The sequence below is a fragment of the Triticum aestivum genome, chromosome 7A (genome assembly GCF_018294505.1).
Source record: "Triticum aestivum cultivar Chinese Spring chromosome 7A, IWGSC CS RefSeq v2.1, whole genome shotgun sequence".
Taxonomy (NCBI): Eukaryota; Viridiplantae; Streptophyta; class Magnoliopsida; order Poales; family Poaceae; genus Triticum; species Triticum aestivum.
Window position 1 is genome coordinate 591,669,498 of NC_057812.1, and position 72,089 is coordinate 591,741,586.

Here is a 72,089-nt window from a genome sequence, read left to right on the forward strand (position 1 = left end):
GATTGACACAATCCTAACTCGTTGACCGAAGAGTGCACCGGAAATAAGGACTAGTTAGCACGATCAATCTTAGGATGATGATTCAATAACCAGCACGCTAAGAGTGAGAGTATTATCCATTAACTACCAAGCAACGAGGTTGCTAGGAGTATTGATTTCACACATCACAGTACACTTGTCAGCATTTCGATTACAATAACACGGAAACCGAGGAATGAATAATTATGGCAAGAAGTATCACTATGGCAAGAATGCATAAGAGGTGGTGCAATTGTCATGAAATTCTTGACATAAAGATGGTAACACTCCAAGGTAGAACAGAACAAAAGCTGGATTGGCATTTGTTCTGCGGAATACAACTACTTTGACCCAATCCCAGAAATGGACGAGGTATTGGAGTTTGTTTCTCCTAGTCATTCTGAAATAGAATGGCTTGACGGACCACAAGAATAATAAGCATCGATAACACGGATGCACAATTACTCCTGAATATCAATTTATAGACGATGGTCGGAATACAAATGAAGAGGGACAACTCAAGGAAAGATATATCTTTCTGAGTTGTGGATGTATAGATTAACATGTCGAGCGAAGCTCAACATTTCTTCCGGATAACCCATGCGGAAAGGGTAGAACTAGCAGATTCACAATATAGAATGGAGAACTCATCAAGAGCACTCTGGTCGTGACCTTTTGGTTCAAAAGAACTCCTGCCAAGAATGGTTCATGGTAATTGGAAGAAGGATGTACCACGAACCTCGAGCACTATCGCAAAGGTTACTAATATCCTAAAGGAACTAGCAAAACTATCAACATGAGGTAAGTAGGGTGAATCTCGGGTTCAAGAACCCAGGAATAGAATACATACTACTAAATGGCATCACGGGATGCTTTCAAGAATGGTGGCCAGAATCATCACGCTGGGAACACAAAACATGGCTAGATTACTAGGTGATCCCCTAAGACACCTAGGGTCATAATAATAACTCCAACATATATGTCGAGGCAATGGAGTACCTCAACTCAGCAATTAGTGTGATTAATCCGGCCCAAAAGGATCATCGGGAATGAGAAGAAGGGATTTGCAAGTGCATCAGACTATTTAGAAACCTAGGATGACTCGGATAGCATAACGGCTGTAAATGCTCAAAAATATTTGCGACATCCTGCAATATAGTGGCATAACCACTCAGAAGCACAATATCAAGACTTCGAGACCAACTGTGAACACACAAAAGTAGTAGAAACTAAACTGGGGCTTAAATCCATCAATCCTATAAGTCTCTATCATAGTAACTCGTCATCCTGAGAGATAGAAGAGAAGCCTAGTTCTTAACCCCGTAGAAAAGATAAGATGAGTCAGATCAGAAGGTCATGAGGATAAGGAGTAAAAAGAGCCTTACGTTCCCATCCACAATCAATTCCCTTATATAACTAAAGCATTTCTAGACACGACTTCGACCAGCTTGGCTTGGTAATCCTACAAGTAGTCAGGCTCTAATATCAAAGCTGTTAGGACCCCGATTCTAAGTCACACTGATCTAGCATGTAACACCTCATATCACTTTGCGGCCTCACGCACGGTATTCCCACGGGTGTTGCCTTACCATGGCCCGGGACCGTTTGCGCCTTATGGCTCACGTATATGATAGTGTCGCTAGCATCCATATGACAGAGAACCCGGGCCGACATGACTAGTCGTGGACCCAAAGTGGCACTAAGTTACGGGGACAGGCATACATGAATCAACATTGAGCATGTCGGTCAGCAGCGTGCGAATCCGGGCTATAGCACTGGGCTAACAGGACTCCGGGAACCCGGGCTGTAGCAGGCTAGGCAGGACTCCGGATGTCACCGCGTGACATTTCCCCGAAGGGACAGACACACGAACGAAGTGAATCACATGCCGGCCAGTCAAGTGTTCCGGAGCAGTAGTGCTAGGCTAGCAGGACTCCGGTGAACCGGGTTGTAGCGGACTACTATGGCTCGTGGAAGCACAAAAGTACATTTCCCCATAAGAGAGGCTACCAAGGATAAACAACTAGGTTGTCGGATCCCACACATACCAAGCATTTCAATCATACACACAATATGCTCGATATGTGTAAATACAACATGGCATCACAACATAACTCTACAACTCAAGTATTTATTCATTAGGCTCCGAGGAGCCAACTATTACAAACATGGGTCTCATGACCCCAACATACAGAGCATACAAACAACAAGCACATGCGGAAGCTTAACTTGTCTGAGTACAGACAAGTACAAATGAAGAAGGCTAAGAAGCCTGACTATCTACAAGACCCTCCCAAGGGTATAAGATCGTAGCTGAGGTAACAAGCTAAACGTCGAAGTCCACGCGGAACTACTAGCGAGACTGACATCTCTCTGCAAAACATAAAATAGGCAAACGTGAGCACAAATGTACCCAGCAAGACTTACATCAGAACTAGCTAGATATGCATCAGTATCAACAAAGGGGGTTGTGGAGTTGGACTGCAGCAAGCCAGCTTTGACTCAGTGGCTATTCTAACTATGACTGCAAGTAACTCTTTTGAGGTGGCGCACACGAGTCAACATATTCACCATTTCAATACACCACTATGGATCTGCTCCCGTCTCCCTATGAGAACCCATCCATGGCACTCACGCTTATCTTGCGCATTTTAGAGTATGCACTTTCACTTGTCTATGAACTATGCAAGGGGTCCAAGTTTCCATATCCGAGGAATCCGGCTATTCAAATAGATAATGATAACCCTACAAGGGTGTACTTCTTCACACACGCTCTCACCACTTATCACCATGTACATGTCATGTATCTCGGCAACCTTCAAGCGGAAGCCTGGTGAGGGTGTCGGCCACGACCAGACTAACCACAGAAGTCTCTCGTCCAGGTTTATCGCCTATTCGGGTTCCATCCGCAAGGAGATCCGGCCGGGGTGTTGCTCACGGCCCCAAACGATGTGAGCAGGGTTCCCAAGCCCACCATCCGGGTGCCACTTGGTACACCATGCCATTGTGCCTAGTCTATCCCAAGCCCACCTGTACCGGGTGCCACTTGGTAGACTACTAACACTACCTACAAACACCAGAAACTAGTTGCAACTCCTGGACAGAGATCATGTTGATTAATAAGTCGAGAGGGGCACTTAAGCATTCCAATGTGTGGTAGTAACTGTTCATGGATCACAAACACAGAACTCAGTTCCTGAGGACGGCTACAATGAGACAACCCACCATGTACTCCTACATGGCCTCTCACCACTACCTTTACCAAATCGTGTTCACACCCTTAGCTCTCAACAGTAGGACATGTTCACCACATTCCAATTCATCCCCGATGAATCGGACCTGACTCAACTCTAAGCAGTAGCAGGCATGACAAAGAAGCATGAATGAGTAGGCACATCAGGGCTCAAACAACTCCTACTCATGCTAGTGGGTTTCATTTATTTACTGTGGTAATGACAGGTCATGCAGAGGAAAGGGGTTCAGCTACCGCAACATGTAACAGTTGAAACTTTGTTGTCCTAATGCAGTAAAAGAGAGCAGGAGCAAGAGACTGGGATTGTATCAGAATGAACAAAGGGGTTTTGCTTGCCTGGCACTCCTGAAGATAGTATAGTTCTTTATCGGTGTCATCGATCTCATCGTCGAAACATTGTCTATTGAGAGGGGACAATTACCGGCAAACAAGGAAGAACACGATCAATGCGATGCACAATATGATGCATGATCATGACATGGCAATATGCTATGATTTGAGCTAATGCATCTAGCTATGATTTAAATGAAGTTGTTTTGAATACATGATTCAAATTCCAACTCCATATATGATTATTTAAATACCCTTTTATTTGTTTTGTCCAAAACAAAGGACAAACATTGTTCAAACATGCATGAAAATGGTACAGATGGATTGATTGCTATGATTAATTGCTATGATTTTTAGAAGTTTTAGACATTTTCTGGAATTTTCTAATTATTTTAAATCCAAAAAATGATTTACTGCGTCATCATGACATAGGTGTGCATCAGCAGGTCAACTAGGTCGGCCAGGTCAAACCTGACCTGTGGGACCCATACGTGAGTGTCTCAGGCTGGTTTGGTGGATGACAGGTGGGACCAGTCCATGTTGACTTGACCAAAGTCAAAGCTGACACATGGGGTCCAGACGTATTAGTACTAATCTTAACAGAAAAGTATACTAACCTAATTATGCTCGAGGACCCACGTGTCATTGACATAGGCAATAACTAAACGCGATTAGCACCTAAACTAATGGTGCCACGTCAGCCACCGGCGTTTAACAGCGACAGGCCGCGGCGGTGCCCGCGTCGGGTTTGCTCTACGGGCCACTGTTGGACGTGCGGTTTGTGGCTACGTGTTGCTGGTGCTTGCGCGCATCCAGTGGTGCTCTCAGCTTCGCCGGAGATGGCCCAGAATGACAGCGGTGATGGCAAGTGCGGCGGCCGGCGTTCGGACATCGAACGAGTCGACGGGTGCAGGGCATGGCAGGAGCCGCAGTTAGGCACGTTGGACTTATGGGGGTGCGGGGAGCTCAGTGGTAAGCTTGGACGCGTGCTTGCACGGTTGTACCCGCGGTGGCGACATGGCCGGTGGCGAGGAGCAATTGGCTCCGATGGAGGAGGCGGCTAGAGGGTGCGCACGAGCGCGGGGAGCAGGGGAGAAGATGGCGGAGCTCACAGCGGGTCAGCCGGTGCAGACGGCGGGGCCGGGGAAGCTCTGGACGCGATGAATCAAGCGGCGGGTATCACCGACACCGAGGTTGAAGAAGACGCCAGGGACGGCGATGCGGTGCTTCCCTGGTTGCTTGGCTCAGCATGGACGAAGAGGACAATGATGCGGAGCTCGGGGACGCGTCGGAGAGGCGAGGGGGTGGCTCTGGCTACGGGTACGGCGATCGGCGTCGGCGAGCTCGCACGGGCATGAGGTGTCGAGCGAGAGAGAGGAGGGGATGAGGACAAGGGAGTGGGCGAGAGGGTCCGGGGTGATGTGTGGCGTCGTCCAGACGCGTCGGGGCAGCGGTGGGAAGTAGGAGGTGGCGGGGCCCGTGCTCGCACGGGGCGGCCACGCACGCGCTGTCCTCTTGGCGGGAGGTAGGTAGTGACTGGCAGAGACCAGTGGGCTGGGCCTCTGCTGGGCCTCTAGGTAAGCTGGGCCGCGGTGAGTTCTCTCTTTCTCTCTCTCTCTCACTCTTTTAATTTCTACTTTGTTCTGTTTTCTAATTTGCAAATTTGTTTTTGATTTAGTGGCAACACCAAATCACTTCTATGAATCCTGAAAATATTCCTGGACACTTGCAGAATTATTTCAGTGACCCAAAAATAGTTCCAACATTATTTGAACATTTAAATTACTTATAGTGTTTAAATTCCCAAAGTCAAATACAATAAGATTTAATTCAAAAATCCAGAATGGCCTAGAAATATGTGCATCATTTTTCGCAGAGGTTTTCACCTTTAACAAAAATCATGGACTTTTCTAAAGGGCATGTAGGTTCATTTAAAATATTTTTATTGAACCTAGTTGAATTCATTTGGTGTTAGGGTTTCAACACTCCCCATTTCAACTTTCAAAGAAATTTGGACATGGTGCATGGATGCTTGTGCAACTATTTACAATGAAATTCTAGGGCTGTGACAAAGATGCTTGCTAAAAAAGATTGGTCTATAAAAGCGTGTTCTTCTAGTTTCCGTGAAAATAATGATGAAGATCTTAAAGTGATTGATGTGACTTCTGTTGAATCTTTGTTTTTCAATATAAATCTTGATAAAGATGGTACTAGAGATGAGTCAACTTTAGTTAAAAGGTGTCCCAATGATTAGGAGTTTTTAGATCTTGATGCAAAAATTGATAAAAGTGGGATTGGAGAGGTCAAAACTTTAGGTAGCAATGAACCCGCTCTTTTGTATTTCAAGGAATTTAATTATGATAATTGTTCTTTAATAGATTGTATTTACTTGTTGCAATCCATGTTGAATTCTCCTCATGCTTATAATCAAAACAAAGCTTTTACTAAACATATCGTTGATGCTATGATGCAATCCTTTGAAGAAAAGCTTGAATTGGAAGTTTCTATTCCTAGAAAACTTTATGATGAGTGGTAACCTACTATTAAGATTAAGATTAAAGATTATGAGTGCCATGCTTTGTGTGATTTGGGTGCTAGTGTTTCCACAATTCCGAAAACTCTTTGTGATGTGTTAGGTTTCCATGAATTTGATGATTGTTCTTTAAATTTGCATCTTGCGGATTCCACTACTAAGAAACCTATGGGAAGGATTAATGATGTTCATATAGTTGCAAATAGGAATTATGTGCCCGAAGATTTCATTGTTATTGATATAGATTGCAATCCTACATGTCCTATTATTCTTGGTAGACCTTTCCTTACACTACTAGGGAAAAGCCTAGCAGTAGCGCGGGTTTTTGGCCTAGCAGTACCGCGGGTAACCGTGGTACTGATACATTGCTACAGCTAAAGGTTAGCAGTTGCGTTTGTCCACCCGCGCTACTGCTATATCTACTTAGTAGTAGCGCTTCAAGTGAAAGGCGCTACTAGTAATTACTAGTAGCGCGTCTCACTGCCCGCGCTACTACTATTATTCTGTATTCTATTTCTTTCCTATTTTATGTTATATTCATACACCTTTATACAATTCATACAGTAGCAATTTAGAGATTGTTTTTACATTATAACCGGTTATTAAATCACTAGGTGAAAGAACCGCGGATTAGTTTCAAGTGGATGGACCCTAAGTGACCAAGTCATGGATTATCACGATAATCTAGGACTTGATCACTTAGGATCCATACACTTGAGACTAATCCCTAGTTCTTTCACTCAATGATATAATAACTCATTACCATCATCATATTAATATAAAAACTCTTGCATCATATCATCACCAACAACACTAGCTTATAATCATCATAGTCATTACCACCAACACTATTTAATCATCATAGTCATAGTGTAGCTATCTAATCACCACCAACACTAGCTAATAACAATCATCATACTCTCTCTCAGACGAACCTGCAACCGAATACAAGAAATCTCTTGTGTCCCCAACACACCCAATACAATGGCAAATTGTATAGGTGCACTAGTTCGGCAAAGAGATGGTGATACAAGTGTAATATGGATGGTACAAATATATTTTTACAATCTGAATAAATAAAAACAGAAAGGTAGCATATAGTAAATGGGCAAAAAAACGGTATTGCAATGCTTGAAAATGAGACCTAGGGTTCGTACTTTCACTAGTGCAACCTATCAACAATGCTAATATAATTGGATCATATAACCACCCCTCAAAGTGCGATGAAGAATCACTCCAAAGTTCCTATCGAGTGGAGAACATAAGAATAAAATGTTTATAGGGTATGAAACCACCTCAAAGCTATTCTTTCGGTTCGATCTATCCTAGAGTTCGTACTAAAATAACACCAAATAATTTCAAATTCATAATACTCAAGCCAACACAAAGAACTTCAAAGAGTGCCCCGAGATTTCTACCGGAGAAACAAAGAAAAGAACATGCAATACAAAAAGAAGACACATCCGTGACATTTTGGCCGAACGAATTTTTTTCTTTCATGCTTATGACACTTCTATGACGATAATTGTGACAAACCCGGTATCATCATAGATGTGGTGGGCTCCTACTTCTATGACAAAAAATCATGATAGAAAATGGGCTTTTCATCCTGGGCAGGCCGAAGACGCAACTGCATGACATTCTTTGGGCGATCCATGATGGAAAAAACCATGGTAGAAGCGAGGGCGAGGAAAATATTGGGGGAGTTCCCGGTTACAGTGCGTGGTCGGGGGCCGAGCGATGCGCGTTTCTCTCGTACATACGCACGTGTGTGCGAGGCGTTGCGCTCTAACTGAACCTGAGTGAGGCGTTGGGCTTTAACTGAACACGAGCGATTGCACTGCAGGCTACGCGTTACTGAACCCGAGTGATCGATCGATCCCTTGCTGTTAACTGAACCCGACTGATTCCTTCGCTACTGCTGCTAACTGAAGCCGATCGATGCTGCCTCTGGATGAACACTGAGCGTTGTTGGGGGGTTTGGCTAAACAGTTCCCGGTGGGGGTTGGATGAACAGGACCCCGTGATAGTAGAAGTCGTTACCGCTGGATGAACATGACCCCGATCGAGCTGGTTGGGTGTCGATGAACATGACCCTGTGGAGGGATTGATGAATAGGACGTTGTGGAGGGCTAGATTAACAGGACGACCCCGTGGAGGGCTGGTTGAATAGTAACCATCGGAGGGCTGGATGAACAGTAGCCCGTGGAGGGGTGGTTGAAAAGGACCTAGTGGAGATGACTAGTTGAATAGTAGCCGGTGGAGGAGCGCGTGGTGGAGGCTGGATGAATAGGAGCATGTGGATGAACAGTCGTAGGTGGAGGCTGGAGGAGGTCGACGGTGGATGAACAGTAGCCTCTAGTGGACGTCGATGGTGGAAATGAACAGTATCCCGAGGAGTCCTTTTTTGCGGTACTCCACACCCCTTTCGATGAATAGGACCCCTGTTTCAACCGTAGCGCTCCAACACAAGCCCGTTTCCTCCGTTTTGCGGTACGCCACACCCCTCCCAATCAACAGGACCCTGTTTTGAATGTAGGAGGTCCATTACCTCCGTTTTGCGGTACGCCAGACCCCTCCCGATGAATAGGATCCCGTTTTGACCGTGGTCAGTCAAACACACGGCCGTTTCCTCCATTTTGCGGTACGCCAGGCCTCGTTTCCTTCGGCTGTTACGTCCAAGCCGGTTGGCTCCCGATGAACAGCACGCGTTCCATTGCCTCCCGATGAACACAACGCATTCCATTGCCTCCCCATGAACACGACGACGACGCAGTTTCTCCATTCCGACCTAGCCATGTACATGAGCCCTGGCCGTACGTATGCACGAGTAGGCGTTCGAGACCCCGCCGTATGTACGTACGTGGCTGTATTTACTTTCTTGCACACTGGCCGCTGTACGTACATGTACATGGTATGTGCACGCCTCTACTACGACATGTGCACGCTTCTACTACGGCACGTGCGCGCCTCTACTACAACACATGCCCTTCATTACACGGCCACAGTTCATCGCTGCAGCTTGCAGACAGACCGATCGAATGTACGTACACGTTCGTGACCAGAATGACAACGCGTACGCTTCGACCACGTGGGTCCCGATTGTCAGGCACTTCCATGCGTGCGAAGATGTAGCTGGTGGGTCCCTGTAGTCAGGGGGAGAATCATTTTTTTCTTGTAATATGGAACCACTTCCTTGCATGCGAAGATGTAGCTGGCAGGTCCCACCAATCGGGGGGAAACGTTTTTTCGTGAAATATGGTGGCCTGTCCAGTGGGTCCCTGCTCTCAGGTGGAGGAATCATTATTTTGCGTGTGATAAGGAGGTATTTCCTTGTGTGCGGCCGTGGACCCTGCTGTCAGCCTCTGCACGTATAGTGCTCTTCCGATGGAAGTTGGTAGTTGACCATATTGAGCATGCAGTGCCGAGAGCACCAAGGCGGTGGACGACGATGACGCCTATGGTGGGGACAACACAAAGACAGGGAAGACGCGACAGTGGATGCCCACACCGAGAGGAGTACGAGGGTTCACTCGTTCCGCTGCAGTGTGAGGCTGCCGTGAGGCCTCCCCAGTAGCATAGCCAGGCACGAGAGGCAGGAGCAGGTGGCACAACCGGTGCTGCATTGGGAAGCTGGAGCAAGAAGACTAGAGGTTAAAGAAGCACTATGGCCGTTGGATGGACATTGTACGACCACAGGAGCTAAAATCGTTCATATTGACTAAGTTGACAAAGCCCTCCGTCCCCGTAAACTTAGTTGGCCCACATGCCAGCCTCCCACTATGCTGGGTCCCAGCTAGCATGGGGAGTATTCATTTTTTTGTGCGTATTAAGGAGGCACTTCCTTGCGTGCGAAGATATAGCTAGTGGGCCTGACCTGTCAGCGGGGGGACATTTTTTCGTGAAATACAGAGGCCCTTCCGGTGGGACCCAGATATTAGGTGGAGGAATCATTATTTTGCGTGTAATAAGGAGGCATTTCCTTGTGTGCGGCATGGACCCAGCTGTCAGCCTCTCCATGTACAGTCCACTTTCGATGGATGTTGTTCGTTGACCATGTTGACCACGGCGTGCCAAGAGCACCAGGGCGGTGGACGACGGCGAGGCCTAGGAAGGTAACGACACGGAGTCGGGGAAGACTCAGCAGTGGTTGCCCACGCGGTGGGGAGAATGAGGATTTACTGGTCCGGCTGCCATAGCCGAAAAATAATAGGAGGTGTGGGTGAGTAGAGGAATGGCCTGGCCAGCAATGGAGTAGGGTGGGGTGGTACGGCTTGTGCGGTAGTACGGCCGGCCATGGGAGGCAGGAGCAGGCAGTCCCACCAGCGCCGGTTTGGGCGGCTGGAGCAAGAAGATCAGATATTGAAGAAGCAGCACGGTCGTTGGATTAACATCCAACGGTCACTGCTGCTAGAATCATTTGTGTACTAAGTTGACGAAACCTTTCATACACATTACCCTAGTAGACCTACAAGTCAGCCTTCAAATCTGTCCCAAACAGCATACAACCCAAAATTTCTAGCCAGGTTCAAATTAATTTAAAATCCAAACGTACCTTAATTTAAATCCAATGAAATTTTACCCACACAAAAACAATGAAATTTAAAATATCAAAATCCAAAATAAAAAAGTATTTTGGAACTAATTTCCTATTTGCCATATTTTTCATTTTACAACCCATTTACTATTACTTATAGCCCATTTCTTATTACTTATAGCCCATTTTTCTGGGAAAAATGCATCCCTCCTCGTCTTGAAAGATTTCCGGCCCAGTGGGGCATAGAAAAGCAAGTAGACCTACTTTGGTTATTTTGCAAAAAACAAAATAGTTGGGCTAGCCATTTTTAGAATGGAAAGAAACAAACTGGGCTGGTCATGTGCTAGACAGGCCATAGCTCCCGGACAACCCAGTTGATACCCTTTTCCATCCCAAAAAACAAAATTATTGCACGCGCTGCTGGGTCCCTACTATCATCCTCACGGTGTAACCCAGCCGCATATATGACCCAGCCGGACTTGGTGATTCAATGGTGACCTGTCCTGACCCGGCAACTGACTAGTAACCCGCCCAGAGTTGGCAGTTCATTGGTGACCGGCAAGCGGGTCAGAGGAGCGACAAGACCTGGTGGCCCAGAAGGCGGCTCATGTAAGGCCAACTCATGTTACGGTGGGCCAGTTAAATGCACAAGGAATATCCTCTTACAAAGGGAGCGAGACTAGGATTCCACTTGTAATAGAGTCCTAGTCCTACTAGGACTCCACATGTAACCCGTCCCTCCAACTTATATAAGGAGGGACATGGCACCCCAAGAGGGACACGTTCCATGAATTAGATAGATTAGGGTTAGACAAACAAGTCTATAGCTTTCGAGATAGAGCACCCTTGTAATCATGTTCATCATCATCAATATCAATGAAGCAGGATGTGGGTTTTTACCTCCACCGTGAGGGGCCGAACCTGGGTAAAACCTTGCGTTTCTCGATTCCGACCAACCCCTGCAAGCCACTACATGGATGCGTTGGCCTCACGACTAAGTCCTGACACTAAGGACATCTGCCGTGACATGTCCATGACAGTTGGCGCCCACCGTTGGGCTCGCGCATAGTGGTGTTGAGTTATTGGAGGGAGCTCTCTAAACGATCAGGAAGTTCATGATTTGCCAGATCGAGAAGAATCGACTCGGAAGTATATCGAGTGTGAGTTCCTCAATGAAGTTTCAGTGGCAGTATAATCGGATTAGAGTTAGAAAAGTAGCTTCGGTGGCTATCAGGACGATAAATAAAAGTTTGAAAATGAGAAGAGGTTGCGGTCTGTTCCGCCACCGCCGTCTTGAAAAATCATCGACACCATTGGGGTTTTCAATCGCAGCAGGAGGGGTAGCTGCAGGACTACGTTTTTTGGTAGGGGACGATTGCTTCTTGATCCAAAAAAGTTTACTGATTCGCCTCCTGGTCGGAAGTGTTGCTTTCACGTTCATTGGAAGAAACAAAGTCAAAGCTTTGTTCGTATGGCCACAAGCCGGACTCCTCAGCCGTCCGCGTCCCTCTGCTCTGAGCCGGCCTGGCGGTTTCCGTGTCCATGACCTGGAAAAGACGGCCATGACCCATGGCAGGTTTGGACTCCGCCTCCCATCCGAGTCGCTGCCGCACCTCGCCTTCCGTCCGAGTTGCTACCGTGCCTCGGTTCCCATCTGATTCACCATCGCGCTTCGCCTACCATAGTCGCTGTCACCGACCTATTTTCGTCCCCGGCGAGCCGCCTTTACAACGCTTGCCTCGACGAGCCGCCTGCTCTGCTGCGGCCGAGCGCCGCCTACCCTTACGGCCGGGGCTAAATCATCGCCTCCTGACACTCTAGCCGTGGGCGACATACCGAGTCACCCTTTGCTCCAAGGCCGGCCCTGTCAGCCGCCTCTCCACCGTGCTGAGCCGCCTTCGTCAAGTCATTCATCGGACTCCTTCAAGCCGTAGAGTTCGCCGGCGCGCCATTAAGTCGCCAACCACATCGCCGACGTGTTGCCGCTGCCTCGGGCCGTCCCCACGGCGCAGAGTTGCCAGCCCTGTGTTGCTGAGTTGACTCGTCGGCTGCCTTTTCTTTGCCGCGAGCCCGCGACACCACTGAAGCTGCAGTGAGCTGCCCCAGTGTGAGAGGTCTCGCCTCCACCCCAAGTAGGCTCGTTGACGCGTTACTACATCTTCGAGCCGCCAACAAGCTCACCTTCGCATGCCTCAAGCTATGGTGTTGTCTATGTGAAAAAGAATGGTGTGGCTAACTGGAATCGGTCAATCAAGTTGACTGACTCACTACTGGCTAGCTTTGAAGTGAAGATGGGTCAAGCTAGTTGTTGCTTGGTGATTGTTTGAGATGTTGCGTGATAGTTTTCATGGAGGTCGCCTCCGAGCCGCCTCTGCTTCTGCTGGACTTTGCCGCTGAGGCCGTGGCCTCTCCTCAAGCTGCTGCCTCCATAGCTGCTACGTCAAGTATCTTTGCAGCTGCCATGAAGCAAATACACCCAAGTAGTACTAATTGCAATGCACGGAGTTCAAGTACGTGTGTCCGTGCGAGACTGCACCTGGGTCAAATCATCGGTCGCTCGCTTAGGTGATATCCATCCAAATTTGTTTTATTAGCACATATTATTTTTATCAAAGAATAGTTTATCTTTGCATTGCTCTGCAATATTGTTTATGCAGGACAATTGTTCATTACGAGAGCAATGGTTGTGTCATGGAGACCGCCGTTTTTATGACCTAATTTACATCAACATGGCATGGTTGATTCGCCCATCTGCGCGGCTTACCACGCCTGCAATTGCCTCACCCGACAGCGCTGGTTTACAACGCCGTAGCCAGCTCATCTTTCTGCTCCTGCAGCCGACTCGGTTGTGATTGATTTCAACTTCATCATGGTGATCAACAATTCCATGGACAAATTGTCTACTTCAAAGGTGACCATCATGTTACGGAGTTTATTGAATAACTCATACTAAGGATATATATTGAGTATTGCGAAGATCATCAACCCGTCACCTTGTTTCCGGCTTCAACATATTCCAGCATTTTCGTTGTTCAACTATATGTCGGTTTATTATATCACGGCCAAGTATGAAGAATCTTAAGCCAACTCCTCGAGTCGTCTTGAGACTCGGGGCTACAATAACATGACTCGGCGGAATTGGCCGGTTTCAATGAATTTAAGAACTATGGGTCATTGAATGGAAGATAACCCAGTCCCAGAGAATACTGCCACATTGATGACAATTTAAAGGCCGTCAGAAAATTTCCGACTTAAAAAGAAAGATTCTAGTTGACAATCTGGTTCGAGGGAAATCTATATCCCACAAAGCTTTGAAGCTCTCAATATCCGGTTTAAAATTCCGGTTCAAAAATAATTTATATCTCGCGAAGTTTGATTTCTCGGAAAACTTAAAGGTTACCAAAGAGAACTTGTTTTCAAGATGCGCGGTTCAAACATGGGTATCCTGCTGAGGGAGTCCAGGGTTAGGGGGTCCTCGGACGGCCGGACTATATACTTCAGCCAGACTGTTGGACTATGAAGATACAAGATTGAAGAATCCGTCCCGTGTCCGGATGGGACTCTCCTTGGCTTGGAAGGCAAGCTTGGCAATGCGGATATGTAGATCTCATCCCTTGTAACCGACTCTGTGTAACCCTAGCCCCCTCCGGTGTCTATATAAACCGGAGGGTTTAGTCCGTAGGACAACAACAATCATACCATAGGCTAGCTTCTGGGGTTTAGCCTCTACGATCTCGTGGTAGATCAACTCTTGTAATACTCATACCATCAAGATCAATCAAGCAGGAAGTAGGGTATTACCTCCATCGAGAGGGCCCGAACCTGGGTAAACATTGTGTCCCCTGCCTCCTGTTACCATCTACCTTAGACGCACAGTTTGGGACCCCCTATCCGAGATCTGCCGGTTTTGACACTAACATTGGTGCTTTCATTGAGAGTTCCACTGTGCCGTCATTGTGATGCTTGATGGCTCCTTCGATCATCGGCAACAATGCGATCCGAGGTGAGGTTTTCCTCACCGGACAGATCTTCGTGTTCGGTGGCTTCGCACTGCGGGCCAACTCATTTGGCCATCTGGAGCAGATCGAGAGCTACGCCCCTGGCCATCAGGTCAGGTTTGGAAACTTGAACTATACTGCCGACATCCAGGGAGATTTGATCTTCGACGGATTCGAGCCGCACAATCACGACGAGCATGACTTAGCTCTGCCGCCTGTAACTACTCCGGGCATCAATCCGGAACAAATTGCGCAATCTAAGGACGGGTGGATGGACACTGCCGCGGAGGCCACACTCTCAGCGGCGATAGAGCCAAATACTGACTTCACCTCCTATGAGACCCGTGTTGCCGAACAGTTGGATTCGTCCCCGGCCATGGGCTCCGAGCTGCTTGCATCCGTGCCTATCGAATCCGATTGGGCACCGACCATGGAGTTTACCTCCATGGATATCTTTCAGCACTCGCTGTTTGGCGACGTGCTAAACTCCTTGAGGTCTCTCTCCCTGTCAAGAGATCCTTGGCCGAACTATGTCCGTCTAGAATGGGATGCATACGACGAAGAAATAAGCTGCCCACCCACCACCTACTTAGTAGCCACTATCAACGATTTAACTGACATGCTCGACCTCGGCTCCGAAGACATCGACGGTATGGACGACGATGCAGGAGACGAACAGGAACCACCACCCACAGGGCGCTGGACTACCACCTCATCATATGATATATACATGGTGGATTCCCCCAAAGAAGGCGATGGCAATAAGACAGGGTAGGATAATCCCTCCAATTAGCAATCCATGCACCAATATCAGCGACGCCGCTCTAAGTCCCGCCATAGCAGCGATACCGGCACAAGAGACAATAATACTCCGGATAGTGCTAAAGACGATAACAATCCCCTCCAGCCAGACTTAGAGTGGGAGGATGAACATGCTAGCCCTCCAGAACAGGTAGCAGACGGAGAAATGGAGGATGAAAATTACATGCCTCTCTCCGAAGACGAGGTGAGCCTCGGCCACGAAGAATTTATCGTGCCTGAGGATCCTGTCGAGCAGGAGCGCCTCAAGCGTCAGCTTATAGCCACAGCAAATAGCCTGAAGAAAAAGCAACAACAGCTCCATGGTGATCAAGATCTGCTAGCGGATAGATGGACCGAAGTCCTTGCGGCCGAGGAATACGAACTCGAACGCCCAACCAAGAGTTACCCATAGCACAGGTTGCTACCCCAACTCGAGGAGGAAGCATTAAAACCCACATCACCAGCGTATGATGCGGCTGATCAGCCACCTCATGGCCGAGACAGAGGGGCATATCAGCCCGAAGTCCAGCCCGCACCCCGTCACCAGACAAACAAAAACACCAAGGCCCGGGGCAACACGCGGGACCTGCGAGATGTATTGGAAAATAAAGCAAAACATGCAAGATCGATCAACAAATCACGGGGGCGCACCCCAACGTGGGACGATGATCGCCACGCCGGATATACCAAAAGCAAATTCGGCCGGGCCGAATACACCAGACAAGACTCGTATGAACTGCCTTGTAATACAGCCCGGCACAGAGGCGCCGCACGCCCCCTATGCTTCACTGATGAAGTAATGGATCACGAATTCCTAGAGGGTTTTAAGCCCGTAAACATTGAATCATATGATGGTACAACAGACCCCGCGGTATGGATCGAGGATTTCCTCCTCCACATCCACATGGCCCGCGGTGACGATCTACATGCCATACCTCCCACTAAAACTCAAAGGACCAGCTCGGCATTGGCTGAATAGCTTGCTAGCAGACTCCATTGGCAGTTAGGAGGATTTGGAAGATGCATTCCTTGACAACTTCCAGGGCACTTATGTGCGACCACCAGATGCTGATGACTTGAGCCACATAACCCAACAGCCTGGGGAATCGGCTAGGAAATTTTGGACTCGGTTCTTAACTAAAAAGAACCAAATCGTCGACTATCCGGATGCCGAGGCCTTAGCGGCATTTAAACATAACATCCGGGACCAGTGGCACCCGACACCTTGGCCAAGAGAATCCAAAGTCTATGGCAGCCCTCACGACACTCATGACCCGCTTTTGTGCGGGGGAAGATAGCTGGCTAGCTCGCAGCAACAATACATCAAGGAATCCTGGCACTTCAGATGCCAAATATAATAACGACAGACTACATCGCAACAGGCACAAGCGCCGCAACAATGGCGATAACGCCGAAGACACGACAGTCAATGCCGGATTCAGTGGCTCTAAATCCGGTCAGCGGAAAAAGTCGTTCAAAAGAAGTAACCCGGGCCCGTCCAGTCTGGACTGCATACTCGATCGCTCATGTCAAATTCATGGAACCCCCGATAAGCCAGCCAATCACACCAACAAAGAATGATGGGTGTTCAAGCAGGCCGGCAAGTTGAATGTCGAAAACAAGGACAAGGGGCTGCATAGCAAGGACGACGAGGAGCCCCGGCCGCGGAAACACAGGAGGACAGAAGAGGTTCCCCCCACAAGTGAAAACGGTGAACATGATATATGCAACCGACATTCCCAAGAGGGAACGGAAGCGTGCACTAAGGGACGTCTATGCGATGGAGCCAGTCGCCCCAAAATTCAACCCATGGTCCTCTTGTCCAATCACATTTGATCGCAGGGACCACCCCACTAGTATCCATCATGGCGGATCTGCCGCATTGGTCCTGGACCCCATCATTGACGAATTTCACCTCACTTGAGTCCTTATGGACGGCAGCAGCAGCCTGAACCTGCTCTATCAGGATACAGTGCGCAAAATGGGCATAGATCCCTCGAGGATCAAACCCACCAAAACCACCTTTAAAGGTGTACTCCCAGGTGTAGAGGCCTGTTGCACGGGCTCAATCACACTGGAAGTGGTTTTCGGGTCTCTGAACAACTTTCAAAACGAGGATTTAATCTTCGATATTGTCCCCTTTCGCAGCGGCTATCACGCACTACTCGGACGAATCGCATTTGCCAGATTCAATGCAGTACCGCATTATGCATACCTCAAACTCAAAATGCCAGGACCACGCGGGGTTATAACAGTTAATGGAAACATAGAGAGCTCGCTCCGCACGGGGGAACACACGGCGGCTCTGGCAGCAGAAGCGCAAAGCAGCCTTATTAGGAAAACTGCCAATTAGGCGAAAAAGACCGCGGACACCTTCAAGCGAGTCTGGAGTACCCCGCAGGAGGATCAGCAGGCACGTTTTGGGTCCGACTAGCAATTCGGCTTCCGTCCTAGTCCCAGTCACGTGGCAAAATTTGCGCTGCGCGTACATAACTACGCACTCAAGACACCATGGGCATAGGCGGAGGAACCACTACGACACGTCCCACAAAGCGGCTCAACCGCCCTAGGGGCTGTATACCATTATCATTTTTTCTCTTTCAGGACCTTACTCTCTGGAAGCCATTTCCGGCAGTCTAATTATTGGACTAATTGCGGCAAGGAAATACCAAGGATGCAAGACGGTCTGACATACAAAGGTGGTTTCTGATCACGATCAATATACCTGCTTTACATACCCATACGCAGCTTGCCCTTGGATAGGACATGTCAAATAGTCCTATTTTTTGCTTATTGCACTATTTGTATCCGTACGCTTCAGCATACTATTTAATAACAACGCATAGCGTTAGCCTATTATTGCATTACCGTTTTTTCTATTGTCTCCTTATTTACGACAGATTGCACCCATACATTCTGGTACGACTAGTGCGCCACGGGCTCCAGTATACCCCATAATACGGCATGAGAAGTACGAACACTTTCGACAGTGTGGCACCCTGAACTTATAGCATTATATGCATCAGCTCTGAATCATGTCTTCGGTAAATAGTTGGGTTTGCCTGGCTCCCATGTTTTGGTACCTTACGTTCCACAATATCGGCTAAGGTATTGCTGGGAGAACTACTGTGATTGTGTCCCAGTTCTTTCGGACGAGCACCTCAGTAGAGAAGGCCGAAAACTGACTGTCATGATGAGGCGAGAGGTGGTCGCTGTTCAAGAGGTCTCAAGTCCTTAAAGACTTTTTCCGCTTCGGGCGAGGAGTCGGCCTTACCTGACTTAGGCGTATATAGCGCCCCAAATTTGGCCTTCCGAATACATGGGGCTTCGCCAAAATTTAAAATTGTAGATTTCTATGGCTAAGTTAGAGTGATAAAGCTTTATAGTACGATTGCCTGGTTCGCTATGCTGAACACCTCCTTCGAAGGACCCAAAATTGGGATAAAGAGTACTCAAGTTTATTCCGAACACCTCAGTACTAGTTACATGGGGGTAGAAGCCGACCACTGGCCAACTCTCAGATTTCATAAATGGCCGCACAGAAGGTAATATTTTAAATTAGCAAAGCGTTGCATAGCGCAAATGAACTCGTTTCATATTCCAGGATCACATGAGTACATTCATTCGAATATTACATCCTTAGCACACCCCTCTGCTGCAAGGCGAGCACCCTTCAGGACACTGTCATAATACATTTCGGGGTTGCGATGCTCCTTGCCCTCCGGCGGCCCCTCCTGCACCAGCTTTACGGCGTCCAGCTTCACCCAGTGCACCTTCGTATGGGCAAAAGCCCTGCACGCACCCTCGATGCAGACGGACCGTGTTATGACTTCAAGCCGTGGGCAGACATTCACAAGCCGCCTCACCAAACCGAAGTAGCTATCAGGCAGGGGATCACCAGGCTACATCCGGACTATAAGACCCTTCATGGCCTGTTTCGGCCGCCTTGTGAAGCTCGACCAGTTGCTTCAGCTGGTCGCTCAAGGGCATTGGGTGTTCGGTCCCACTATATTGAGACCAGAACAACTTCTCCGTCGAGCTGCCCTCCTCAACCTGGTAGAACTCCACGACATCCGACACACTATGGGGCAGATCTGTGAACGCTCCTGGAGAGCTCCGAACTCGGGTGAGTAAAAGGAAAGTTTCCTTCACATGCTTGCTTTGCATAATGAATGCCTTATCCTCTGCTATCTTCTTAACTGCCTCAATCTCCTGGAGGGCATTTTGGGCTTCGGCCTTGGCGCTTTGTGCGCTCTCGAGTGACTTTGCAAGCTCGAACTCCTGCGTCTTAGAGTCACGCTCCAAGGACTTGTACTTCTCGGCAAAGTCCTTGAGCTCTTGATGCACCTCACCAACCCGGGCCTCTTGTTTCTCGCACTCTGTGCGCTCCTTGACCGCTTTGTCTTCGGCCTCGGATAGAGACCTCTTTAGGGCCGCCACTTCGGTCGTGCCCCCTAGCAAATACATGATGATCCTATTATTCTAATACCAAATTTTTCTTTATAATGTACAGATGGGGTATGACTTAGCTTTGTTCTCTTCGAGCTGCCTCTTGGTATGGCCGAGCTCTTTTTGGGACCGCTCAAGTTCCTGCTTCAGTGCAGCGACCTCCGCAGTATGTGCGGCAGCAGCTAGCAGTGAAGCCTGCATATGCACATAGACATATTCTGATTAGACTCCTCCAGTTTTTATTTGATCCTCTATTCGGCCTTCCTTCGCGAACGTCAAATAGAGAATCAGGGGCTACTGTCTATGCTGTAACATTTTATTATAATTTGATAACTTACCTCAAAGCCTGTTAGGAGGCTGGCACAGGCTTCAGTCAGTCCTCTTTTGGCAGACTGAACCTTCTTGATCACCACACTCATGATAGTGCGGTGCTCTTCATCGATGGAGGCGCCGCGAAGCGCTTCCAGCAAGTTGTCCGATGCCTCTGGATGGACAGAGGCCATCGGCACAAGCGGCTTGCCCCTCTTAGAGAGGGATTGCCTGACAGAGTCCGAAACCACTAGAGGTTCCGGCGCAGTATTCGGCTGGGGACGAATTTGCTGCCCCCGTCATTGGAACCAATGGGAGTCTTGCTCCCCTTGCGCCCAGTGCTCGGAATGTCGCCTTGAGGCACCTCCAGGACTACCTCCCCTTGGCTAGGTGCCCTTTGAGACAACATCTCGACATTGTCCATAGGGCGAGGGGAGAGGCGGTCGGAAGTGAATTGTTGTTCAGATCCGATGAGTCCAAAGAACCATCCGACGAAGATACATCAATACGGGGTCGGGACGGGCTGCATAATTGTCAGGACCCCGACTCGATGTCACATCGATCTAGCCGGTAACACCTCATATCACTTTGCGGCCTCACGTACGGTATCCCCACGGGTGTCGCCTTACCTTTGCCCGAGACCGTTTGCGCATTTTGGCTCACGTATATGATAGTGTCGCTAGCATCCATATGATAAAGAGCCCGGGCTGACATGACTAGTCGTAAACCCAAAGTGGCACAGACTTACAGGGACAGGCATCCATGACCCAGCTTCGAACGTGTCGGTCATCAGCAAGTGGGTTCGGGCTGTAGCACTGGGCTAGCAGGACTCCGGTAAACCGGGCTGTAGCGGGCTAACAGGACTCCGGTACTCAAAGCGTGACATTTCCCCGAAGGGACAGACACAGGAACGAAGAAGGACACATGCCGGCCAGCCTAAGTGTTCCAGAGCAGTAGCAAGCTACCATGGCTCAGCGGTAACACTAGGAGACATTTCCCGGTAAGAGAGGCTACTAAAGATAAACAACTAGATAGTCAGATCCCACACATACCAAGCATTTCAATCATACACACAATATGCTCGATATGTGCAAATACAACGAAGCATCACAACATGACTCTACGACACAAGTACTTTATTTAAGGCTCAGGGAGCCATACATAACATACACAAAGGTACGGGTCTCACGACCCAACATACAAGTCATACAGTCATACAAACCAGCAGCGGAAGTAACTTGTCTGAGTACAGACAACTAGTAAAATAAAAGAGGCTTGGAAAGCCTAGCTATACTACATGGTCCTTCACAAGCTCAGGGTCACCACCTGGGTCTTTAGCCTACTCGTTGATGTCAACGTCTACATAGAACCCATCAGAAGGGGTTGCAGCGTCTTCTGTAAAAATGTAAATTATAGCAACATGAGTACAAAGGTACTCAGCAAGACTTACATCAGATCCTACATACATGCATAGTTATCAAGAAGGGTTGGTGGAGTTATTGCAGCAAGCCAGCTTTGACTCTTGGCTAGGCTATCCTACGATACTCCAACTTGAAATGGTTTTGCGCACACGAGTCCACTACTCACCACTTCAATACACTACCGAGGATCCACCTCCGTCTTCCTACGGAAGAGCCATCCTCGGCACTCACACTTATCTTGAGGCTTTTAACAGTTTCCATTTACTTGTCTATGAACTGTATAGGCAACCAAGTAGTCCTTTACCGCGGACGCGGCTATTCGAATAGATCATGTTAACCCTGCAGGGGTGTACTTCTTCATACACGCTCTCACCACTTACCGTCGTTTACACGACATGTACTCGGCAACCTTCAAGCGGAAGCCCAACGTGGGTGTCGGCCACGACCTACCTAATCACCTAAGCCTCCAGTCCAGGTTTATCGCCTATTCAGGTTCCATCCGCAGGGAGTCCGGCCGAGGTTTCCCATACGGCCCCGAACGATGTGAACAGGGTTCCCGAGATACCTAACGGGTATTCGGTACACCCGGCCACGTACCTACCGCATCACAGCCCACCCCTACGGTCAGCGCTGTCCACGGCCTCCAGTAGGCTACAAACACCAGAAACTACTTGCAACTCCTGGACGGAGAACTAGGGTGAATAAGAAGCCGAGAGGGTCCATTGGTTTCGGGCCCAATGCATGGTAGTAGCTGATTCTTAAATCACACATACAGATCTCAGTGCTTAAGGTCGGCTTCAATGAAACAACCCACCATGTACTCCTACATGGCCTCTCATCGATACCTTTACCAAATCGTGTTCACCACACCACTCTCATTACCGACATAAACATTTCACTCTAGCCATCACCCAGATGAACCAGACCTGACACGACTCTAAGCATAGCAGGCATAGCAAGGTAGGAACAACACATACATATGGCTCAATCAACTCCTACACATGCTAGTGGGTTTCATCTAGTTACTGTGGCAATGACAGGTCATGCAGAGGAAATGGGTTCAACTACCGTAGCACACAGCAGTTTGAAACGCGTTGTCTTAATGCAGTAAAAGAGAGCAGGAGCGAGAACATGGGATTGTATCGATATGATCAAATGGTTGGTTGCTTGCCTGATGGTTCGATGCACTGATACGGTTCTTCGTTAGGGTAATCACGGTACTCCTCGGAGGCAGAACCTGTCGCAAAGGACACCGATACACAACCATCACCAAACAATGTGCAACAATATGATGCATGCATGAAACATAGCAATATGAGTGTGTTGGGCTAATGCAACTAAAACCAGAAGGGTTTGAACAAATTTGAATCAAAGATTCAAATTTCAAACTCAAACATGGCCTTTTAAAGTGCTTTTCCTTGTTCTGCTTAAAACATCAATTTAACTTGTTTGATCATGCATGAAAATAGTACAGATGGATAGATTGGATTTTTCTGATCATTTTTCATATATAATTTGTCCAATTTGGAGTTACAGAATAAAAGTTATGAATTTTTGAAGTTTAAATTATATTCTGGAATTTCCTGATTTAAATTAAATCCAGAAAATCAATTACTGCGTCAGCCTGACGTCAGTGTGACGTCAGCAGGTCAACGGAACAGGTCTGGGTCAAACCTGACAGTGGGTCCCGCATGTCAGGGTGATTATTTTAATTAAAATTTAATTAAAACTAATCCTGTTTAATTAACAGGGCTGGGCCCCACCTGTCATTGACTCAGGGGAGTCAACCAGGGCCCACCCGTGGTCAAAGTCAAAGCCAGCGACGCCGGCGTTTAGCCGCCGGCGAGCCCGACGCGGCGGCGGGAGTGGTTTTGGCCATTTCGGCCACCAAATGGGCCGCGGAGACCACCGGAGTGGAGCTGAGGACAAACCGCAGCTCTTGGCGGAGTCCGTTGGGGTCGGGGTGGCCGGAGTTGGCGCCGGCGACGACTTTGGCGGCCACCGGGGTTCGGTCGAAGATGAACTTGGCGCTAGAGGGGTCGGTGAGGCTCGTGGAGTGGCTAGCTAGGTGCTGCGGGACTCGGTGAGTAAGATGGACACCATCTTGTGGCCGGAGTGTGGCCGGAAGCACGTCGGCGACGAGATCCGCGGCGGTGCGGGCGTGTGATCCTCGTGCGGTGGCTACACGGCTCAGGAATGAGAGAGAGAGGGTCGGAGGAGTAGCTAGGCTCACAGCGCTCCCGTAGAGGCCACCGGCGAGGTCGGGGACGAGCTGAGGCGGCGACGGCGTTGAAGGGGATCTCCGGCGACGGTGAGCTCGGGCGAGGTCGGTGCGGTGGTCTCGGGCCGCACGAGCGCTCGGGGCTCGGCTAGCTCGAAGAAGTAGAGGACGGCGGAGCTTCTGGACAGGGTGGCGCGGCGTGGAGACGACGGGGAGCACGGCTACGGCGGCGGTGCGGCGACGGTGGCGTCGGCCATGGCGTGGGAGCGCGAGGGAGAGGAACTGGGGGCGAATGGAGGTGTCCAGGAGGGTCGGGGCGCGACGTGGAGCTCGTCCAGGCCATCAGGGCGGCGAGAGGGGGAGGCAGGGCGGCGTGCAGCTGCGTGGCGAGCTGCGGTGCCGCCGCCGAGCACCTTGGCTGCCTGCCTGGCAAGCCAAGCAGCTCGCTGGAGCGGTGGCCGGGCTGGGCCGGCCAGGTGGGCTGGCTGGTGGGCCTGTGGTGGCGCCAGGTAAGTTTTCCCTTTTTCTTTCTGTTTCTGTTCTTTTTTAATACTTCTGCAACTTTGTTGAATTAAATAAAATACTTAGGCAACTCCTAAAATCACCAAATTACTCCTGGTCCATAGTTGGATTATTTCCAACATGAAACATTTTAGTTTGGAGATATTTGAGCATTTAAATATTTTATATAATTTTAAATGCCCAAATTCAAATATTTATGATTTAATTCAAAAACCCTAAGATGGCCTAGGAAAATGTGCACCACTTTTGGCAGAGGTTCTGAACCAAGACAAAAATGATGGGCATTTTAGAAGGGCATTTCAGGTTCATTGAAAAGTTTTTTAGTAAACCCTAGTTGGTTTCAGAGGGGACTGGGGGTTCTGTCATCCCCATTTCAAGTTTCTGATGAAAAAGTAGACATGATGCAACACTCTAATGCATGGCTAACTAGGATGTGACAACTCACCCCCACTCAAAAGAATCTCGTCCCGAGATTTGGGTTCCTCCGGGAAGAAGGCGGGATACTCGAGTCGAAGACGATCCTCCCTTTCCCAAGTTGCTTCATCCTCAGAATGGTGCGACCATTGAACTTTGAGAAACTTGATATTATGACGTCGGGTGGTACGTTCGGCCTGATCGAGGATACGAATGGGGTACTCTCGATATGTAAGATTATCTTGGAGATCAAGCGTTTCGTGGTCCACTCCACGGATAGGATCCGAGAAGCAACGCCTGAGTTGAGAAACGTGGAAGACATCGTGGACTCTGGAGAGGTGCGGAGGTAGTTCCAACTGGTAGGCAACTTCTCCTCGTTTGGCGAGAATGCGAAAAGGTCCAATGTAACGAGGAGCCAATTTGCCTTTGATACCGAAACGATGGGTTCCCTTCAGAGGGGTGACCCGAAGATAAGCCTTCTCGTCAACCTCGAAAGTCATAGCCTTATGTTTTCGGTCATATTGACTCTTTTGACGGGATTGGGCTGTTTTCAACTTTTCACGAACGATGCGAACTTGTTCTTCTGCTTCCTGAATCATATCCGGGCCAAAGAATTGTCTTTCCCCGGTCTCTGACCAGTTAAGGGGTGTTCGACACCGTCGTCCATAGAGAACTTCAAAAGGGGCTTTACCCAAGCTAGATTGATAGCTGTTGTTGTAAGCGAATTCGGCAAATGGAAGGCACTTCTCCCAGTCCATTCCGAATGAGATAACAGAGGCTCGAAGCATGTCTTCTAGAATTTGGTTGACGCGTTCCACTTGACCACTCGACTGAGGGTGGAAGGCGGTGCTAAAGGAGAGACGGGTTCCCATAGCATTTTGGAAACTTTCCCAAAATCGAGAGGTGAAAAGACTTCCTCGATCCGAGTTAATTTCCAAAGGAACACCATGGAGGGACACTATTCGGGAGATGTATAAGTCTGCCAGCTGACTAGCGGTTATACTCTCACGAACAGGTAAGAAATGGGCTACTTTGGAAAGACGATCGACCACGACGAAAATAGCATTATTCCCTCTCTTGGTCCTGGGAAAACCGGTAATGAAATCCATACCAATTTTATCCCATTTCCATTCAGGAATAGCTAAGGGTTGAAGGGTGCCAGCAGGCCGTTGATGCTCTGCTTTTACACGACGACAGACGTCGCAATTAGCAATATACTGAGCAATTTCTCTCTTCATCCTAGTCCACCAGAACCTCTGGCGTAGGTCCTGATACATCTTAGTACTACCGGGATGAATGGTGAGAGGAGATTCATGAGCTTCCTTAAGGATCAACGCCTCAGGTTTCGCACTTTGGGAACCACTAGTCGATTCCCGAAGTATACGACCCCTTGATCATTAATGGAGAAGCAATTCGCAATTCCTTTCTGAATGTTTCTCTTGATGCGGGAGATTCCCGGATCTACCTTCTGTGCTTTGATAATCTGATCCGTAAGGGTAGGTTTTGCCACCAAGGTGGAAAGAAAACCTTGAGGAACAATGTGAAGGTTAAGCTTCCGAAATTCCTCATGGAGAAGCGGTTGACTTTGTTGTAACATCAGATTGTTACAATAGGATTTACGACTTAGCGCATCAGCCATGACGTTGGCTTTCCCTGGGGTGTAGGTTATTCCTAAGTCGAAGTCTGTGATCAATTCAACCCAACGTCTTTGCCTGAGATTCAGATCCGGTTGGGTGAAAATGTACTTCAGACTTTGGTGATCAGTGAATATTTCGCAACGATTACCGAGGAGGTAATGTCGCCAGGTCTTAAGTGCATAGACTACGGCTGCAAGCTCTAGATCATGAGTAGGATAATTCTCCTCATGTGGGTGCAATTGCCGTGAAGCGTAGGCAATTACGTGTCGATCTTGCATAAGGATGCAACCTAGTCCTTGTCGCGAGGCGTCGCAGTAGATAACAAAGTCCTTGGAGAAGTCTGGCGGTACCAGTACGGGAGCAGAAGTCAGGCGTCTTTTCAGTTCCTGAAAGCTGTGCTCACATTGTGGAGTCCACTCGAACTTCTTGTCTTTCTTGAGGAGTTCGGTTAGAGGTTTAGCAACCTTGGAGAAGTTCTCGACAAAGCAACGACAATAGCTCGCTAAGCCCAGAAAACTCCGAACTTGCTTGACCGATTCAGGTGGAGTCCAATTAAGGACGGCTTGAACTCGCTCAGGGTTAACAGCAATACCTTTACCAGATATTACATGACCCAGATAGGTCACTTCTGACAACCAGAATTCACATTTAGAAAATTTGGCATAAAGGCGATGCTCTCGAAGTTTCTTCAACACTAGCCTTAGATGTTCGGCATGTTCTTCCTCGTTCTTGGAGTAGATGAGTATATCATCGAGGTAAACCACGACGAATTTATCCAAATACTCCATGAAGATTGAGTTCATTAACCGAGAAAAGGTGGCTGGAGCGTTGGTTAAACCGAAGGACATGACGGTGTACTCGTATTGGCCATAACGAGTAACAAAGGCCGTTTTAGGAATGTCCCCGTTTCTGATTTTGATTTGATGGTAGCCCAACCTCAAATCCATCTTGGAGAAGACTGAGGATCCAGCGAGCTGATCATACAGGTCGTTGATCCTGGGAAGCGGATATTTGTTCTTGATTGTGACCAAATTGACAGGTCGGTAATCTACAACCATCCGGTCCGTACCATCCTTCTTCTTGACGAATAGGACGGGGCAAGCCCACGGAGATGAGCTAGGTCGGATGAAACCCTTTTTCAAGGACTCATCGAGTTGTTTCTTAAGCTCGGCTAGTTCTAGGGGTGCCATCTTATAAGGTCTTCTAGCAATCGGAACGGTTCCTGGAATGAGGTCTATTACGAACTCAACATCCCTGTCAGGTGGAACACCTGGCAATTCCTCTGGGAAGACATCCGGGAAGTCACGGACTACCGGAACGTCCTCAAGGTCTGGCAAAGGGCTGGCGTTAAGAGAATATAATTGTCGCTTGGCTATTCGGGTCAAGACATTGACTATCTTCCCCGAAGGATGGGTGAGTTGAACAGTCCTAGAGAAGCAATCAATTTTGGCTTGATGAGCTGACATCCAGTCCATACCCAGAATGATATTAATATCTGAAGATTTAAGGGCTATCAAAGACGCGAGGAAAACAAGTCTGTCGACTTGGATTTCATTTCCATAACTTACCCTAGAGGTCTGCCATCTAGAACCAGGAGTAGAAATTTCCATAGTGGATGGCATGTCACAGAATGCAACGTTATGCAAACGAGCATAATTTTCAGATATAAAAGAATGAGAGGCTCCTGTATCGAAAAGAACAGATGCCGGGTGGCAATTAACAAGAAGCGTACCGAGAACGACGTTGGGATCCTCTTGAGCTTCTTCGGCAGAGATACAGTTGACATGGCCACGTGAAGCGGTGACCGGCTTGGCGTGGAATATTTTTCCTGTCGGCTTGCCACGGCCAACAGCTTTAGCAGACTGGTTGGGGTTGGTCTGGGGACACTCACGCATATAGTGACCAGATTCCCCACACTTGAAACAAGTCACGGAACTGGTACGTGGAGGAGCATTGTTAGTTGGACCCCCATAGGGCTTGGCCGGTGCAGACTGTTGAACGGGGCGAGGCGCCTGGAAGGATGGCCTCGGTGTGAACCTGGGTGGCAGGGCGGTGTTGGGTACCCACACGCGGCGCTTCTGAGGACCAGCACCGGATGAGGAACCCATATCACGGCCATGCTTGCGTGTTGCGTCATAGTCAGTCTGACCAGTTTCAGCACTGATGGCTTTGTTGACAAGTTTCTGAAAAGATGTGCACTCATGCAGACGGAGGTCACGGCGAAGCTCAGGACTAAGTCCCTTACGGAACCTTGCTTGCTTCTTGGCATCAGTAGACACTTCCTCAGTTGCATATCGTGCGAGATTACCAAACTCCCTGCTGTAAGCATCCACAGAAAGTCGGCCTTGGGTGAAACTGCAAAATTCTTCACGTTTACGGTCCATGAGACCCTCCGGAATGTGATGTTCACGGAAAGCCTCGCTGAATTCAGCCCAAGTAGTGACATGGCCCGCTGGGCGCATAGCTCCATAATTCTCCCACCATAGACTGGCGGGGCCTTCAAGATGATATGCAGCAAAGGTGACCTTGTCAGCCTCCGCTACCAGCGCGGAACGCAGTTTGTGAGAGATACTGCGAAGCCAGTCATCAGCGTCGAGAGGCTCGACGGAGTGGTGGAACGTGGGTGGATGCAATTTGATAAAATCACTGAGTGACACCACGTTAATCCTCTGATGGTGTGCTGTATTCTGTTCAATACGCTCCAACAAACGGTTGGTCTCCCGCTTGTTTCTCTCAGCTTCCATCATAACCTCGGCTAGGGAAGGAGGATGAGGCAGATTTTCATTCCTGCCTTCACTGCCTTCGGCCTGCTCTTGAGAAGCAGGGTTAGCGCGCGTGTTGACCATCCTAGGTAAACAAGACAATGATTTAGTCAGAATGATAAAATTCCGACATAGGATACAGAATGTAAGGAATAACTCGAAATGCAAGATGATCATCCGTATGACATGGTAAAAACAGAAACTGCTTCTTTTATTCCATCGTCATACACACCATACAGGGTTTAGTACAAGACCAAACAAAGTACTATTACGGTGAGAAAAGGATTACATCTCATCGGAGGCATTCCAAGCTCCTATACATTATTTTTCTACACCTCCGGAAAGAGTACAAACTAGGTCATATCCCACGAGTCACGCGGGACGATAGACGACACAGCTAGTGCGAACTAGTGATACTACCACTAACTCAGACCGATCCGTAGTAGTCCTCGTAGAAGTCACCTCCATAGCCTGGAAGCTCAACATGATCATCCGGAAACAGACGATCTCGCGGAGCTTGTGGACCATAGGGGCTAGGATGAGGCCTTGGACCAACAGACGGTGGCCTGCGGGGACCGCGAGGTGGGGTGATGCCTCCTACATCACGCCAAACCATCACGTCTGGCAGAGCAGATCTCACAGGATAGAGATCGCGCATATCTGAATATCCAGCTTGCACCGCCGGTGCGAACCGAGTCAAAGTGGCCCAGTGGTCAGCACGGGTATTGAAGAGCTCTAACCTCAAGGCCCGATTTTCACGGTCCTTATCCTCGAGCATCTCAGCAGTGGTGCGAGTCCGTGAATCCTCCTGAGTGGGGTCAGCATAGATAGCCTGGAGATACCCTTGTGCTCCCGGAAGTGATCCTGGCATATACCGGAAATCAGAGTCCCGAAATAAACCAGATCTGACTCGCATAATGGTCATCATAGAGTAGGCGGCGTCCTGCACAGCCATCTCAATAGTAACCCCGAGTCCATAGGAGCAGTGAAGGGGCTCGGTGGATCCAGGATAAGATGGAAATATCCTGACAGTGCAGAGATACTGGCTTTGATTAAAGTCTCGGAATTGCTCTTCGACCGTGTACTCAGGATACCAGCGGTATCCAGCCTCAGTCATTACCCTGACCAACTTGGCAGTATGGCCGGGTACATCTAGGCATCGAGTCAGGCGAACCACTTGATTGAGGTCGCGAGTGGCCATCTGAAAGCACAATCATAATGCAAAGGCATTAGAATTTCTAGCAAAATTTCGGCAGCATAACAGCTGTAAATGCTCAAGAAGGATTTTGAGACATTTGACAAAGGATTTCGTACACACTCAACATCATCATATCAAAGTTCTGAATCCATTCTAACAACATAATGTGGTAGTAGAACTGAACTAGGCTTGTATCCATCAAACTTATAAGGTACTACTGATTAGTAACACGTGATCCTGATAGAGAGAACAGATCCTAATTCCTTAACCCCCGGTGGAAGAATGGACTGACTCAGATCAGAATGTCATAAGATAAAGGAGTAAAAAGAGCCTTACGTTCCAACCCACAAACAATTCCCCTACATATAACTAAAGAATTTCTAGACTCAACATCGACCAGTTTGGCTTGGAGAACCTACAGGCAGTCCGGCTCTGATGCCAACGCTGTCAGGACCCCGACTCGATGTCACATCGATCTAGCCGGTAACACCTCATATCACTTTGCGGCCTCACGCACGGTATCCCCACGGGTGTCGCCTTACCTTTGCCCGGGACCGTTTGCGCCTTTTGGCTCACGTATATGATAGTGTCGCTAGCATCCATATGATAAAGAGCCCGGGCTGACATGACTAGTCGTAAACCCAAAGTGGCACAGACTTACAGGGACAGGCATCCATGACCCAGCTTCGAACGTGTCGGTCATCAGCAAGTGGGTCCGGGCTGTAGCACTGGGCTAGCAGGACTCCGGTAAACCGGGCTGTAGCGGGCTAACAGGACTCCGGTACTCAAAGCGTGACATTTCCCCGAAGGGACAGACACAGGAACGAAGAAGGACACATGCCGGCCAGCCTAAGTGTTCCAGAGCAGTAGCAAGCTACCATGGCTCAGCGGTAACACTAGGAGACATTTCCCGGTAAGAGAGGCTACTAAAGATAAACAACTAGATAGTCAGATCCCACACATACCAAGCATTTCAATCATACACACAATATGCTCGATATGTGCAAATACAACGAAGCATCACAACATGACTCTACGACACAAGTACTTTATTTAAGGCTCAGGGAGCCATACATAGCATACACAAAGGTACGGGTCTCACGACCCAACATACAAGTCATACAGTCATACAAACCAGCAGCGGAAGTAACTTGTCTGAGTACAGACAACTAGTAAAATAAAAGAGGCTTGGAAAGCCTAGCTATACTACATGGTCCTTCACAAGCTCAGGGTCACCACCTGGGTCTTTAGCCTACTCGTTGATGTCAACGTCTACATAGAACCCATCAGAAGGGGTTGCAGCGTCTTCTGTAAAAATGTAAATTATAGCAACATGAGTACAAAGGTACTCAGCAAGACTTACATCAGATCCTACATACATGCATAGTATCAAGAAGGGTTGGTGGAGTTATTGCAGCAAGCCAGCTTTGACTCTTGGCTAGACTATCCTACGATACTCCAACTTGAAATGGTTTTGCGCACACGAGTCCACTACTCACCACTTCAATACACTACCGAGGATCCACCTCCGTCTTCCTACGGAAGAGCCATCCTCGGCACTCACACTTATCTTGAGGCTTTTAGTAGTTTCCATTTACTTGTCTATGAACTGTATAGGCAACCAAGTAGTCCTTTACCGCGGACGCGGCTATTCGAATAGATCATGTTAACCCTGCAGGGGTGTACTTCTTCATACACGCTCTCACCACTTACCGTCGTTTACACGACATGTACTCGGCAACCTTCAAGCGGAAGCCCAACGTGGGTGTCGGCCACGACCTACCTAATCACCTAAGCCTCCAGTCCAGGTTTATCGCCTATTCAGGTTCCATCCGCAGGGAGTCCGGCCGAGGTTTCCCATACGGCCCCGAACGATGTGAACAGGGTTCCCGAGATACCTAACGGGTATTCGGTACACCCGGCCACGTACCTACCGCATCACAGCCCACCCCTACGGTCAGCGCTGTCCACGGCCTCCAGTAGGCTACAAACACCAGAAACTACTTGCAACTCCTGGACGGAGAACTAGGGTGAATAAGAAGCCGAGAGGGTCCATTGGTTTCGGGCCCAATGCATGGTAGTAGCTGATTCTTAAATCACACATACAGATCTCAGTGCTTAAGGTCGGCTTCAATGAAACAACCCACCATGTACTCCTACATGGCCTCTCATCGATACCTTTACCAAATCGTGTTCACCACACCACTCTCATTACCGACATAAACATTTCACTCTAGCCCATCACCCAGATGAACCAGACCTGACACGACTCTAAGCATAGCAGGCATAGCAAGGTAGGAACAACACATACATATGGCTCAATCAACTCCTACACATGCTAGTGGGTTTCATCTAGTTACTGTGGCAATGACAGGTCATGCAGAGGAAATGGGTTCAACTACCGTAGCACACAGCAGTTTGAAACGCGTTGTCTTAATGCAGTAAAAGAGAGCAGGAGCGAGAACATGGGATTGTATCGATATGATCAAATGGTTGGTTGCTTGCCTGATGGTTCGATGCACTGATACGGTTCTTCGTTAGGGTAATCACGGTACTCCTCGGAGGCAGAACCTGTCGCAAAGGACACCGATACACAACCATCACCAAACAATGTGCAACAATATGATGCATGCATGAAACATGGCAATATGAGTGTGTTGGGCTAATGCAACTAAAACCAGAAGGGTTTGAACAAATTTGAATCAAAGATTCAAATTTCAAACTCAAACATGGCCTTTTAAAGTGCTTTTCCTTGTTCTGCTTAAAACATCAATTTAACTTGTTTGATCATGCATGAAAATAGTACAGATGGATAGATTGGATTTTTCTGATCATTTTTCATATATAATTTGTCCAATTTGGAGTTACAGAATAAAAGTTATGAATTTTTGAAGTTTAAATTATATTCTGGAATTTCCTGATTTAAATTAAATCCAGAAAATCAATTACTGCGTCAGCCTGACGTCAGTGTGACGTCAGCAGGTCAACGGAACAGGTCTGGGTCAAACCTGACAGTGGGTCCCGCATGTCAGGGTGATTATTTTAATTAAAATTTAATTAAAACTAATCCTGTTTAATTAACAGGGCTGGGCCCCACCTGTCATTGACTCAGGGGAGTCAACCAGGGCCCACCCGTGGTCAAAGTCAAAGCCAGCGACGCCGGCGTTTAGCCGCCGGCGAGCCCGACGCGGCGGCGGGAGTGGTTTTGGCCATTTCGGCCACCAAATGGGCCGCGGAGACCACCGGAGTGGAGCTGAGGACAAACCGCAGCTCTTGGCGGAGTCCGTTGGGGTCGGGGTGGCCGGAGTTGGCGCCGGCGACGACTTTGGCGGCCACCGGGGTTCGGTCGAAGATGAACTTGGCGCTAGAGGGGTCGGTGAGGCTCGTGGAGTGGCTAGCTAGGTGCTGCGGGACTCGGTGAGTAAGATGGACACCATCTTGTGGCCGGAGTGTGGCCGGAAGCACGTCGGCGACGAGATCCGCGGCGGTGCGGGCGTGTGATCCTCGTGCGGTGGCTACACGGCTCAGGAATGAGAGAGAGAGGGTCGGAGGAGTAGCTAGGCTCACAGCGCTCCCGTAGAGGCCACCGGCGAGGTCGGGGACGAGCTGAGGCGGCGACGGCGTTGAAGGGGATCTCCGGCGACGGTGAGCTCGGGCGAGGTCGGTGCGGTGGTCTCGGGCCGCACGAGCACACGGGGCTCGGCTAGCTCGATGAAGTAGAGGACGGCGGAGCTTCTGGACAGGGTGGCGCGGCGTGGAGACGACGGGGAGCACGGCTACGGCGGTGGTGCGGCGACGGTGGCGTCGGCCATGGCGTGGGAGCGCGAGGGAGAGGAACTGGGGGCGAATGGAGGTGTCCAGGAGGGTCGGGGCGCGACGTGGAGCTCGTCCAGGCCATCAGGGCGGCGAGAGGGGGAGGCAGGGCGGCGTGCAGCTGCGTGGCGAGCTGCGGTGCCGCCGCCGAGCACCTTGGCTGCCTGCCTGGCAAGCCAAGCAGCTCGCTGGAGCGGTGGCCGGGCTGGGCCGGCCAGGTGGGCTGGCTGGTGGGCCTGTGGTGGCGCCAGGTAAGTTTTCCCTTTTTCTTTCTGTTTCTGTTCTTTTTAATACTTCTGCAACTTTGTTGAATTAAATAAAATACTTAGGCAACTCCTAAAATCACCAAATTACTCCTGGTCCATAGTTGGATTATTTCCAACATGAAACATTTTAGTTTGGAGATATTTGAGCATTTAAATATTTTATATAATTTTAAATGCCCAAATTCAAATATTTATGATTTAATTCAAAAACCCTAGGATGGCCTAGGAAAATGTGCACCACTTTTGGCAGAGGTTCTGAACCAAGACAAAAATGATGGGCATTTTAGAAGGGCATTTCAGGTTCATTGAAAATGTTTTTAGTAAACCCTAATTGGTTTCAGAGGGGACTGGGGGTTCTGTCATCCCCATTTCAAGTTTCTGATGAAAAAGTAGACATGATGCAACACTCTAATGCATGGCTAACCAGGATGTGACAATAATCATGTTCGGCGTGATGAGAAGTAGTGCAATAAAACATATCAAGGCTTATTATGGTATCCGGATACTTATGACTTCGTCAGGGGCTTGTCCCTGGGAAACCACTCGTCGTCACTATAGGCGGCCATCGTGGAGCAGTCCGGGAGGAGCGTCCTTCCTTTTCTTTTCCCCGGATGGGGCGGAGTGCGCCTCGTCCTGCCCGGATGGGGGGGGACTTTCCTCTTATTCCTCCTCGTTTTCATGGGAGGAGTGCGCCTGAGTGTCTTTGGACAATGAGTCCGATATGACCTTGCGCCGGAGACCCTTCTGGGTCCCTGTGGCGTTCTTCTTGGCCTTCTCCACCGGCACCTCGTAAGGCGCTCGAACCAGCATCTCCGTTAGGAGAGCGTCTGCTGGATCTTCGGGCAGGGGTCTGGACAATCGGTCTTCTCTGTTGTCTCTACCCAGTCCTGTTAAATGGCGTAGAGGCTTAGATCCCGCGCATGGTTAAACTCGGGAAAATGAACATCTTATGAGATATAAAAGACTTACCGGATTGGCAGGGCGCTTTGCGCTGAGTCCGCGGTCCTCGTAAGGGGAGGAGGTACCTCAGCGCCCTTGAACAACACCTTCTAGACATCCTTGTGCGTCATGTCGAAGAGCAATTGCAGCGTCTGGTGCTCTGCCTGGTCGAACTCCCATAAATTGAATGCTCGTCGTTCACACGGGAGGATCCGATGGAAGAGCATGACCTGGACCACATTGACGAGCTTGATTTTCTTACTCATCATGTTTTTGATACATTTCTGGATTCCGGTCAGCTCCACCGATGAACCCCTGGATAGGCCCTTCTCTTTCCAGGAGGTGAGCCGCGTGGGGATTCCAGATCAGAATTCGGGGGCCGCCACCCAGTTGGTGTCGCACGGCTTAGTGATGTAGAACCACCCCAATTGCTATGCCTTTATGGTCTCCACATAGGAGCCTTCGAGCTAGGTGACGTTGGGCATTTTGCCCACCATGGTGCCTCCGCACTCCGCTTGCTAGCTGACCACCAGCTTCGGTTTAACATTGAATGTCTTTAGCCATAGGCCGAAGTGGGGCTTGATGCGGAGGAAGGCCTCACACACGACGATAAACGCCGAGATGTTGAGGATGAAATTGGGGGCCAGATCGTGAAAATCTAGCCCGTAGTAGAACATGAGCCAGCAGACAAACGGGTGGAGGGGAAATCCCAGTCCGCGAACGAAGTAGGTAAGAAAAACTACCCTCTCATGGGGTTCTAGAGTAGGGATGATCTGCCCCTCATCTGGCAGCCGGTGTGCGATATCCGCGGCCAGGTATCCGGCTCTCCGTAGCTTTGTGATGTCCTCCTCCGTAACGGAGGAGACCATCCACTTGCCTCCCACTCCGGACATACTTGGAGTGGTTGAGGGGAAATGCGAACATGGGTGCTGGAGCTCGAGTGCACGAGAATGGATGAGCGGGGAGGAAGAAGGTGTGGGTAAAAACGAGGAATCCTCGTCCCTTTATAAGGGTGGAAGAAACTATACGCCTCCCCACCTGCCTGGTAAACTCGCTTATTCCCCAAGCGCCGTAATTGATGGCGCGGTTGGGTTACCCACACCCGTATTGATGAGAATCCCGTGATAAGGGGACACGATCTCTGCTTCAACAAGACGTGCCAAGAAACCGCCTCGCAATATGTGTAGTAGCTGGTTGAGAAAAATAGTTCGAACAATGACCGGGCCGTAGTGTGATGTCATACTACAGAATGTGTCAGCAGATTAGTTTTGTGGAAATATTATTCTCTCTACGGAGGTATGTGGAACTTGTTTTGCAGAGCCGGAGACTATCCTTGTGTTCAAAATATTCTATGGAATATTCGGAGGAGGAACCCGCCTTGCAATGCCGAAGACAAATCTGCGCGCCGGACTCATCGTCATTGAAGCCTGGTTCAGGGGCTACTGAGGGAGTTCTGGATTAGGGGGTCCTCGGACAGCTGGACTACATACTTTAGCCGGACTGTTGGACTATGAAGATACAAGATTGAAGACTTCGTCTCGTGTCCGGATGGGACTCTCCTTGGCGTGGAAGGCAAGCTTGGCAATACGGATATGTAGATCTCCTCCCTTGTAACCGACTATGTGTAACCCTAGCCCCCTCCGGTGTCTATATAAACCGGAGGGTTTAGTCCGTAGGACAACAACAGTCATACCATAGGCTAGCTTCTAGGGTTTAGCCTCTACGATCTCGTGGTAGATCAACTCTTGTAATACTCATATCATCAAGATCAATCAAGTAGGAAGTAGGGTATTACCTCCATCGAGAGGGCCCGAACCTGGGTAAACATCGTGTCCCCTGCCTCCTGTTACCATCCGCCTTAGACGCATAGTTCGGGACCCCCTACCCGAGATCCGCCGGTTTTGACACTGACACCTGCCTTATGAGCTCATCTTATTGTGATCACTTGGGGGCTTCCTGCTCATTGAGCATAGCTATGACTATCCTTTTGATCCGACTTGTATGTCATGATTATGAAATACTTGGGGCTTTCTGCTCATTGAGCATAGCTATGATTACCCAATTGATCCGGCTTGTACGCCTGGCATGAAATATTACTTGGGGGATCTTTGTTCAACGGACAAGAGTTTTTATGACCCTTGTAATAGGCTTGCAATCCAGTCTTGGAAGCCAGGTGTATTCACCTAAAACCCTGGGTTATCCTGCCTTTTTAAGTCTGCCACTACGCCAAGATTGACTGGAATGACTCACCATACTTTTGATAGTCAATCTTATAAAGACCCAGAACTTGTTGAAGTTAAAATGACGATTGGTCATGTGAGGCCCGGCTTATAAGGTTGCATGAAGGTTTAACTCAATGGCTGTGCGACCCTTTGAAAGCACTTGACATGAAGGTTTCGCAGCCTGTGAAAGCCTTGTTTTTTGTCTTTTGATTTATATTTTATTTGAGCATTTTTTGAGGTTGATCTCTTGTGACTTGTTTATACATGGTTGGAAATCGATGAGGGATATGTTGCCTTATGGTTCATATATCAATCTATCCGGCGTTTGTTAACCCGGCCTAGTTGTGGACTTTAAGTCACCAAGGTATGATGATTATGTGCTTAGAGTGATGTGCTCTAAGTTATGGGATGCCACCCCTTGCTGCATACGGCGTTGTAAGCCGACAGTATGAATAAATTCAACAATGCATTGCGCTCTAATTGTTTGGGCTATTACCTTTGCTGCATCTGGCATTGTAAGCCGGCAGTATGAACTGATTTCACAGGCCATGTAGCCTTGATTATATGACTCATCATTGAGCATGTTTTGGTTTGATAATCCGCCCTGATGGCAGATTTTAAGTCTCCATGATATTTTGCTTTGAGAAATCAAACTGATGATATTTCATGACTCCGGGTTGATACTGGCCCGGATTATAATTATCAAGAAATTACCATGGTATTAATATACAAGTATGCTTTTCAATAATGGTATGAATATGTTGGGTTTGGTAAACCGCCCTGGCTTTGGACGTTAAGTCACCAGTATATATTTGGATTGCGCCATTTGAATTATGCGCTTTGGGATTGACACCCTCACTGCATGTGGCGATGTAAGCCGGCAATTTGAGCCAATTTTCCAGGTACGTTTTTAAATTGATTGGATGAATATGTGAGGTTTGATAACCCGCCCTGGCTTTTGACTTTAAGTCGCCAGTATGTTTAGGCTTCAATGGCCTTAATGCTAGGCTTTTTCATAATTGCATAAGACTATATTATGTTTGGGTTGTTACCAGCCCTAGCTTTTGACATTAAATCGCCAGGGCATATGTTGTTTAAACTCTGTGTAGGATTTGCAGAGCTATGACTTACATAAATGATTAAGTTCAAGCCCATCATCAAAAATTGAAATTGGTGTTTCACAAGGGTTATCAATTATTGATTTTCACAAAGGCTATAAACCGTCGGGTTACCAAAATCCCAGATTATAGTGGATGCGCATTAAGTCCCCATCGGCCAAGGGCCACTAAGGGAGTCCTAGACTAAGGGGTCCTCCGGCGTCCGGCCTACTAGCCATGGGCGGACTGATGGGCTGTGAAGATACGAAGACCGAAGAGTGCACCCGTGTCTGGATGGGACTCTCCTTGGCGTTGAGGGCAAGCTTGGTGAGCAAATATGTAGATTCCTTTTTCTCTAACCGACCTTGTGTAACTCTAGATCCTCCAGGCGTCTATATAAACCGGAGGACTTAGTATGGATAAGAGAGATACTCATTACCGTATCCATACAAGCTAGACCTCTAGGGTTTAGCCATTACGATCTCTAGGTAGATCAACTCTTGTAATACTCGTATTCATCAATATCAATCAAGCAGGACGTCAGGTATTACCTCCATAGAGTGGGCCTAAACCTGGGTAAACATTGTGTCCCTTGTCCCCTGTTACCATCGACCTAAGACACACAGTTCGGGACCCCCTACCCGAGATCCGTCGTTTTTGACACGAACATTGGTTCTTTCATTGAGAGTTCCACTGTGCAATCGACGAAAGTTCGATGGCTCCTTCAATCGTCGATAGTGACGCTATCCAAGGAGAAACCTTCCTCCCCAGACAGATCTTCGTGTTTGGCGGCTTCACACTGCGGGCCAACTTGTTTGGTCACCTGGAGAAGATCGATAGCTATGCCCCTGGCCATCAGGTCAGGTTTGGGAGTTTGAACTACATTGTAGACATCTGTGGAGATTTCATCTTCGCCGGATTCGAGACCGCGGTGACCGCTCCCGGCCACCTTGACGAACATGACCTAAATCTGTCGTCAAACCGCAGCCAGGTGATAGCTCATGTGACCACTCCGGCCTTAGATCTGGAGCATACTGCGGCATCCAAGGATTGGATGTTCAACCCCACCACGGAGGCCACAGATTCCCCGGTGTTGGAGCCGCACATGGACATAAACTCACACAATATTTTTGTCACGGGAACCGCGGACTCGTCTCCGGGTGTAATTTTCAAACCATGTAAGTCCATAGACGCCGAACTTGATCGTTTATCGATCTTCGATTTTAGCGCCGCAGACATCTTCCAGTACTCTCCCTTGGGTGACGTGCTAAGCTCATTAAAGAACCTGTCCTTGGCAGGGGACTCACAGCCGAACTATATCCGCTTCGAACTAGAAGCTGATAACAGGGAATTTCACTCCCCACCCGCCACCCACTTTATAGCCACTGTTGAAGACTTAACCGACATGCTCGATTACGGCTCTGATGACATCGATGGTATGGACGACGATGCCGGAGAAGAAGAGGCCTAGGACCCGCCGTTCACCGGAGGCTGGACGGCCACTTCCTGGTATGATGTGTACATGGTGGATGCACCAAAGAAGAATAGCGGCGATGACAAAGAAGACCCAGTTGAGGATAAACCTCCTGAGATACAATCGAAACACCGGCGTCAGCGGTGCCGCTCTAAGTCACGCTGCAGTGAAGATAGCAACACAGGCATAGGAAAAGATAACACTCCGGAAGGTGCCGAAGACAACGAAGACCCCATTCACGCAGCTACCGAACGGGATGAATGGGAAAATGGGCAGGTTAGCCCTGGTAGATAGGCCACGCATGAGGACTCGAAGGATAGTTATTATCTTCCGCTCTCCATGGATGAGGCGAGCCTTAGCACCAAAGATTTCATTGTGCCTGAGGAAGCTCTTGAGTAGGAGAGCATCAAGCGCCAACTAATATCCACTGCAAGGATCCTAAAAAAGAAGCAACATTAGCTTCAAGCTGACCAAGATCTGCTCAATGATAAATGGACCACGTCCTAGCAGCCGAAGAATACGGCCTCAAGCACCCAGCCAAAAGCTACCCGAAGCGAAAATTACTACCTCAGTTCGACGACGAGGCGCCGGAACACATACCACCATCGCGCAATGTAGCTGACCGACCACCACGTGGACGGGACAAAGCGGCAACTCAAGCCGAACACCAGCCTGCCCAGCCTCATCGCAAAGGCAGAGGTAAATCATCACACAGTCATACATATCGGATTTACGGATCGTGAGGACGTTCCTCGACACGTAATGTTGGCTACCTATTCAGACGTAACAAACCTAGTCACACCCGAGCCGATAGCCGCAGACGGACTCCATTGGAGCTACGTCGCGACGCAACCCGATATAGAGGCACTGCACACCCTCTCTGCTTCACTGATGATGTAATGGACCATGAATTCCCCGAAGGGTTTAAACCCATGAATATCGACTCATACGATGGGACAATTGATCCCGCGGTATGGATTGAGGATTTTATCCTCCACATCCACATGGCCCGGGGAGATAACCTCCATGCTATCAAGTACCTCCCGCTCAAGCTTAAAGGACCAGCTCGGCACTGGTTAAACAGCCTGCCTGAAAATTCTATTGGTAGCTGGGAGGACTTGGAAGAGGCCTTCCTTGACAACTTCCAAGGTACATATGTCCGGCCACCAGATGCCAATGACTTAAGCCACATAGTTCAACAGCTCGGGGAGTCAGCCAGGAAATTTTGGACTAGGTTCCTAACTAAAAAGAACCAGATCGTGGACTGTCCGGATGCCGAAGCCCTAGTGGCCTTTAAACATAGCATCCATGACGAATGGCTCGCCTGAAATCTCGACCAAAGAAAAGCCCAAATCTATGGCAGCCCTCATGGCACTCATGACCCGCTTTTACATGGGTGAGGACAGTTGGTTGGCTCATAGCAAAAACACAGCCAGCGAGCCGGACCCCTCCGAGATAAAAAACAGCAACTGCAAGCTCCGACGTAATAGACACAAGCGCCGAAGCACTGGTAATAACACTGATGACACTACAGTTAATGCCGGATTCAGCGGCTCCAAGTCCGATCAGCGGAAGAAGCCGTATAAAAGGAATAGTCAGGGACCTTCCATCTTGTACCGCATACTCTACCGCCCATGCCAAATACATGGCACCCCAGACATACCAGCCAATCACACCAACATGGATTGTTGGGTCTTCAAACAGTCCGGGAAGTTAAACACCGAGAACAAGGAAAAGGGATCACAAAGTGAGGACAATGACGAAGAGCCCCGGCAACCGAACTCAGGGGGGAAGAAGAAGTTCCCCCTCAAGCCAAAACGGTGAACATGATATATGCTACACACATCCCCAAAAGGGAGCGCTAGCGCGCACTAAGGGACGTTTATGCGATAGAGCCAGTCGCCCCAAAATTCGACCCATGGTCATCATGCCCGGTCACTTTTGATCATCGGGATCATCTGACCAGCATCCGGCATGGAGAATCAGCCGCACTAGTCCTGGACCGAACAATTGATGGCTTCCACCTGACGTGAGTCCTGATGGACGGTGGCAGCAACCTCAAATTGCTCTATCAGGATACAGTGCGCAAAATGGGCATTCATCCATCACGGATCAAACCCACAAAGACTACCTTCAAAGGAGTTATACCAAGCATAGAGGCCCGTTGCATGGGCTCAATCACACTAGAGGTTGTCTTCGGATCTCCGGACAACTTCCGAAGCGAGGAGTTAATCCTCGATATCGTCCCCTTTCGCAGCGGCTATCATGCGCTGCTCGAATGAACCGCATTCGCCTGATTCAACACAGTGCCACACTATGCTTATCTCAAGCTCAAGATGCCTGGCCCACGTGGCGTCATAACAGTCAATGGAAATACAGAATGTCCCTCCGTACAAAGTAGCACACAGCTGCCTTAGCAGCAGAAGTATAGAGCGGGCTTCTCAAGCAGAACCTTCATTCAGCTGCCAAACCCACGGACACCGTCAAGAGATTTCAAACTACCCTACAGCAGGACAGCTCGGCTCGTCAGGAGCTCGACTCGCAATCCGGCCTCCGTCTCAGTCCTGATCAAGTGGTGGCATTCACACTGCGCGTACATAACTACGCACTAAAAATTCCATGGGCATCGACGGAGGCATAGCTAGCTTATGATCCACAATACGGCTTAACCGACACCAGATACACACATACTTTCACTTTTATTCGTTTCCTTTTCAGGTTTCTATCCCGCAGGCCCCATCTGATGGCCTGATCATCGGTACTCTTGAAGTACAAATACACCAAGGCGGCAAGAAGCACATGCATATGGGGGACTTCTCTAGGTGGTTTCGTTAACGATCACTCTACCTATTTTTTAGGACCCACGTGCAGCTCTCCCTTGATTCAGGCATAGTAACTAGCCTCCTGCTTATTGCATTACTTGTATAAACGCACTTTAACGCACCAATGAAATTATAATAAGAATAGGTTGTGGCTCAAATTTTACGGCCCTAGCTTATCACTTGTTCTTCTTTTTTTTCCCTATTTTATCTTTTCTAGTAACTTTATCAAGCAACACCCGTACAGTTCGGTACGTTTGATGTTTTCCAGGGGCTTCATAGCACCCCACACTACGACAAAAAAATACGAACACTTTTTATAAGTAGAGTTCGACACCATGAATTTAGCATTATATGCATTGGCTCCGAATCATGTCTTTGGTCAATAGTTGGGTTGCTCGGCTCCTGTGCTTGCTACCTTATGGTCCACTATATCGGCTAAGGTAGTAAAGGGAGAACTACTACGATTGTGCCTTGGTTTATCCAAAGGAGCACCTCAGTAGAGAAAGCCGAAAGCTGACTATCATAATGCGGCGAGAGCCGGTCAGCTGTTCGGAGGTTGCAAATCGTTGGATATTTCTTCCGCATTATGCGAAGGATTGGTACTTCCCGATCAAACGCTTATAGCACTCTAGTCCAGATACTAGGGGCCGCACCAATGTTTTTATTGTCAAACTCCTATGTCTAAGTGAGGGCGTTACAGCCGCATAGTCTGGTTGCCTGGTTCGTTGCGCTAAACAACTCCTTCAAGGACCATCTAATTCGATCAAGATTGTTTAGATTCCATCCCGAACACCCCCATACTACCTACGTGGGGGCAGAAGCCGATGACTGGTTAACCCTCAGATTTCATACAACACGGCCGCATAGGAAGTAAATATTTAAAAACATAACAATCATTATATTGCACAATCACTTTGTTTTATCATACAAGGTAGAGAGAGCTCGAATACATTCATTCAAAGATAGTGTCTTTCGCACAATGATCCGCAACAATGTGGGACCCCTCCAAGACATCGCCAAAGTATTGCTCGGGTGTGCAGTGCTCCTTGCCCTTAGGCGGCCCCCCGGTCGTCAACTTGACGGCGTCCATCTTCGCCCACCAGACCTTGACATAGGAGAAGGCCAGACACGCGCCTTCAATGCTGACGGACCGCTTGATGACGTCTAGCCGAGGACATGCATCAACCAACCTCTTCACGAGGCCAAAGTAACTGCTGGGTATAGCTTCGGCTGGCCATAGCCGGATTGTTAAATCCTTCATGGCCAACTCGGCTACCCTGTGCAGCTCGACCAGCTGTTTTAGCTGATCGCTGAAGGGCACCGGATGTTCCAGCGCAAGATATTGTGACCAGAACAACTTCTCCGTGGAGCCCCCTTCTTCAGCTCGGAAGAACTCCGCGGCGTCGGTCACACTGCATGGCAGATCAATGAAAGCCCCTGGAGAACTCCGAATCAGTGCCTGTAAAAGATATTTCCTCTTCACATTCTTGCTTTGCATATTGAATGCCTTACCCGCCGCGATCTTCCTGGCCTCTTGGATCTCCTGGAAGGCGCCCTGGGCTTCACTCCGGGCCGTCTCCACACTCTTACGAGCCTTGGCGAGTTTGGCCCCTTTAGCCGACGCATTGTGCTCCAAGGTCTCGCACTTCCTCACCGCGTCCTGGAGCTCCTGTGGGATTTCGTTGACCCGGGCCTTGAGCCTCTTATGGGTGGCCTACTCCTTGACAGCCTTCCCCTTGGCTTCAACTAGGGCCTCTCTCAGGGCCTCGACCTCGGTCGTCGCTTCTGTACATATCATGACTCTTCGGTGAAATGCATGTCATTTTACTTTTTTCGACTACATAACGGGTTATCACATACCTTGGTTTTCCTGGAGCTGCCTCCTCACCTGGCCGAGCTCCTCCTCGGCCTGCTCCAGTCTCCGCTTCAGTTCGGAAACCTCGGCAGTATGTGAGGAGGCGGCCAACAGTGACGCGTGTGTATTCATTTCAGACATTTAATTAGTTTTCCACAATGGAGGATTGATCCTTTGTCTGGCTTTTCTTCCCGAACACCGGACAGTGTCTCAGGGGCTACTATCTATATTGGGATTTTCTCTTTTTGCATCGCTTACCTCAAAACCTGTCAGCAGGTTGTCGCAGGCTTTGGTTAGTCCGCTCTTGGCGGCCTGAACCCTTTCAATCATTGTACCCATAAGAGCACGATGCTCATCCACAATGGAAGCGCCTCGCAGCGCTTCCAGCAGATTATCTAGAGCCCCTGGTTGGACAGGGATCACTAGTGGAATAGGCATACCCCCTTCCTTCAAAGGAGATTGTGTGCCTGAGTCCGTAGCCGTATCGGTCTCCGGAATCGAGTCCAGTTGAGGTCCGAACTGAATACGGCCCTCACCCGCAATCTCCATGGGGATTGGCTCCCCTAGTGTTCAGCGACGGAGGCTTCTCCTTCTCGCACCTCCGGAGCCTCTTCCCGGCCTGGGAAGGTCTGTTGGGAGAGCACTTCATCATCTCCCTTGGCCCTGGGAGAGTAAGAGACCGGTGGTGTCTCGCTGCCATCTCCTTTGAGTCCAATGAGTCCTCTGATGAGGATCGCTGGGAGCTGTCACGGGCCGGACTGCAGTAACATGATTAATCCATGTAAATATCATAAAGTGGAAGGGCCGAATAAATGGGCATGTAAGCGTTCTTAGTACTCACGATGCGGCAAGGGGCTCATTCTGGGGGCGTCGCTCCGGACTGCTATCTACGTCCCATGCGAAGCTGCCCGGTAAAGGGCCTTTCCCCCTTTTGGGCGCCCTCTTCTTTCTTCCTCTTCCAGATTCATGGAGGCCGCCCTCTTCTTTCTCCCCCCATTAGGGGGAGAGTCGCTCTCCTCCTCCTCATCGTCGTTTTCGGCGGTGGAGGAACGGGTTTGGTCTTCGGACATTATGTCCAAAATGACCTTGCGGAGGGGGCCACGCCGGACCCCCTTGGCCTTCCCCATGGCCTTCTTCTCTAGTGTCGGCACCAACATCTTCGCTAGACGCGAGATGACTGGTTCCTCAGGCAGTGGAGCTGGACATTGGATCCACTTCGCCCTCTTCATCCATTCCTGGAGAAGCAATGATAATAAAAGTTCAGACACCCTCCTTGAAATAAACAGGTAGAGGATGTGTTAAAAACTTACCTCGCTTGCGGGGTGGTTAATGTCGTGCCCGCGATCTGAATCTGTGGCTGGCGGTGTCTCGTTGCCCTTGAAAAGCAACCTCCAGACATCTTAATGAGTGATCTCAAAGAGCCTCTTCAGGGTATGGTGCTTTTTCGGATTGAACTACCATAAAGGGAGACTTTGGCTTTGGCACGGAAGAATCCGGCGAACTAGCATCACCTGGATTACGTCGACGATCTTGATGTCTTTGTCCACCATGCTTTAGACGCGCGTCTCTAGCGCTATCAGCTTGTGTGACAAAGACCAACTCGGGCTCTTCTCGACCCAGGAGGTGAGCCGCATTGAAGCGCTAGAGTTGAATTCGGCAACTGCAGCCTAGCTAGCATCGCGGGGTTCTGTGGTGTAGAACCATTGTTTCTGCCATTCTTTGGAAGTCTCCATGAAAGTACCTTTCGACCAGGAGACATTGGTCAGCTTACTCACCATGGCGCCTCCGCACTCTGCGTGCTGGCCATCCACCACCTTTGGCTTCACATTGTAGACCTTGAGCCACAGCCCGAAGTGGCGTTGAATGCGGAGGAAGGCCTCACACACGATGATGAACGCTGAAATGTTGAGGAAGGAGTTCGGGGATAGATTGTGGAAGTCTATCCCGTAATATTACATTAGCCCGCGGATGAAAGGGTGGAGTGGAAACCCTAGCCCGCGGAGGAAATGAGGTGTGGGGACGACTTGCCCCTGGGCTGGAAGACGGTAGGCGATTTCCTTCGCCAAATACCCGACCACCAGAAGCTCAGTAATGTCCTCCTCCTTGACGGAGGAGACCATCCACTTGCCTTGACCTCTGGATCCAGACATGGTTGAGTGCTCGCTTGAGTGGGAAGAAGATGGGAACTTGGGCGCTGGAGCTCAAGAGTGGAAGGGCAGAGGAAGAGAGAAGGCGTGGGAGAAGAACGAGGAGTCCTTATCCCCTTATAAAGGCAGTGAATATTGAACGCCTCCCCACTCGCTCTAAACTCGCCTGTTCCCAAGGGCTGTGTAAACAGCATGGTTGGGTTACCCGCGCCGGCATTGATGAAAATCCTGCAATAAGGGGACATGATCTCTGCTTTGACAAGACGTGCCAATGGCAACCGCGTCTCGAAACATGGAGTGATAGACGAAAAATGGTTTGAAATTATGGCCGGACTGACGTGACGTCATGTTACTAAAGTAGTCGGCAGATTGGATTAGTGAAATATTATACTCTATACGGCTGTGTGTTGCAGATCCGGACACGATTGTTTCATCTGAAGACTATCTTGGAGTTTAGGAGGAGGAACCCGCCTTGCAATGCCGAAGATAGATCTACGCGCCGGATACCTTGTCATTGAAGCCAGGTTTAGGGGCTACTGAGGGAGTCCTGGACTAAGGGGTCCTCGGGCGTCCGGCCTGCTAGCCATTGGCCGGACTGATTGGCTGTGAAGATACGAAGACCGAAGACTGCACCCGTGTCCGGATGGGACTCTCCTTGGCGTGGAGGGCAAGCTTGGTGACCAAATATGTAGATTCCTTTTTCTATAACCGACCTTGTGTAACCCTAGATCCTCCCGGTGTCTATATAAACCAGAGGAGTTAGTCCGGATAGGAGAGATATTCATTACCGTATCCATACAAGCTAGACCTCTAGGGTTTAGCCATTATGATCTCGAGGTAGATCAACTCTTGAAATACTCGTATTCATCAATATCAATCAAGCAGGATGTAGGGTATTACCTCCATAGAGAGGGCCCGAACCTGGGTAAACATCGTGTCCCCTGTCCCCTGTTACCATCGACCTAAGACGCACAGTTCGGGACCCCCTACCCGAGATCCGCCGGTTTCGACACCGACAACCACTAAGTATTTAAACTCCGGATTTAGTTGCCAACCGATAAGGTATTCAAATCTTTAATAGCCAAACTTGGCTAGATTGTCATGATGATATTGAATGATTGAGGTTTTCATACTGGATTATATTATTCAAATCTTGAAACGCCAACATTGCTGGACTTTTATTATGGTTATCAATAACTAGTATTATGATTAAGGTTTTCAAAGTTGTTTCAACGCTATGGCTATTATTTTAACAATGGATATGGTTTATTCTACAATGGAATGAATAGTCCCAAGTCACTGCAGGCTTACGACCCGCCACTTGGGGGCTACATTATTCAGGTTGAGATTACATCAAATATGCAAGTCCCATGTTGCTAGCATGCGCCATGGCATTTTGGGGCTAATGCAAAGTCATTTTTGCTCACCTTATTGAAGACCCAATTCACCACATTGTAATGAGCCGGCCCTTGGGGCTACTAATTGCTCCTGTCAAAAATTCAAGGTACACAAGCTTTAATCCATTATATTGAAGGGTTCATTGCTGAGTGTGTAGAGTACAAAGCTCTTAACCTTATGGACGTGGGTTCGAGCCTCATGGTGGGGGTTACATCATATGATGTTATTTTAAATGAACTATATATAAAGTCCTAGCTCAGTTTATCTTGCTGAGCTGGCCCTTGGGGGCTACATGTTGCTGCTCAAGTCTACATGATCATTTCTACAAAGTCCCTGCTCATTATTGCATAATGACCCGGCCCTTGGGGGCTACACTGGTTGAAGTTTTATGAGCATAAGGCAATTACAAGTCCTAGGTTGCTACAAGCATGACAACACAACACTTGGGGGCTACATATGTCGAATATTAAATTTTGATTAGTGATTGAGAGGAACAACCTGGATTTCTTTAAGGTTGCAACATTTGTATTGAAGCAAGTCTTAAGTTGTTACTACGCTCCTTTCTTAAGACTTGGGGGCTACAAGTGATATGCATATAAGGGAGGTACACTTTCAAGCTTGATGTTAGCAACAATTATAACCCGGTGCCATCAATATTTACAAACCAGCAATTTTAGCAATGATAAACCGGCAAGTTCTACATCTTCAACCTGGCTGAAAATTAGGTGAGTATTTCAAGACCAATATTTTTGTTAAGTTGTGGGAGCTGAATCAAATGAATTATTCTTCACAATATTTCTGTGAGAAGCCAATGTTAGCAAATTGATTATGAAGCTGGTCTATTGACCCGGACTTCCCAGAAGGAGGAAATAACAAGGACTTAAGGATGATCAGGATGAGTTTAACATGGATAAATACAAATTAAACTGGGGCTAATGTCGGGGATATACCTCGCGGTATAACCCAACCGGATATATGACCCGTCCGGGCATGGTGACTCATTGGTGACCTGCCCTGACCCGGCGACTGACTAGTAACCCGCCCAGAGTTGGCGGTTCATTGGTGACCCGGCAGGCGGGTCAGAGGAGCGACAAGGCCCGGTGGCCCAGAAGGCGGCTCATGGAAGGCCGACTCATGTTATGGTGGGCCAGTTTAAGGCATAAGGAATATCCTCTTACAAACGGAGCAAGACTAGGATTCCACTTGTAATAGAGTAGTCCTAGTCCTACTAGGACTACACATGTAACACGCCCCTCGAACTTATATAAGGAGGGACAGGGCACCCCAAGAGGGATAAGTTCCACGAGTTGGACAAAATAGGGTTAGACAAACAAGTCTATAGCTCTCGAGATAGAGCACCCTTGTAATCATGTTCATCATCATCAATATCAATTAAGCAGGATGTAGGCTTTTACCTCCACCGTGAGGGGCCGAACCTGGGTAAAACCTTGCGTCTCTCGATTCTGACCAACCCTTTCAAGCTACTACTTGGATGCGTTGGCCTCATTACTAAGTCCTGACAATAAGGGCATCTGCCATGACATATCCATGACACTCACCATGTACAGTCATCTCCTTATTCCTCTCGGTTGTTGACCATGTTGACAACACCGGAGGGTGGCGCCACGGCGAGCGAACCAAGGCGGAGAACGATGGTGAGGCCTCGGACGGGAATGAACAGGAGCCGGGGAAGATGCGTAGAGTTTTAGGGTGCGATGTGGCCATGATGGGTGCGTGGCAGCACAGCCAGCCATGGGAGGCGGGAGCAGGCGGTCCCGCTGACGCTGGTTTGGCTTTGGCAGCTGGAGGAAGAAGAGACTAAACAAACACGACAGACATTTAATGTCAATCCAACGGTCAAGGTTCACAATCATTTGTTGACTAAGCTGACACCAAGTAGCATATTTTTTTATATATAGGAAGAAAAGAAAAACTAGGCTCATTCGCATAATAACATTCCTGAAACTGCAACTGTTCGATCTTGCGTCTAACTTAAACTGCGAGGAAAATGTGTTCGTGTGCCGTCCTCCTCCCAGGGAATGTTCACCACATAAGTGACTAGCACCCTTGGTTTTCAATCGAGAGGTCTTGGGTTCGAGTCCTAGGAACTCTCTATTTTGTCCTCCTTCCTTCCTCGCAAAAAAGGAAAGAAAATCAAAGACTTGAGAAGGCGTACAGAACAAGCTAGTGTACCTGTCGGTGTCAAAACTAGCGGATCTCAGGTAGGGGGTCCTGAACTGTGCGTCTAGGTCGGATGGTAATAGGAGGCAGGGGACACGATGTTTTTCCCAGGTTCAGGCCATCTTGATGGAGGTAAAACCCTATGTCCTGCTTGATTAATATTGATGATATGGGTAGTACAAAAGTAGATCTACCACGAGATCAGAGAGGCTAAACCCTAGAAGCTAGCCTATGGTATGATTGTTGTCCGTCCTATGGACTAAAACTCTCCGGTTTATATAGACACAAGAGAGGGCTAGGGTTACACAGAGTCGGTTACAATGGTAGGAGATCTACATATCCGTATCGCCAAGCTTGCCTTCCACGCCAAGGGAAGTCCCTTCCGAACACGGGACGAAGTCTTCAATCTTGTATCTTCATAGTCCAGGAGTTCGGCCGAAGGTATAGTCCGGCTATCCGGACACCCCCTAATCTAGGACTCCCTCAGTAGCCCCTGAACCAGGCTTCAATGACGATGAGTCTGGCGCAAATTGTCTTCGGCGTTGCAAGGCGGGTTCTTCTCCAAATTCCGTGTACCTGCTGAATATTGTTTGGTTCCTTGTAAATGTAGTGCTCCTCGGCTTCTACGTCCAATAATGGCTGTTTTCCACGTATCAAACGAATACGAAAAGTCAGGGTGTTTTTTATATTTACACCCCTAGCCGCGCGAATGAGCTGCCTATTTAAGGGGATGAGGATTTAGATCCAACCCACACCTTCTCCCTTCCGCGAGTATTCATCAAAGCGCATCCGACAGAGGTCCATTCTATCATGGCCGGCCACCGCAGCTCCTCCTCTCGCCCCTCCAGCCCTCAGCCTGGAGATTGGAAGAGGTGCTCCATCCCGCACAGCGAGCTAGTGAAGCTCCAAACCAAGGGATTTCTCCCCCCGGCCTATATGGTCCCGGTTCGAGCCGGACTTGCCACCTATAATGGCGGAGAGCAAGTGGAGAGCGCCCCCAATCCCTCCAAAGGAGAGCGGGTATGCCTTGCCCCTTACTTAATAAGAGGGCTCGGATTTCCAATTCACCCGTTTCTCCGGGGGCTTCTAGAGTTCTATGGCCTCCAGCTGCACAACCTCACGCCTGCCTCCATATTACATATCGCGGGCTTCTTAGCCCTTTGCGAGCTGTTTTTGGGCTGCGAGGCTCATTTCACGCTGTGGAAAAGGTTATTCTACCTTGTGCCCCGCTCTAAGGAGGGGTCGATGTATCAAGTGGGCGGAGCCGAAGTGTGGCGCATCGCCGAGACCGGATATCTATCCGGAACCCCAAAGAAGGCGTCCGAGGATTGGCCTTCGGAATGGTTTTATATAGAGGACGTCCGCTGCCTGATCCTGTCCGGATCGGCCTCCCTGAGTTCGACAGTGCTCCCCTAAAGAAGCGCCTAAGCTGGCGTCCACGGAGCCCTCGGAGGGAAAGTGACAGGGACGTTATTTACCTGATGGGGCGGATAAGATTGTTAGCTCATTTCGGACTGACCATGATCGGGGTCATGGCCGCATGCATCATGGAGGGGTGCAGCCACTTCAGTATAGAGGCCGCCCCATGTGGGACTTCAACGGGGAGGACGACGCCACCCGCTACGGTCGTAAGGGGCCGGATTCGGCTGCCGCTCTAATAAAGACCTTCTCTGCTTTGTACAAGGGAGAAGCAGAGGAATTTCTCCGCGTCAACCCATGGGGTGGATTTTCTATGTACAATCCCCCAAGTTGAGTAAGTGGACACTTTTACTTGCCCATTCGTTTTATATTCCCATTTTTAAATTTTTAGTCTAACGACTTCAACGCAGGAACTGCGCCAGGCTGTTAAAGGAATAAGCAGCCCTCCTCCACAACCCGAGGATCCAGGACCGTCCCTCGACCCGGCCTCTCAAGAGGATCCGGACTTATCTGTGGAGCTGATTGATGGAGTGTTTCATCAATTGAGCAAGGAAAACGCCTTGGTGGCCATTACGAACGATTATCCAGGGCTACTCCCAGCCTCACAGGTAACTGAGACCGGGGTCCCAGCACTTTGAAAATGGATCTGTCCTCGCGTGTTTTCGATTGTCGTATGACAACCGTGTTTTGCAGGGGAGGCCCTTGAGACGGGAGGCCGAGTCTGCGGCGACTAGCCAACGAGGGGCAGCAAGGCCCCGTGAGCTGAAAAAGAAGTGCGGTCTAGTCTGAGGCACCGGCGCAAAGGTATAGCGCGCCACCTTATTCCCAGGTGTTATTCCTTCGAGGCATATTAACGCTCGTGCTCTCTTCAGGACGAAGAGACCTCGCCGGACTATATCCGGAGAGGCTGCCAATCGCGCCTCCACCAGCCAGGCTCCAAAGCCTGGTCCGGAAGTGGAGGCGAACACGAGGCGCGCACTGGACACTCCTCCGACGAAAGATGCGGACAGGCTGTCTGCCACCAATTCCGAGGTGGAGAGCGCCATGAACCACAGGCGTCGCCAGACAGTTCTTCGCGACGCTTGTTTCTCCCAAGAGGCATTGGATGCCTTTAATTCGGGAGACGCGTACCTCCGTGCCGCTCAAAATGGTCTAGCCAGAGCCACGGAGCTGTATGTGAAAGACATATGGGTAAGAAAATTTTGGTAATTATATATATATATACCAGTAGCCCCCGAGACTTGAAACAGTTAGAATAACCGATTTAAGGATCATCTGTTATGCAGGTTCTTACATAAAAGAATACCCTGCTATCCCAGGAGCTGGAAGAGTGCAAAGCCCAACTTGAGGCCGCACTAGCCGCGGCAGGGGAGCCCAAGGAGACCCCCTCTGGTAATATACACTTCGAAAGATAAGTATTTTGCAAAGTGCGGCGTAGGTGCAAATCTAACAAATGAAATTGCAGATGGCGCCGGATTAAATCCGGAAGTGCAACAACTCCGACGCCAGCTGAAGTCTGGTGAGAGCATGCTGACAAAGGTGAGGCGGGAGAAGAACAATCTCCAAGATGCCAACACCAAGCTGGGCGTTGAACTGAAGGACGTTCATGCCCAGCTGTCTGACTCCGTGAAGGAGAATCAGCGGCTTCGACGCGGCATATATAGTAAGTGCTTAAACGAACTTTCGAAAAAGAGTTCGGCGAGGAAGTCGACTAACAGAGTAATGTCTATAGGTATGCTAACAGGTCATCCTGCAGAGGAAATGTCCGGTTCTACGGGTGACCTTCTTCCCGAGCTCTCACAACTGCATGAACGAGTTCGGCAGGTGATGCAAGGCGTCGCCCAGGCTTTATGGCCATCCGTCTCCATGCCCGAAGGCCTTGGGGAGCCTATAGAGAAGCTGAAGGGAGCGCAGCGGCGCTTCCGATTGTGGAAGATGTCGTCCTGCCGTCAAGGCGCCAGGGAGGCCTGGGCCATGGTGAAGACGCGGTACACGAAGGCTGATCCAACCCACATGGCCGAGGTCGGACCCGTAGGGCCCGATGGGAAGGAGATCCCTGTGATCTTAGTATACGGCCAAGTAGAGTTGGCCGCAAAGTATTCCCAACAGGACTGTAAACTAGACAGACTGTTAGATGGTATTGAAGAGGAATACTATCAGTCAGATTGACTATGTAATTTTATTTGACATGTGTAATTCCTTTTAGCCGGAATGTAGATCGTTTGTCATGGCCGACCTTTTCGCTTCAACCTCGGGACCTGACGGTCCTGAGTGTGTCCGAATACCCTCGCGGTTATATAAGAACCGGGGTATGCATGGAGATCAGGCGTAGGGGTCATTAGTGCTTGAACAGACAAGTGCCCAACTAGTTATGTTATATTACATGGTTAGTAAGAAACATCTTCCAGGGAGAATAGTTCCGTTAGGGGTTCCTTTCCCTGGGAGGCATGCCCTAAAGTGCATGTCCATTCTGCGAAAAGAGGCGCAGGAAAAACATCTGGGGGCGTATAGATAAAAAATAAGAAAAGATCATCTTTAGTTCACCGACCGAATATTCCCTTAATAATGCTAGCTTTTAGCTTCACCCAGTCTAAGGTACACATCCGGCTGACCCGGCAGTAACAATCGCAGAGGTGCTCCCTTTACCACCTAGCCGAACAATCGGGAACGTAGGGGTAAGCACAGGAGCCAGGAAACCCAGCTTGGCCAAAACTTAAGTCATATCGATGCATATCATGGCGAATAAAAGGTACATGTGGAAGTGTAACACATGTGTTGGGCATGAAGCCCGTATAAATAAGCTTCTATTTAAAGAAGCCCCCAGGTTTAATGAGCGCGGATAGCGCGTCATTTTATGAGCCTTTAAAGGCTATAAGAGAGAGAGGAGAAGGAGAGAAATGTAAGACAAAAAGTACATAAAAATGGACAGAGGAAGGAGACGAACACAGAGTCCGACGCTAGGCATAGAATCTTCGTAGACGGGCTGCGTTCCATGGGTTCGGCTCGAGTCGGTAATCCGATGCATCTCGCAGGCGGTATGCTCCACCAGTTAGGACTTGGTCGATTATGAAGGGACCTTCCCACTTGGGCTTGAGTTTGTCCTTTTTCTTCTCCGGCGGGCGTAGAACTAATTCGCCAACATTGTAATTTTTGGCCCGTACTTCTCTGCTTTGGTATCTTCAAGCCTGCTGTTGATAGAATGCGGAACGGGCTTTTGCCACGTCACGCTCTTCCTCCAAGGCGTCCAAACTGTCTTGCCGATCGAGCTCGGCTTCTGTTTCTTCGTACATGCGCACTCGAGGTGAGTCATGAATTATGTCGCAGGGCAAAACTGCCTCTGCGCCGTACACCATGAAGAATGGTGTGTATCCGGTGGTGCGATTCGGCGTGGTCCGCAGCCCCCAGAGTACGGAGTCGAGCTCCTCTACCCAGTGCATATTAGATTCCTTAAGGGATCATACTAATCTGGGTTTGATGCCGCTCATGATAAGACCATTTGCATGTTCGACCTGGATGTTGGTTGGTGGGTGATAGACGAAAGCATAATCGAGCTTGATGCCCATGTTTTTGCACCAGAGTTTTACCTCATCGGCCGTAAAGTTCATGCCGTTATCAGTGATGATGCTACGGGGGACGCCGTAACGGTGTACAACCCCGGATATAAAGTCTATCACCGGTCCGGATTCGGCCGTCTTAACAGGCTTGGCTTCTATCCATTTGGTGAACTTATCCACCATGACCAGTAAGTACTTTTTCTTGTGGGTTCCGCCTTTAAGGGGTCCAACCATGTCAAGCCCCCAGACCGCAAAGGGCCAAGTGATGGGGATAGTTTGGAGGGCGGTGGGTGGCATATGGCTTTGGTTTGCAAAAAGCTGGCAACCGATGCATTGTTGGACTAAGGCATGGGCGTCTACCCGGGCCGTCGGCCAATAAAAGCCTGTACGGAAGGCCTTGCTTACAAGGGACCGAGCTGCAGCGTGATGTCCGCTGAGTCCGGCATGAATTTCAGCCAGGAGGTTCCGCCCTTCCTCTTCGAAGATGCACCTTTGAAGGTCTCTGGTAGTGCTTTTCTTATAAAATTCTCCCTCATGGACTTTATAGGCTTTAGATCGCCGTGCTATGTAGCGTGCCTCATTTTGGTCCTCAGGGAGTTCCTGCCTGGTAATGTAGGCGAGGAATGGTTCTGTCCACGGGGCTATGACGGCCATTATTACGTGGGCTGAGGGTGTTATTTCATTGGTAGAGCCTCCAATTGTGTCGGAGTGTTCTTTTTCACATATTATTTGATGTGAAAGTCTTGAAGATTGTTAATACCATACTGGTTTCTCTGGGGTGACTTTCTATGGCTTCTGGAGTTAGAAGATCTTTGCCAATTTTTGCCACCTGCCGGAGTATGCAACATGCTCTAAGGCTGTGAGTTGGTGTGGCGCCCTCTGCACTGTGAATTTTACAGGGTCCATCAAGCCATCCTTCCAGTACGGTTCCGTGCCCTGTAGAGGGCTTTTTCTTTTTGGTATTGAACCCGGGTGTCTCACGATGATGCACCCTTTTATTTCGGATCGAGTTTGTATTCAGGGCCGGATTGTCCCAAAATTTTGTTTCAGTTTTCCAGGCGCTTTCCATCGCACAGTACTTTCGTACTATGGACGCCAAGTCAGCAAAGCGTGTAATATCACGACGACTTATGGATTTGAGGATTCCCTTGTCCATGCAATTATTACAAAAGAATGAAATTGCGTCTTCCTCGCGGCAGTCCTTTATCCTGTTCATAACCAGGAGGAATCTGGCCCAGTAATGATGTACTATTTCTTCAGGCTCTTGCCTAATTTGGGATAGATCTCTTATGTACGGGTGGGTGGGTGGAATCAAATCCGAAACCTCACCCAATCTGAGACCCAGGGACCAGGGAGTTTCCGAACTCGGGCATTGGGATTCTTGGATGCGGCCCAATGAATCTAGTCCGTCGCCTGACTTTAAGTTCAGGTCTTGAGTGATATCCTCCCCTCCGCGGGTATCCGCCCTAGAGGGATCGGGAATCCGGACAAAGCTAGTCATTAAGATAGATGAAGGGTCGCCGCACTGTCCCTCTACTACGGCAACGTGATGGGTGACCTGGGGAGAGTGAATCTCTCTCAGATCATGTTTAGGCCCAATCTGGTCGTACTCCGTAGCGACTCCCAGGGCGGCGATGCGATCCAAGAGCTCATTTAGGGAAGAGAGCTCCATTGGATCTAGCTGCTCGGAGAATTCCGAGCTGACGTGAAGATTGCTTTCGATGACCCGAGAGGTCATCGTCGGCGCAGCAGCCGAAGAGGCGGTCATAAGGAAACCTCCTAGCCGGAGAGTTTGGCCGACAGCCAAAGCTCCCTTAGCAATGGTGTCGTCTTTAAAGATGGGATGAGACATCCTTCCTAATGGCGACGGCACAGACGAACTCTCAATGAAAGCACCAATGTCGGTGTCAAAATCGGTGGATCTCGGGTAGGGGGTCCCGAACTGTGCGTCTAGGTCGGATGGTAACAAGAGGCAGGGGACACGATGTTTTACCCAGGTTCGGGCCCTCTTGATCGAGGTAAAACCCTACGTCCTGCTTGATTAATATTGATGATATGGGTAGTACAAGAGTAGATCTACCACGAGATCAGAGAGGCTAAACCCTAGAAGCTAGCCTATGGTATCATTGTTGTCCGTCCTACGGACTAAAACTCTCCGGTTTATATAGACACCGGAGAGGGCTAGGGTTACACAGAGTCGGTTACAATGGTAGGAGATCTACATATCCGTATCGCCAAGATTTCCTTCCATGCCAAGGAAAGTCCCTTCGGGACACGGGACGAAGTCTTCAATCTTGTATCTTCATAGTCCAGGAGTCCGGCCGAAGGTATAGTCCGGCTATCCGGACACCCCCTAATCCAAGACTCCCTCAGTACCAGTAAAGAGACGTTGCAGAGTTTTAGAAAAAAGAGAGACGTGCTCCTGTAGCTGGTTCGAATCCAAACCTAGACTATGACTATATATGGTGTTATACTACTCTGCAAGTAATGAAACTGACATATCCAACGTTCGCTTCTCCTCTTCTCTACTTACTCTGCCTAGCATCAGAAGCTCTGGGCGCAGCAACCCTGTCCGCTGGCTGCTCGTCCACCTGTTCTGCAGCAGGTAACAACCAGATATGTGCCAAGTCGCCACCTGTACCATTGCCTGTGGGCCTCATCACACCCCCACAGGCACATGCACCATAGCCGGTTGCTCATCGCAACCCGCTGCCGTCGGTGTGGTGCCACTGCTGCAGATCACGCTGAGTCATCTATCGCATCTCGACACAATCCTCAACCATGGCCGAGTCTTCTACAAATGCCCGAATCATGGGGTAATAATATTTTTAAGTGTTGTTCTTCTACTTTTAGTTGCTGATTTTATTAATAGTTTAGTTGATGATCTTCCAATTTGGTTCGTGCAGAAAAGGGAAGATTCATGTGATTTATATTTCTGGAATTTTCTGATGTGGGGGAATGCAACTACGCTGATTATTTGGTTAGCCCGGGAATCCCAATACCAGCAGGTTGGGGTGTTGGACAAGTAACTAAAGGAACGACAGAAGAGGAAGATGCAGAGCAGAAGGTTAAAGATGCAGTTCCTCTGATCATGGCCAAGCAACAGCTGCTGAATGGCCTTGACAGCAATGAGGAGATGAAAGAGCTTGTGAAGTTAATGGGCAAAATCGATGTGCTCTGTAGGATGATTGTCTCTTTATTTGAAGTGTATCTAGTACTCGTGATGTATTCAGTGGCTATGACATTGGCACTTTGCTGAAACTAGTAATGAATGAAACCTGTGTAGCAGGCTAGGCGTAGTGTTGTGAACATCTAATGATTTCTATTAAAGGAAATCGGTGGGTATCCCCTTTTGCTCATAAATAAATAGATATCAGAGGCCCTTTTGGTAATAAATAAAAAAATTAGCAGAGGCCCTGTCGGGTCAGCCTTGTTCCCATTTGAAGACGTCGAGCAAATTGCAGTCCAATAGCAAACTATGTCATCAAATTCAAGTTTCACCGCCAAATATGAGTACAACTAAACAACAATGTCATCATGTTATATTCATCATACAATCACCAAACACAAATCAACATACATAACGAGTGATGTTCTCATGGCAAAATACTAAACAACGCGTTCATCAGGTTTCAGTTGTCATAGCAAACACAATTTCACATAGTATATAAAATAACGTCTTCTGACAGGAAAATATGACAAAAGCAATCTAATGATCATCCGTAGCAGCAGCGTCAACATCTTCTCCCTGTGTATCAGTCTGAATCGTAATTCCCCACAGTGTCATCTTCTTCTTCATCCTCAATGTCCTAGAACGTTGGCTTCTTCTTGATCAACTCTTATGTCCACAACACGACAGACAATCTTTTCGCCAGCGTCATTGACGTGATGGTTCTCAAAGATATTAGGAACATCTGCGGAATCTTATACATCAAGGGCATAAGCATCATCTTGTTGTGCCACTTCATTAAAGAAATTCCTCTGCTCAAACCTTTGCAATACTCTCCAGCCATCACTACGTGCAAATGTGTCTTCTAAGAAAAATATTTGTGTTGCTTGATTTGCCAAAATAAAAGGCTCGTTGGTCTGGTACGCCACCCTGACATTGATAGATTTGAAATAATCATCAACTCTGGGTTTTGCGATCCTGTAAAATAGGTTATACCAACGACAGCACAACAGAACCACACACCGATGATCCTCAAAACTGGAGATATACTTTAACTGAACAATGTCTATTATGTTAACATACATTTCAGTTGTCTCTCTGTCGTACGTATCCGTGCTCATGATGGCACTATTTTGTGTCTTCCTTCCTTCGTCGCGTGCAATGGTGTTGTAGTGCACATCTCCAACAACGCAAGATTCATAATGTCTTACCCCAGTATCAGGACCCATTGCTAGTGTGTAAAGGGCATCATCAACTGCCTGCTCATCCTCCTGCATCTTCTTAACCTATTGTAACATCCAAAAATTCTAATTTTTGGAATGTTATATTAATTAAGTAATAATGATTGCTTGTGTGATTTATGCTGTGAAATTTGAAACTTTTTGAATGTTTAATGAGAGGGAATAAAAGGACTTACCCAAAAATTTCCATTTATAATCCATATTCAATTTTGAGTTCGAATCCTTTCAAAACCCTCTGATAAACAAATAAAATGAGAGGACGAAAATAACACTCCAAAATCAGAGACAATGTTTTGTTTGAGGTTCAAATTTTCAGACAGAAACTATTTGAAATTTATTTGTAATCCAAATTCCTTTTTAATTCTGGAGTTATTAAAGAAATGTTTTTTAAAGTATTTTATTTGGTACCAGAAAAATGTTCACAGTTTAGGAAAATTTATTCTGAGAATTTTAATATATAATATGCCTATGGAAAAGTTTTATTATATTTTCCTTATTCCGTTTTTTCTTTCTTTTATTTATTTAAAAAGAAAAAACAATACGTGCGGCCCATAACTAACTATAGCGCTCATGCGGAGCATAGTACCTGCGGGGGCACCCTCTAATTTTATTTTCTCCTATATGGGCCAGGCCCAACCAGCCATATTCTTTCCCTAGATTTTTATTCACAAATGTTTTTTTCAGTTGACCGAATAAAAAATATATAAAAAAAACTGCAGCCCGTAGTGTATGTATGGTCGTCCAGCCGAACACATTAGGCACATACTAGGCGTGTTTTTCTCTTTCTATTTTCATCTACGTTAGCCTCACATTGTGTAACCTTTGACCTCTAAACCTCTTTTCCAGCTATAAATATAGACCCATATAGAGCCTCTAGAAATCATCCGACTTGGATTAAATCAATATTTTGGTTTGACTGGCTCCCTAAAAAATAAATATTATTTCTCCTATCCGGCGGGAATTCCGAAAGTCGTCTCCTATTTGAAGTTATCTAGTTTCTACGTTGTGAAGGTATTCTCTTCGTATTTTCTTTTATACTTCCGTAGTTAGTACTTCTAGACTAGTATATGGTAGAACAATTAGATTATTAATTAGTCTCTGTATTTATACATTAGACATAGAATTCTTTTAGCCATACCTATTTTTCTTTCGTAAAATAGCTTGGCCCCGATTTTTCAAATAGGCATAACTTTTAAACCGTTTGTCTAAATTCAGTGAAAACAACGCCAAATTCTTCGTCCTGATCGCAACTATCTAGAGAACTTGTGAAATTAACTCTTTTGACATGTTAAAATTTGAATTAGATCAGATTCAAATTTAAACTTGTTTTGGCCATAAATTGAGTTTTATAACTCTGATTTAATTGATTCTCTTTGCAAATTGAAGCACTTGACATGTACTTTCTATTAAGATCAAAATCACATAATTTTGATACTGTCAAAAATATATTGCTGTCTAGAAGCTTTATTTGATGGTTTTGAAGTTTTCTGAAGTATTTTCTTCGTTGTTTTGGATCTTTGAGTGATTTCTTATGTGTGCAAATAATTGCTTGCTTGCGATAGATTGATCGGAGTGTGACGAGTAGAACTACCAGAATTATGAGTGCGAAGAATCTTCATCAAAAGTACAAGGCAAGTTCACACCTTGATCATACGTTTATATACCCGGTTTTTACTATGCATTAGTTCACCCTTACAAATATGCATGAGTAGGATGGGGAATTGGGCTTTGCTATGTTGTTCATGAGTTAGGAACCTATGATCTTGAAACACCCCGGGAATATTCGTTATGACATATATTGCTTAGCCATGCTTGTAGACGGGGATTGGTATGTGAGATTCATGCAAGTTGCGACAGATAATAATTCAGGGTAACTTAAGGTGGCAACATTAAAACACATCTGGGTGGAATGGTTGGAGCACCCTGGAGAAACCAGTGGCTTGCCCGGGCACCTGGAGAACCTAATGCTTGCCCAAGGGGAACCCGGAGGACCCTGTGATCACCCTATGGAATGCCACCTAGGCTCAAAGGGATCATATGATATTTCATGCCTAGACAGTTCCATGTGCAGCCACAAGCTAACATGGGCGCTGGCGTAGTTGAGTAAGTTGTGGGAATCCTTTCCATGATAGGGTAGCAGATGTAGGGGAATTGTAGGAGTACCGGCCTATCTATCGGTCAAGGGGACCTCTTCGGAAAAACTATGTCTCGATCACCCGGTTTTCAAACATTAGGAATTGTGAGGAATTCAACAGGGGAGATCTAGTCTTGTGGGGATAAGTGCGCAAACCTCTGCAGAATGTACAAACTAATCATGATTAGCCGTGTCCCCTGTTATGGACAACTTTGAGTATCTGGAAGTGAATTATTGGTTGATCTCATCATTCTATTTAATTAATGAACTAGGTTATTATTTATACTTGGTAATTTTGGGTTTGAGTTGGAGGAACCTTGCCGATATTGGCATAAAGTTGGTAGTAAAATAGAACTTATTCCTTTGTTGTAGGGACAAATTAGCTTTATGCAAAAATTGAACTTCGAGCCGCCACCAGCCAAATATGCATATAGAGATAGACATTTTCATTATTATTCTATGGTGTGAAATTGCCAGTACATTGAACGTACTGACCTACATGGCCGCAACGTCTCATGTTGCAGGAGTTTTATGACGAGTAAGTGATACGATAGGGTTACGATGTCTACACTCAACTTTGTCATTGGTGTTGTTGGGACTCCACAACTTTGTTTGTTACTTCCGCTATATGGATTGAGGTAATAATATTTATGTTACTTTATACATGTGATTGAACTCTGTTATAAATCCTTGAGTACTGTGTGTGTCAACATACTGATCCAGGGATGACACTTAAGCACGGAGACTTGATCCATTTGGGTCGGGTCACTACAAGATGGTATTAGAGAACATGTTGACTGTAGGACGTGACCCTTAGAAACTAGCAAGCCCATAGGAAAGGATTTCCCTAAAGCTTTATTTTCAAAAGAGATCCCTTAACTCTCATCTTTTCTAAGCTTTACCCAAATTTTCCTCTTACCTCAAATAGTTAGACCATACCCCTTTCCCTGTTTACCATGCGGATATTCAACTGATGAGACCACTCTGAGAAGGACAAGATATTGGACAACTGATTCCACTTCAGAATAAAGAGGATCTTAGCGTGCATGTGAATAATTGAAACTACAACGTTTGAAGACCCCGAAGACTCTAAGAATTTGAAGGCTCTACAGAATTCCCATATTGATAGGACCTAGGAAGGCTTTGATAGGATCCACTTAAGTTATTCTCATACCCTCCTGAAATTCTTTGTTGAACAACGCTTGGCTTCATATTTTAGATGAAGAGCTTCTCCATGAAATAGAGGCAACATTGCAAAGACTTTCCCTGTGCTCCAACCATTATGGAACTTCTCAGACTATTGAAGCTTCCAATACCTAAGACCATGGTGTGTCAGAGAAAGACCAGAACATGGAGCATCAAGACTCAAATTTTTGATCGTCAAGAAAACCACCAGATAGGAGATATCAACTATGGAATTATAGCTCATGGCAGAGACATGGGCATAACCACATCTATCCATGATGCTATCGCCCGCTTGTGCTATCATCATCGTGCCGAGTTAAGCATGCATTTATTTAGAAGGATTTGATGGCAAAAGGCTGATGGAGCACCTATCGCCTTGACGAATGAGCAAAGATGAAGTTTTCACCTCAGCCGATGTATCACTAGGATCTAGAGTATTACATCAAGGATTTTCAGATGGACCCTCTGGAAGCCTTATTTCAACAAGGAAGCATTTCGTGAAGAACACAGGACCCAGAAGCTGAAAGTAGCCAAGTTGGAGGAGCAAAACCTCAAGATGCCGAAGATTCATCCGGAACTGAAGAACAGTAGGACCATGGTTCATGCCAAGGATGTTGAAATCCAGAAGCTTCGAACGCAACTCCAGAATATTCAAGGACGTCACAAGAGACTTCGTGTCAACGGAGATGATCTGGCAGAAGAATTTGAGAAGATCAAGCACGATTGGAAGAAGCCAGCAGAGACATGAACTAGGACATGAACAAGCTAGTTTAGCTATATAGCCCACCATGAGTGAATAAAGATAAACGTTTTTGTGATTGGAGTATCCGATCATGCCAACTTATGTGGGTGGCAGTACTATAGGATTGATTGAACTGACTGAATGTGTGGAGTTATTCCATATTTTAGTTGTTCTGCCATTTGATTGTATGGGTATCTTTCTCTCTCCCTCCAATCTTATCTCGTCCTTACCCAAAACCCTTTGACCCATTAGATGGTGTATGGACATGAACATACATTTTCGGGACCGATGAATCAATTGGAGACAGACCAATGGATTCAGAACATGGAGGATCATATCAAGAATAACACTATAGCCAGAAAGGATATGGCCCAACATGTTCTTCGGTACTTTGAAAAGGGTGCTGCTAGTTGGTGGACGATGTACCAAGCTATCAATGGATGGCAATGAGTAACTACTTGGGAAGAACTTAATTTGACTCTGCTAAGGTCTCGTCTTGTGTCCTAGAAATTGAAGTCTTATGGAAATTATATGAAGAAACCTTCTCCATCCAAGCTTTGTGGAGAAATAGGACACAACCATAAAGACCACAAGGATGAATGCCCTCATTTTGAAGAAAATCACCCAGCTGAAGAATGCCAACTAGGTAGATTACTTGTCTCTTGTGTGAAGGGACTACCCACTACCCTGCTTAGTGTCACATTTAACCCATAGTACAACAAACCATCCAGCAGAAGAAAGAAGCAATTAAAGAAGCCATCAGGGAAATTTTAGAAAAAACCCATGAGGAAGGATGATGTCGAGGACACACACAAAGAAGACCCAATTAAACCTTTCACCAAGTCATGCTATTCATGTGGAGAAGAAGGACACATCTCCTAGAATTGTCCGAAGGAGGATCTAGTAGAATTCCTGATAGTGGAAGTAGAGTATGACCCACAGGAAATAGAAGCCCTGATTGGTACGGAAAAGTACAGGAAGAGAAATAGAATGTATCCCCAGAACAACCCAATTTCTACAAAGAAGGACCTGAGTCATATCACATGTTTCAAGTACAAAGATCCAGGGCACTACTTCAGCGGTTGCCCAAAAAGGAAGCCAAGGATACAAGGAGGCTATGTAATCACAAGAAATCCTTAAGATTTGTCAGAAGTAATATGTTTCTGCTGTAATGAAGCAGGGCACTTTGCCAAGGATTGTCCCAATGGGAAGGAGGCTTGTGCTAAATGGTTGAGTTGAAAAAGAAATATAGTAGTAGTAGTGGGAATTTTTTTTTAGGTGTTGAGTTGAGGCATATAATAGAAATGCTGGAGATCGTAATAATTTGAGAATCAATAGAGTTAGCATCATTGGTATTGATTTGGATTTTATGAGTTGTGCTATATAGGCAATGAGTGAAATCATGATACCTGGAATGAGATTTTGAAGAAACTAGTTGTCGGTGTCAAAACCGGCGGATCTCGGGTAGGGGGTCCCGAACTATGCGTCTAAGGTGGATGGTAACAGGAGGCAGGGGACACGATGTTTACCCAGGTTCGGGCCCTCTTGATAGAGGTAAAACCCTACGTCCTGCTTGATTATTCTTGATGATATGAGTATTACAAGAGTAGATCTACCACGAGATCAGAGAGGCTAAACCCTAGAAGCTAGCCTATGGTATGATTGTATCTTGTCCTACGGACTAAAACCCTCTGGTTTATATAGACACCAGAGGGGGCTAGGGTTACACAAGGTCGGTTACAAAGGAGGAGATATACATATCCGTATTGCCTAGCTTGCCTTCCACGCCAAGTAGAGTCCCATCCGGACATGGGACGAAGTCTTCAATCTTGTATCTTCATAGTCCAATAGTCCGGCCAAAGGATATAGTCCAGCTGTCCAGAGACCCCCTACTCCAGGACTCCCTCAGTAGCCCCTGAACCAGGCTTCAATGACGATGAGTCCGGCGCACAGTATTGTCTTCAGCATTGCAAGGCGGGTTCCTCCTCCGTATACACCACGGAAGAGTTTGAATACAAGGATAGTGTCCGGCCCTGCAAAATAAGTTCCACATACCACCGTAGAGAGAATAATATTTCCAAAAATCTAATCTGGTGACACGTTTTGATAGTATGACATCACTTCATGGCCCGGTTATTATTCGAACCGCTTTTCTCAACCAGCTCCACACATATCGCGAGGCGGTTTTCTTGATACGTCTTGTCAAAGCAGAGATCGTGTTCCCCTTATTACGGGATTCTCATCAATACGGACATGGGTAACCCAACCGCGCCATCAATTGCGTTGCCTGGGGAATAAGAGGTTTTGTGTGGCAAGTGGGGAGACTCATCGGCTCCTCCACCCTTATAAAGGGACAAAGATTTACTTTCTTTCACCCACGCCTTCTTCTTCCTTGCCTACCCATTCCCGCACACTCGAGCTCTAGCGCCCAAGCTCGCGTTCTTCTTCTCAAACCACTCCAAGTATGTCTGGAGCAGGAGGCAAGTGGATGGTATCCTCCGTCACAGAGGAGAACATCAAAGAGTTATGGGAAGTCGGATACTTAGCTGCGAATGTCACGCACCGGCTGTCAAATGCGGGGCAGATCGTCCCCATGCCCGAACCCCATGAGAGGGTAGTTTTTCTTACCCATTTCGTCTGGGGACTGGGATTTCCTCTCCACCCGTTTGTCCGAGGGCTCATGTTCTACTACGGGCTGGATTTTCATAATCTGGCCCCCAACTTCATCCTCAACATCTCGGCGTTTATCATTGTGTGCGAGGACTTCCTCCGCACCAGGCCCAACTTCGGCCTACGGCTGAAAACCTTCAATGTCAAACCGAAGGTGGTGGCTGGCCAGCATGCCGAGTGTGGAGGATCCATGGTGGCCAAGATGCCAAAAGTCACCTGGCTCGAAGGCTCCTATGTGGAGACTATAAAGGGGTGGCAATTGGGGTGGTTCTACATCACCGAGCCACGCGACACCTACTGGGTGGTGGCCCCCAAATTTCGATCCGGAATCCCCACGCAGCTCACCTCTGGAAAGAGAAGGGCCTGTCCTGGGGTTCCTCGGCAAAGCTAACTGGACTCTAGACCTGTATCCAGAACATGATGAACAAGAAAATTAAACTTGTCAACGTAGTCTAGGTTATGTTGGTCCGTCGGATCCTTCCGTGCCAACGAAGGGCATTCAATTTGTGGGAGTTCGACTCGGCCAAGCACCAGACGCTGCGAGAGCTCTACGACACGATGCACAAGGACGTCTGGAGGGTGCTGTTCAAGATCGCCGAGATCCCTCCCACTCTCACCGAAGGCCACGGACTCAGCGCAAAGCGCCATGCCAGTCCGGTAAGCATTTATATTTCTTGGGGTATTGATTTGCCCAGGTTTAGTTATGTTTAGGATCTAAGCTCCCATGTCATTAATAGGACTGGATAAAGACGCGGAGCAGCTCGATAGCCCAGCCCCGCTGCCCGAAGATCCTGCAGACGCTCTTCTAACGAAGATGCTGACTCCGGCACCTTACGAGGTGCCAGCACAGAAGACCAAGAAGAAGACCGCGGGGACCCGAAAGGGTCTCCGGTGTACGGTCGTATCAGAATCATCGGACGATGACTCCGAAACACACTCTTCCCATGGAAACAAGGAGGAGGAGAAGAGTCCCCCCCTAGCTGGGGAAGACAAGAAAAGGAAGGCCGACCCATCCGGGGTGGCCGAAGGGTCCAAAAAGGGAAGGACCCTCCTTCTGGACCGTGCCACGACGGTCGTCGACAGCGGCGACGAGTGGCTGCCTAGGGACAAGCCCCTGGCGAAGTCATAAGTGTCCGGACACCATAGTACTTCATAATATGTTTATTGTACTGCCTTTCCTCATGCCGAACATGATTATGCAGTCCGTCCCGAGCTCATTTCGACGTACCTTCGTCGAGCGGCTCGTTGAGCTCGTCGGATATGAACAGTGGTTCTCTTCCGACCGCTTCCACCCCTCACCCTATGGAAAACGCCAAGGTTTTGTCTAAATAGGCACCGAGCCAAGGGGAGGTGGCCCTAGGGGCGCCTCATGGCAATTTCCCGGATCCTGGGTACCAAGGGAGCGAGGCTCCCACGGGCTTCGAGTTCAGGCCCCAGGTGGACACTGCGCCGGAACCTTCGATTGCACCGGACTCCGGCAGGCGGTCCCCCATTAAGGGGGGCCAACCATCCATGCTGGTGTCCTCTGTCCAACCAGAGGCACCGGACAAACTGCTGGAAGCGCTTCACAACGCTTCCATTGTAGAAGAGCACCGCACTATCATGAAGGTTCAGTCCACGAAAAATGGACTGACCGAAGCTTGCGCCAGCCTCCTAACAGGCTTTGAGGTAAGCAATCAAAATATAAGAAAATATTACCGCATAGATAGTAGCCCCTGATGCTCTGTTCGGCGTTCGTGAAGAAAAGTTGAATAGAGGATCAAATAATAACTCAGGAGTCTAATGAGAGTATGTCTATGTGTATTTGCAGGCTTCACTGCTGGCCGCTGCTGCACGTACAGCGGAGGTCGCTGCACTGAAGAAGGAACTGAAGCGCTTCGAAGACGAGCTCGGCCTTACCAAGAGGCAGCTCGAAGAGAGCAAAGGTAAGAAATACCCCTGTCTATATAGTTAAAGAGAAGTTCGGGTATAAAGTAATAGGATCATCATGGATTTGTCAAGGTCCAAGACCGAGGTGGTGACCCTGAGGAAGGCGTTGTCCGAGGCCGAAGACAAAGCGGCCAAAGAACGCATTGAACGGGAGAAACAAGAAGCCCGAGTGGGCGAGGTGCAGCAAGAGCTCGAGGATCTCGCCAAAAAGCACGAGTCCTTGGAGCTGGACTCTAAAACGCGAGAGTCCGAGCTCGCGCAGGCGCTTGAAAGCGTCCGGAGCGCCCAGGCCGAAGCCCATAAGGCCCTCCAGGAGATTCACGTGGCGAAGAAGATAGCGGCGGGTAAGGCATTCAATATGCAAAGCAAGCATGTGAAGGAGAATTTCCTTTTTCTTACCCGAGTTCGGAGCTCTCTAGGAGCGTTTGCAGATCTTCCCTGTAGTGTGCTAGATGCCGCAGAATTTTACCGGGCTGAGGAGGCGAGGTCAACGGAGAAGTTGTTCTGGTCTCAGTATACTGGGACCGAACACCCCGTGTCCTTGAGCGACCACCTAAAGCAGTTGGACGAACTTCACAAGGCGGCTGAATAGGCCATGAGGGGCCTTATAGTCCGGATGTGGCCTGGCGAGCCCCTGTCCGGCAGCTACTTCGGTCTGGTGAGACGGCTGGTGGAAGTCTGCCCACGGCTTGAGGTCATCAAGCGGTCCGTATGCATCGAAGGTGCACGAAGGGCTTTTACCCGGGCGAAGGTGCACTGGGCGAAGCTGGACATCGTGAAGCTATTGAAGGAGGGGCCACCGGAGGGCAAGGAGCATCGCCGCCCTGAGAATTATTATGAGGGTCTCCTGGAGGGTTCCCGCCTTGTGGCAGATGAGTGTGCCAAGGATGTAATCTTTGAATGAACATGCTCATGTGATCATGTAATATGAAACGAGTTCATTTGCGCCATGCGATGCTTTCTTAATTTAAAATATTACCTTCTGTGTGGTCGTTTATAAAATCTGAGAGTTGGCCAGTCGTCGGCTTCTGCCCCCATGTAACTAGTACTGGGGTGTTCGGGATAACCTGAACACTCTTTACCCCAATTTTGGTTCCTCCAAGGGAGGTGTTCAGCGCATCGAACCAGGCAATCAAACTATAATGCTTTATCACTCTCACTTAGCTAGAGAAGTCTATGATTTTAAATTTTGGCGAAGCCCCTGGTATTCGGAGGGCCGAATTTGGGGCGCTATACATGCCTAAGCCGGACAAGGCCGACTCCTCGCCCAAAGCGGAAAAAGTCTTTAAGGACTTGAGACCTCTCGAACAGAGACCAGTCTCTTGCCTTATCATGACAGTCAGTTTTTGGCTTTCTCTACTGAGGCGCTCATCAGGAAGAACCAGGACACAATCGCAGTAGTTCTCCCACCGCTACCTTAGCCGATATAGCGGAACATAAGGTACCAAAGCATGGGAGCCGGGCAACCCAACATTTAACCGAAGACATGATTCGGAGCTAATGCATATAATGCTATAAGTTCGGGGTGCCGCACTGTCGAAAGTGTTCGGACTTCTTGCGCCGTATTACGGGGTAAACGAGAGCCCCTGGCGTACTGACCGCACCCGAGCGTGCAGGTGCGAAATGTCGTGAATGGACATATAAGAGAAAGAGACAAACTTAAATAATGCAATGATAGATTAATAATATGCATTGTTATTTTAATAATACGTTGAAGCGTGCTGGTACAAGTAGTGCAATAAGCATAAAGTAGGACAATTCGAAATGTCCTATCCAAGGCAAGCTACGCATAAATAGTGAAAAACGGATATATCAAGTATTACTAGAGACCACTTGGCGGTTCCCGTGTTCATCTTAGCTTCTTGCCGCCTTGGTTGTTTCTTCCAGAGTGTGTCCGGCAATTGGACTACCGAAAAGGGCTTCCGAAGAGTTAGGACCTCAAAGAGAAAAGGAATGTAAAAGGTGTATAGCCCCTGGAGTGGTTAAGCCACAATGCGGGGCATGACCTAATTGTGGCCCCGCTTATGTCCATGGTATTTTCAATGCGTAGTTATGTACGTGCGGCACAAATTTCGTTGTTGTACTGGGACTGAGACGGGGGCCAGATTGCTAGGCGGGCGTTGATCGCGCCAGGCGGTCCTGTTGCAGATTGTTCCGGACTCGCTTGAAGGTGTCTGGGGGCTATAACACCAAATGAGTGGTCTGCCTGAACAGGCTACTTTGTGCCTCTGCTGCAAGGGCCGCAGTGTGCTCTTCTGTACGAAGCGAGCGTTCTGTGTTGCCATTGTCAGGATCCCGATTCCAAGTCACATCGATCTAGCCGGTAACACTTCATATCACATTGCGGCCTCACGCATGGTATCCCCACGGGTGTCGCCTTACCATGGGCCGGGACCATTTGCGCCTTTTGGCTCACGTATATGATAGTGTTGCTAGCTTCCATATGACAGAGAGCCCTGGCCGACATGGCTAGTCGTGAACCCAAAGCGGCACAGACCTATGGAGACAGGCATACATGAATCACATCGAGCATGTCGGTCATCAGCGTGTGAATCCGGGCTGTAGCACTGGGCTAACAGGACTCCGGGGAACCCGGGCTGTAGCAGGCTAGGCAGGACTCCGGATGTCACCGCGTGACATTTCCCCGAAGGGACAGACATAGGAACGAAGTGAAACAACATGCCGACCAGTCAAGTGTCCTGAGCAGTAGTGCTGGGCTAGCAGGACTCTAGTGAACCGGGCTGTAGCGGACTACTATGGCTCGAGGAACACTAGACTACATTTCCCCATAAGAAAGGCTGCCAAGGATAAACAACTAGATTGTCGGATCCCACACATACCAAGCATTTCGATCATACACACAATATGCTCGATATGTGTAAATACAACATGGCATCACAACAAAACTCTACAACTCAAGTACTTTATTTAAAGGCTCCAGAGAGCCATACATAACATGTTCATACAGGTAGGGGTCACATGACCCGACATTCAAGTCATACAAGCATACAAGCACAAGCGGAAGCAAATAGTCTGAGTACAAACACTAGAAAGAAAGAAGGCTTCTCAAAGCTTGTCTATCTACATAGGGCCCTCCATGGCCAGGATCACCACCTGGGTGGCAAGTCACTCATCGACGTCGAGATCTACATAAAACCAATCGGAGGGGGCGGTGTTGTCGTCTGAAAACAGTAATTAAACAAACATGAGTACAAAGGTACTCAGCAAGTCTTACATCAGAACCTACTATACATGCTCATTCTCAAGAAGGTGGTGGAATTATTGCAGCAAGCCAGCTTTGACTCTTGGCTAAGCTATCCTATGGGACACCACTAGTAAAATAGTTTTCGCACACGAGTCCACTAATCACAAACACAATACTCCACCGGGGATCCTCCTCGTCATCCTACGAGAGAGCCATCCTTGGTA